The following is a 70,512-nucleotide window of genomic DNA, read 5'->3' as shown; positions in this document are numbered from 1 at the left end:
TTTGTAAGTATAAAGTGCATGGCACTGTTTTGTCACTGCCACGATCAGGAAGAAAACGCAAGCTATCACCTGCTGCTGAGAGAAAATTGGTCAGGAGGGTGAAGATTCCACCGAGAATCACCAAAAAGCAGATCTGCCAAGAATTAGAAGCTGCTGGAACACAGGTGTCAGTGTCCACATTCAAGCGTGTTTTGCATCTCCATGGACTGAGAGGCTGCCGTGCAAGAAGGAAGCCCTTGCTCCAAAAGCGGCACCTTAAGGCTCGACTGAAGTTTGCTGCTGATCACATGGACAAAGATAAGACCTTCTGGAGGAAAGTTCTGTGGTCAGACGAAACAAAAATCGAGCTGTTTGGCCACAATGCCCAGCAATATGTTTGGAGGAGAAAAGGTGAGGCCTTTAACCCCAAGTACACCATGCCTATCGTCAAGCACGGTGGTGGTAGTATTATGCTGTGGGGCTGTTTTGCTGCCAATGGAACTGGTGCTTTACAGAGAGTAAATGGGATAATGTAGAAGGAGGATTACCTTCAAATTCTTCAAGATAACCTAACGTCATCAGCCCGAAGATGGGGTCTTGGGCGCAGTTGGGTGTTCCAACAGGACAATGACCCCAAACACACATCAAAAGTGGTAATGGAATGGCTAAATCAGGCTAGAATTAAGGTTTTCGAATGGCCTTCCCAAAGTCCTGACTTAAACCCCATTGAGAACTTGTGGACAATGCTGAAGAAACAAGTCCATGTCAGAAAGCCATCAAATTTAACTGAACTGCACCAATTCTGTCAAGACGAGTTGTCAAAGATTCAACAAGAAGCTTGTGGATGGCTACCAAAAGCGCTTAATTGAAGTGAAAATGGCCAAGGGACATGTTACCAAATATTAGCGCTGCTGTATGTATATTTTTGACCCAGCAGATTTGATCACTTTTTTCTGTTCACCCATAATAAAGTCATAAAAGAACCAAACTTCATGAATGTTTTTTGTGACAAAGAATTATCTGTTCCAATCACTCTATCAGAGAAAAATCAGAGTTGTAGAAATAACTGGAAACTCATGAGAGCCATGACATTATGTTCTTCACAAGTGTATGTAGACTTTTGACCACAACTGTATATAGCGCTTTTCCACCTTTCAAGGCGCTCAAAGTGTCATTTTTCCGTGTTGCGATATTGCAAGGATTTTTAGTTACCAATAGGGCGGTCATGATGAGATTTTGTTTTAATAAAAAAAATGTGATAATCCTGTCAGCATCTTAACAGGACATATACTTTTATTTTCACTTAATGATTTTGTGTATAGACACATTTTTATTGACAGGCTCAAGGTCCAAATTGCAGCAACACAACAATATATTTGGATTCATTTTTTTAAACTCAGAAAAATTTAATTCATGGTAAATCCTACTTTTAAATTCATGGTAAATCCTACTTTTTATATTTACTGTCATGATTGTTTGTGTTCTCAGTTCATTTTCCTGTATTCAGCACCTGATTGAGCCAGATGGGTGTGGTAACGTGACACACCTCTGCTGCATTAGGAAGGCTCAATATTTAAGGAAGCCTGTCACCATCTGCAAGTGTCGGACTATTACATGCCAACCTGCTTGCTTACTGCTGTGTGCATCATCTCGAGTTCTACTGAACATTTACGGTTATTTTGTTATCACATTGTTGTGCTAGTATTTTTGTTGGACTTTGCTATCATTTATTTTAGCCTTTTTCCAGCCCTTGTGCCTTCTCCTTAGTTTACTCGCCGACTAGGTTCGTGCCATTTTTGTTTTGTATTTTGTCTCGCGTGTTCTGGCGTGCTCCCTTAGTTCTCGTTTTGTAATAAATACAACATACTTCCATCTCTGTGTTTGGATCCATGCTTAACGGCTTGCCGTATCATAACATTTACTGTATTTTGTAAAATGTTATTTTCCAGAGAAATCTTTATCTTTCATTAAAAGACTCTTTTTAGTAGGTTTTTTTTTAACATTGTTTTTATTTAGATTTAAATATATTATAGATATAATTTCAGTTTAATTTATCAAACATATTAAAAAAAAAAAAAAAACTTTTTTCCCCCCAAAATTAATTTCCTAAAACAAATTTTGCTATTGTTGAATTGATTGGGTTGGCAATCATAATGGCCTTTCAAGGGAAACCATAACTACAACAATAAAAAATTAGTTTGACACCCTGGCTTTATAAGCATATCTCTCCAGCAAATGTAGAGCTCCATAATGTAGGTTGTGTACTGTCTGACTCCAGAAGTCCCACTGAGCAAATACATCTGTTGATATAGCTTGAATAAATCATGTCTCCTGTAGATTTCACTCGCATACAGCATACACTAGCAACAGGACAAAAATAGCCCCTGCAAATGGAAAAATGAAGGAGAGCATGTCAGTAAGTAAAATAAAGAATAAAGACTAAATGCAACAAAGCAGAAGCACAAGTTGTTCGTAGGCAAGATGGAAGTAAAGAAGAATAAACTCATATGGGGAAAGGACAAGAGTACAGAAAGGCAGAGTGACAGTCTGAGAGGTCCTGAGTTCCACTTGACTCAGTCATGGGAATGATTTCATTATTACCACATGAACAGATATCTTATGTAACACGAACACACACAAAGATCTAAATAATAGCAATGGGGCCACATCCTGGACAGAAACCTGGAACAAGCACAGGTTATATTTGAAAACATGCAACTTTTTTACAGGGTTTTGTGTGAATTTAGATGCAAAATTAAAACTGTACTTGTCATGGGTAGCACAAACAGATTGGTGGTGCAAAGTCTATTGTCATTTGATTAAATCGTGTGAGGTCATAACTCAAAACACCTGATGACAGCATTCCCAGTTAAACAGGATTTGACTTCGATGGCTGTCAGCAGCAAGCGAGTTAGTAATAGGAATGTCTTAATCACACTCGATACCAAGTCCTGGAAGTCCTCGGAAATGTATGGGGGGCGCACATTGGAATGATCCTCCCCCGTCAATTTGAAGAAAGCTATCCCAAAATACCATCCATCCATCCATTATCTTCCGCTTATTCCGGGATCGGGTCGCGGGGGCAGCAGCTTTAGCAGGGAAGCCCAGACTTCCCTCTCCCCATCCACTTCAGCCAGCTCCTCCGGTGGGATTTCAAGGCGTTCCCAGGCCAGCTGAGCGACATAGTCTCTCCAGCGTGTCCTGGGTCGACCCCGGGGCCTCCCGCCGGTGGGAAATGCCCGGAACACCTCTCCAGGGAGGCGTCCAGGATGCATCCGAACCAGATGCCCGAGCCACCTCAACTGGCTCCTCTCAACGCGGAGGCGTAGCGGCTCGACACCAAGCCCCTCCCGGATGACCGAGCTTCTCACCGATCTCTAAGGGAGAGCCTGGACACCCTGCGGAGGAAACTCATTTCAGCCGCATGTATCCGGGATCTTGTTCTTTCGGTCACGACCCACAGCTCGTGACCATAGGTGAGGGTAGGAACATAGATCGACTGGTAAATCGAGAGCTTCGCCTTTTGGCTCAGCTCCTTCTTCAACACAACGGACCGGTGCAGAGTCCGCATCACTGCAGACGCTGCACCGATCCCCCTATCAATCTCCCGCTCCCTCCTACCCTCACTCGTGAACAAGACCCCAAGATACTTGAACTCCTCCACTTGGGGCAGGATCTCATCCCCGACCCGGAGAGGGCATGCCACCCTTTTCCGGCTGAGGACCATGGTCTCAGATTTGGAGGTGCTGATCTTCATCCCAACCGCTTCACACTCGGCTGCAAACCGCCCCAGTGAGAATTGGAGGTCACGGCTTGATGAAGCCAACAGCACCACATCATCTGCAAAAAGCAGAGATGCAATGCTGAGGCCACCAAACCGGACACCCTCAACGCTTCGGCTGCACCTAGAAATTCTGTCCATAAAAATTATGAACAGAATCTGTGACAAAGGGCAGCCTTGGCGGAGTCCAATCCTCACTGGGAACGAATTCGACTTACTGCCGGCAATGCGGACCAGACTCTGACACCGGTCGTACAGGGACCGAACAGCCCTTACCAAGGGGCTCGGTACCCTGTACTCCCGGAGCACCCTCCACAGGACTCCCCTAGGCACACGGTCGAACGCCTTCTCCAATTGCACAAAACACATGTAGACTGGTTGGGCGAACTCCCATGCACCCTCGAGGACCCTGCCGAGGGAGTAGAGCTGGTCCACTGTTCAACGGCCGGGACGAAAACCACACTGCTCCTCCTGAATCCGAGATTCGACTTCCCGCCGGACCCTCCTCTCCAGCACCCCTGAATAGACTTCACCGGGGAGGCTGAGGAGTGTGATCCCTCTATAATTGGAACACACCCTCCGGTCCCCCTTTTTAAAAAGGGGAACCACCACCCCGGTCTGCCAATCCAGAGGCACTGTCCCCGATGTCCACGCGATGTTGTAGAGGCGTGTCAACCATGACAGCTCTACAACATCCAGAGCCTTTAGGAACTCCGGGCGGATCTCATCTACCCCTGGGGCCTTGCCACCGAGGAGCTTACCAACCGCCTCAGTTACTTCAACCCCAGAGATCGAAGACCCCACCTCAGAGTCCCCAGACTCTGCTTCCTCAAAGGAAGGCGTGTCTGTGGAATTGAGGAGGGCTTCGAAGTATTCTCCCCACCGACTCAAGACGTCTCGAGTCGAGGTCAGCAGTACACCATCTTCACTATACACAGTGTTAATGGTGCACTGCTTTCCTCTCCTCAGACGCCGGATCAGAATTTCCTCGAAGCCGTCCGGAAGTCATTTTCCATGGCCTCGCCGAACTCGTCCCATGTCCGAGTTTTTGCCTCGGCAACCGCCGAAGCCGCAGTCCACTTGGCCAGCCGGTACCTGTCAGCTGCCTCCGGAGTCCCACAGGCCAAAAAGGCCCGATAGACCTCCTTCTTCAGCTTGACAGCATCCCTTACCGCTGGTGTCCACCAGCGGGTTCGGGGATTGCCAACACGACAGGCACCAACCACCTTACGGCCACAGCCCTGATCGGCCGCCTCAACAATGGATGTGCGGAACATGGTCCATTTGGACTCAATGTTCCCCACCTCCCCCGGGACAAGGGAGAAGTTCTGCCGGAGGTGGGTGTTGAAGCCCTTTCTGACAGGGGATTCTGCCAGACGTTCCCAGCAGACCCTCACAATACGTTTGGGCCTGCCAGGTCTGACCAGCATCTTCCCCCACCATCGGAGCCAACACACCACCAGGTGGTGATCAGTTGACAGCTCCGCCCCTCTCTTCACCCGAGTGTCCAAAACATGCGGCCGCAAGTCCGATGACACGATCACAAAGTCGATCGTCGAACTGTGGCCTAGGGTGTCCTGGTGCCAAGTGCACATATGGACACCCTTATGTTTGAAAATGGTGTTCATTATGGACAATCCGTGACGAGCACAAAAGTCCAATAACAGAACACCGCTCGGGTTCTGATCGGGGTGGCCGTTCCTCCCAATCACACCCCTCCAGGTCTCACTGTCATTGCCCACATGAGCGTTGAAGTCCCCCAGCAGAACGAGGGAGTCCCCAGAGGGGGCACTCTCCAGCACACCCTCCAAGGACTCCAAAAAGGATGAGTACTCTGAACTGCTGTTTGGTGCATAAGAACAAACAACAGTGAGGACCCGTCCCCCCACCTGAAGGCGGAGGGAGGCTACCCTCTCGTCTACTGGGGTAAACCCCAGCGTACAGGTACCAAGCCTGGGGGCAATAAGTATGCCCACACCTGCTCGGCGCCTCTCACCGTGGGCGACTCCAGAGTGGAAGAGGGTCCAACCCCTCTCAAGAGGACTGGTATCAGAACCCAAACTGTGTGTGGAGGAGAGTCCAACTATATCTAGTTGGAACTTCTCTGCCTCACACACCAGCTCGGGCTCCTTCCCCGCCAGAGAGGTGACATTCCATGTCCCAAGAGTTAGCTTCTGTAGCCGGGGGTCGGACCGCCAAGGCCCCCGCCTTTGGCTGCCGCCCAAATTGCTATGCACCCGACCCCTTTGGCCCTTCCCACAGGTGGTGAGCCCATGGGAAGGCGGACCCACGTTGCCTTTTCGGGCTGTGCCCGGCCGGACCCCATGGGAAAAGGCCCGGCCACCAGACGCTCGCCTTCGAGCCCCACCCCCAGGCCTGGCTCCAGAGGGGGGCCCCGGTAACCCGCGTCCGGGCAAGGGAAACTTGGATCCTGTAATTTTTTCCATCATAAGGGGTCTTGTGAGCCATTCTTTGTCTGGCCCCTCACCTAGGACCTGTTTGCCATTGGTGACCCTGCCAGGGGCTTAAAGCCCCCAGACAACATAGCTCCTAGGATCATTGGGACACGCAAACCCCTCCACCACGATAAGGTGATGACTCAAGGATGGCTAGTATCCCAAAATACTAGCTTAAAAAAAAAGTCTTTTTTTTTTTTTTTTTTTTTTAAAAGCTACAATGCTCAAGTAGGTCGACATCCAGCGTATGGCTACTGCACCTTAAAACATGTTATTTTTTCACCTTGAGATACCTGTTGTTGTGATTTGGTCCAATCAAATAAAAGTTTATTTGATTTGATTTGACTCAGAAAACATTGGTAACTGAACTGTACATACATGCAGGTGACAATGTATTTTCTAGGTAACCTATTGTGGTTCCTCGGTTTTATTAATTTTATTATTATTAAAGTTATTCTTTGTTCTTGTGGTTCCTTGGTTTTATTAATTTTATTATTATTAAAGTTATTCTTTCTTCCGCAGCCCCTTTGAGCTCAATTTGACCCCCTTAGAATGCTTCAAAATGTACCAAAATCGGCAGACAGGTCAAGACAGGTGCAATCTTTGATACTGTGTAAAGACAAATTCCAAATACACTATGTAGCGCCCCCAAGCAGTCATTCTTTGTCTCGCCGACGCTTTGAGCCCTACTTTGACCCCCTCAGAATGCTTCAAAACTCACCAAACTCAACAGCCAGGTGAACACTGGTGAAAACTGATAAAATGTTTAAAAAAAAATTTTTTTAATGCGTAAATGTGTGTAGAGCCCCCTAGGAACAAAACCAACATTTCATTTTTTTTTTTCCTAAGGTGAAAGAGGAGGTAACAACGCAAAGGTTAAAACTTAGAACACATCAGCACTATATGAATGGGATACCATACACGGTGCCCAGACTGCCGTTAGAACTACATGCAGTTTTCTTTGGGTGGGCAAAGCGTGTCCGTGGGTGAACCCCCCCCCCCCCGTGGGTGCCCCTCCCCCCCGTTAACGCCCCTGGTTAGTACTACAGTAGTACGGTATATTTTTTGGAGGGCTGTTGCATAGGCGGAGTTTGACTTTTGTGGCGGGGGGGCAAAACATGTTGATGACCCCGAAACGCAGTGTCAGCAATAAAAATTACTTTCAACGTATATGCTTTGATAGTAACTTAGTCCATGCTCGTACATACAGTGGGGAGAACAAGTTTTTGATACACTGCCAATTTTGCTGGTTTTCCCACTTGCAAGCCATGTAGAGGTCTGTAATTTGTATCATAAGTTCTCTTCAACTGTGAGGGACGGAATCTAATACAAAAATCCAGAAAATCACATTGTATAATTTTTAGATAATAAATTTGTATTTAACTGCATGAAATAAGTATTTGATACATTACCAACTAGTAAATATTTCGGCTCTTAGTTCTTTTTTTAAGAACCCCTCCTGTTCTCCACTCATTACCGGAAGTAACTGCACCTGTTTGAACTTGTTACCTGTATAAAAGACACCTGTTCACATGCTCAAACAAACAAACTCCAACCTCTCCACAATGGCCAAGACCAAAGAGCTGTGTAAGGACATCAGGGATAAAATAATAGACCTGCACAAGGCTGGGATGGGCTACAGGAAAATAAGCAAGCAGCTTGGTGAGAAGGTAGCAACTTTTGCAGCGATTATTAGAAAATGGAAGAAGTTCAATGTGGTCGGATGAGACCAAAATTGACCAAACTTTTTGGTCTAAACTCGGCTCGTCGTGTTTGGAGGAAAAAGAAGGATGAGTACAACCCCAAGAACACCATCCCAACCGTGAAACATGGAGGAGGAAACATCTTTTTTTGGGGCTGCTTCTGCTACCGTATTGAGGGGAGGATGGATGGGGTTATGTATCGCCAGATCTTGGCTGACAACCTCTTTCCTTCAGTGAGAGCCCTGAAGATGGGTCGTGGCTGGGTCTTCCAGCATGACAACGACCCAAAGCACACAGCCAAGGCAACTAAAGAGTGGCTCCGTAAGAAGCATCTTAAGGTCCTGGAGTGGCCTAGCCAGTCACCAGATCTGAACCCGATAGAAAATCTATGGAGGGAGCTGAAAGTCCGTGTTGCCTGGCAGCAGCCCCGAAACCTGAAGGCTCTGGAGAAGATCTGCATGGAGAAGTGGGCCAAAATCCCTGCTGCAGTGTGTGCAAACCTTGTCAAGGACTACAGGAAACATTTGGTATCTGTAATAGCAAACAAAGGTTTCTGTACCAAATATTAAGTTCGATTTTTGTGATGTATCAAATACTTATTTCATGCAATTAAATGCAAATTTGTTATTTAAAAATCATACAACGTGATATTCTGTTTTTTTTTGTATTAGATTCCGTCCCTCACAGTTGAAGAGAACTTATGATACAAATTACAGACCTCTACATGCTTTGCAAGTGGGAAAACCAGCAAAATTGGCAGTGTATCAAATACTTGTTCTCCCCACTGTACATGTGTGTAGGGGTGTGCGTACGTGTGTGAGTGCGCACGTTTTTCTGTCTTACCTAGTGGAGAAGTAGACACCGCATTCTTTTTGACTGACTATTCCAGCCAGGAGCATTTATCATAATAATACGTTGAAAATGAGCGATTTTTTGTTTCCCACCATTTTCGAGGGGAATTCTAAATCAGGCTGCTTAGAACAGCTATGCTTTTGACCAAGATCGTCGTCCAATGAATATGGTACACCCGGTTGTGGCTCTGTTGTACAATTAACGTCAATAAACTGAAACTCTGCTCACCATTTTGGCAGTGCTCTATGGCGTTTCATGGTCCACATCTTCAATCCTTGGTTCTCAGTAGTTGTCTCTTTTGAAAGCTTAGGCACAGCCTTCATAATGTAATTGACGGGACACGGGGCGGAGATTTATATGTTGAAATTATTGTGAATAAGTTCACTGTGGCGCCGCCTTACCACGAGTCCACAACAAAGAACTTTTAACTTTGAAATTCTTGTGAATAAATGCTTACATCCCTGAATTCTTTATAGATATGGACGTCAAACAGTCTCGACTCTTGGTTAAAAGCCAAAGAAAACGTGCAGGTAGCATTTATTTCATGTAAATTTGTCAAATATGCGGCTGGTCGTTAAGTTCACTGTGGCGCTGCCTTACCACAACAAAGAGCTTTTTACGTTGAAATTCTTGTGAATAAATGCTTAAATCCCTGAATTCTTTTATAGATATGGACGTTAAACAGTCTTGATTCTTGGTTATAAGCAAAAGAAACCGTGCAGGTAGCATTTATTTTACGTAAATTTGTCGAATGTGCGGCTCGTCTTTTAAGTTCACTGTAGCCCCGCCTTACCACAACAAAGAGCTTTTTATGTTGAAATTCTTGTGAATAAATGCTTAAATCTCCCTGAATTCTTTATAGATATGGATGTCAAACATTCTGAATTCTTGGTTAAAAGCAAAAAAAAATGTGCAGGTAGCATTTATTTTACGTAACTATTGCGCACTATGATGCCAATGCCTTAGCGGCTAATTTCTCCATTTTTTTCACAACGTTTCAAAATGCATGCATGGTATGAAAAATATAATAATTACCTTGAATCCTCGAACTAATCACTCCTGAGACAATCCTTCCTGTTTGTATGTGGTACAGCTTTCTTACTTTTTGAACCGAAATCCACAGTTAGTTCGCTGCGTGCATGTGTTCGTGAATAGCTCCTCTTGATGTGGGCGGCCCCCCTGCTTGAAGGAGTTGCGCTGTGCATGGCTGAGCTGACCCGTCAATAATGATGATGTCTATGGCTTAGGTTTGAAAAAATTACGTATATCCATCTTGCCTCTTCTGTCCTCAGATGGTTTTTTTTTTTTTTTTTTGCTAAACAAAGCAAATGACCGTTTGTAAGGTGATAGGCAAGGCAAGGCAAATTTATTTATATAGCACAATTCAACACAAGGCAATTCAAAGTGCTTTACATCACATGAAGATCATAAAAATCACATTTAAATCAATACAACGTAAAAACCAAGACGATCAAAATCGGAAATAAAATTATACATAAAAATCGCATTTAATAAGAAATAGAATAAAGATAAATAAATAAAAATAAAACAAACTACTACTACTAATAATAATTAAAATCAGCAAAAAAAATAGCAGAAAAATATTTTTTGTTCATTTCATTCATTTTTGTTGTTTGTTTTATTGCTTTAAAACTATTATAGACAACATTTTACTGGCAAAGTCTTAATTTTAAGTTCATATATTGGAAAGTCAATTACATGCAATGACATATTATACCCTCCGGCCCCCACTTAATTCCCGCGTATGGACAATTACACTTATAATTGAATATTTTGTTGCTTGTAGTGCTTCTCTCATTGATCTCACAGACATCAAATTCATTTCAACTGGGAAGTCAAACGGACTGGACGTCTTATTACTGTCAATGGCAGCTAATTAGTTCAAACTTAAAAAATAAACACATTCTAAAAACCCCATATTTTCATACCTGATTCAGATCCTCTGAAAATGACTTGATCAGGATTTCCAATTACACGTGATCAGCAGTTAATATTGTTAGGTAGTAAGGCAGTTTCAACGTTAACTCTGCACTTAACTATTTATAGTACATTAAATAGATTTGATTCCATTAAAATGTATTCCTCATAAAAGAGTAATGGAAAAAGCTACCTAAATTAATGTTTAAAACACTGTTCTAAAAGCACAAATGATACTTGACCCAGGAAGGAGACTTCAAATCTTAATTAAATTAATATCAGTTTTGGTTTAGGATGAAGAATATGCCTGTCAAAATTATTATGTTTTGTTCCACTCTATGATATTAAAAATTCAACCCTTAAAGTATTATAAAAACTCAATAACTGAGGTTAACATTAGCATGTTAATGGCATTTTCACTTTAAGTTGGCATGAGTCTGGCTACCAACCCTCAAACAAGCAAAATCTTGTTTACTTCCTTTAAAATTTGATAGTGAACTTCAACTGGTGATAAAAGAGTCTGTGAATGACAATTCCGCTATTTGCCAAACTGCTATAATATGAGCTCACTAACGAAAAGCTTGCCCCTTTGACAGCTTGTATCTAGAAAGGTTAGTAGTAAATCAGGCTGTATATTGCATACACCGCTTGGGGGGCTATTTTAATTGAAGCAGCAGACAAGTTGTAAGCACATCTGCCTCAGATTTGGGGGTTGGAATATACTGTATGAGATGGGGGCGAACTTTTTTTGTTTGTTTTTAAAGTCTGGGTTGACATCCAATGCGTGGACCGAGACTTTTTGTTGTGGTTCAAGGTGTCTGGGGCACACGCTGTAATGTGAGGGAACTTGTTTTAACTCTGAGCGACGTGAAGGCGCAACAGCGAATGCATAATGAATGTTAAGCGCCTCTATGCACCTGCTGTTCAACAAGACTGTTTTTTTCCAGTTATAGTGATCATGAGAAGTGATAATTAGACTTTCTGCAGCACGGCTTCACAGGGAGCTACATTATTAGTTGTTCCCAGAGATATTTGAACCCATCATCTCGTAAAACAAAATACAACGGTTTGGATACATACTCATTGTGACTACTGATGTAGACAGGGGAGGAGTGTTTGATACATTCATTTCTCGTGTAGTGATGAGAAAACAAATATTCTTTCACCCAGAGGCCAGGGAACGATAGTGAATGCACCGTTATGTGCAGCCTGGTGTGGAAAGATGGAGCAATGTGCTGAGATTTGATATTGACTCTTCTGATGTGCAATTCTTATGAGTCCAATTAAAACGCGTTCAGAACTCATTGCTTCTCATACATGTGTCTGCATGCGTGTACCCATTCTCAAAGGTGATGGTACCACTTTGTTAATGAAAGGAAAAAAAAGAAATTGAAGATTATTTTAAAGCCTTTAACATGGTTGTATATATTTTTCTTTCAAATTTCCTGAAACGTATTTAGTGTTGTACACACCTCACCAAAATACTGATTACTTGCCGACTGACTGCGAGATAAAGATACCTGAAATGCTAATTGGGATTGAAGGAATGTGACCTTTTAGCCAGACTGCCGGAATCGCACCAGCCGAACCCCCGGACCCGAGCTGGCGTAGCTCCAACGACCCGGGCCGGAGGGACCCCAGCAATCCAGCCAAAAGGCCAAACTCCGCACGTTTACCTTATTCTTAAACCTTTGTACTGACTCAATTTTGAAAGGTTTAAAGAAGGCTCACTGAAAACAAGTTGATAATTTATTCAGGTCTACAGCGATCAAACAGAGACAGACTCAGGTGAGGAGGCAAGGCATCACACGTCAACAAAAGGTTTTCCGAGAGAAAATGACAATGCTTAGTTAAACATTCAGTCTTTTGAAGGCTCTTGGGGGCGGCCCGTGGGCAGGAAGTGTGTTTGGGATAATTGTCTGTTTGTGGATTGGACAAGAGGATTCAGGAGTTACTGTTGTCAGGGCAACGAGGTTTGTGGATTTTGCCACATCAGCGTCAAAGGGGCTCTTGGAATCCTATCAGTCGTATTATCAGTTGGATATCGGGCGTTCTCTGGTGTTCTTTGGCTACATTCATACTACAGGTCGTAATGCATGAATCCGATTTTTTCGCGTTTTTCCGACGAGTGAGGCATTAACTTGACGGTCTGAACGTGACAAGTCGCATAGAACTGGACCATTTCAAATCCGATCTGGGTCACTTTCGTAGGTGCCTCAAATCCGATCTGGGCCACATTTTTCCAGAATGTGGCGGGCGGTCTGAACTGGCAAGTCTCCCAAATCGGAATTCATGCAGCAATTACGTCATCAAAGAACAAGAGAGACGCTACGGTAGCGGTGCAGCTGTGCGTTATTAGCGCATAGCTTGCATTGAACACGGCTTTTGGGGAAGGGCCGGGCTTGACAACAGTCATAGAGAAATAAAAATGGGTTGATGATAAGCCTGAGAATGATCAGTTTTCTCTCTGCTCTATATGAGCAATATTTCAACATTGCTTACACGGCCGAGAGTCTGGGCAAACTGCCCGTATGCTTGTGTGACATACACGGACAGTGCGTGCATGCTATCGACCCATATAAACTTTGAATATAGGCCTAAATGGGGATTATTTATGTCTGTTATTTGTGTCATCTTTTTGTAAAGCAAAATATGATATCCCTGGAATGACGAATGACAGCCAGCATGTGTGGTCATTTGTTTTGATGCTTCCGCGCATGGCATGCGGGTCTACTTGCTCAGCACGTGTCGGACTGCGAATTAGTGCGCATGCGTAATACTTGAATGGTCTCAATGGACAAAGGCAATCTAAACGGCCACGCCAAAAAACGGATATGACAAAAAATCGGATTTGTGCATTAAGACCTGTAGTATGAACCTAGCCCTTGTGTTGGGACAGGTCGTCCCGCCATTTGTTCTGGACTGTCCTGAAGAACTGATTGTGAGAGTTGGTGCTGCAGACGTGGGCTTGTCAGCGTCAATGTTACTCAGTCAGTTGCATGACGCATACGTTGGGCTTCCGTGACAAGAAGGCGTCATGTATCTTTTATGCCCTATATTGTGCATGTTTTCCTTAAACTATGGTATAAGTGCTTTTTAGTTTATATTGGGTGTGTTAGAGTAACACAATAAGTGCTATTTCGTTTATATTGGGTGTGTTAGAGTAATACAAACAGTAAATACGAGAAACGATACTATTCCCTGATTGATTATATTGAGTGTGGTAGAGTAATACAAACAGTCGATTGGTAAATACGAGAAAAGATATTATTCCCTGATTGATTATATTAAGTGTGATAGAATAATGCAAATAGTTAGACGGTGCCTACGAGAAAAGGTACTATCTTCTTCAGAAGCTAATTAGAATATTTCTCTGAAGTCTAATTATTTAAAAGTTTTTCTAAGGCTACCATCATTTTTGTAAAAAAAAAAAAAAAAAAGTTGAACAGGAATTTAAAAGCAATTTCTTATTTATAGTTTTTTATTTCATTCATTAATTTACTCAAGTTATTTATTTCATGAACAGAGCGGTACGAGCACTTTTCAACATGCAGTACGTACATTCACTTTTCCTTCCCTGTGCTCTTTTTTTCTTGTCATTTCCAATACATTTGCTAAATGTTTTAAGCGTACTATACAGAAACTCAGTTTGTGCTAGGAAAAATGTCCTGGGAGTGAAAGCGAGAGCAAGGTTGTCAGGCTTTGCACAGAAATAACCTGGTCAGCTCATAAAAATTTTACACATTTGATGCAAAGGCATTTTTAGAAAAATTGATGATTTAGCACGAGGAAACACTTAGCGAGATCCAACATGTGTTACTTTAATTTTTTTTAAAATCATAGTACGCCAAGTCGCCAACAATAAAACAACTTTAGGTTTGTAGTAAGGGTGTAAGCAACCAATTTTATGACAATACAATATTTCAATTATTTGGTTGACGATACAATATTTGACAACATGACAGTCTGCCACGATTTGATTTCGATTTGATTCGATTCAATGAAAAGGGCGTCTACTCGATTTAACATAATATTACATTATAACATTTAACACAATCAATTCCTCTAAATGACAAATACAAGGCAATACAGGATTGACGTTTTTGACAATTTTGTCCCTGAAAGAATCAGATGTCTGAATGAAAAAATTTTTTTTTTAACAAAATAGCTTCGATTTTTTTTTTTTTTTTTAACTGATAATTTCACCCATATATTACCTTTCGGTCATAATAACAGTGTTAAATATGACAAAAAGTGTTGTTGTTGGGGTTTTTTTCATGCAGGATGTATTGCTAATGATTTTTTTTAGCCTTATAGGGCACTCGTTGAACTAATTGCCTACCATTGACCGGGCTAGACATCCCACCCATTTTGACTTGAAGGGTTGAATGAACGTTTGTTCATAAATATTCTATCGACAGTAGTGCAAAATCAGAATTACACCATGACAACAAATATCTGGTAACTTCAGAGTAGACCGCAATGCTACTTGTAATAGGTAGCATATAGATCTTACCCTTTCGTGCATTAATTATGTTATTATTTATATCTAGTGCCGGAAATGGCACTGAAACATTCCCAGCAAGTCTTCCAGGTTTAAATGTATTGAACATCTATCAACTTTACACAAGCACTTTATTATGCTTGTTGTTAACACTTGTGTATGTAAATCTGATGTTGGTAGATTGTTTTCTTCTTGGAGATGAAATGCATCTGTGGCAGCTTTGGATTATTATTATTTTTTTTTACATAGCGTTTTGACAGTTGCCGTCATATTTTCGGAGTCAAAGCACCGTATAACAGAACAGCGTTCCGGGCCTGAATCCTATACCGGAACTGCGTTCCGGCCCTGAATCTTATACCGGAACTGCGTTCCTGACCGTTCTCGCCCACTTTCACCCCTGCTAGTAATTGCTGAAAAGAAGTTTTTTTAAATGACCGAAAATAGTCACTTGTCGTATAAAGTGTTAAAGGTCCTGAGTGTTGACTTTTTAATAGCTGTCCAGTAGTGACCACTGTCTCTGAAAGGATTAAAGACACGTCTCCACACAAACAAATACACTACAAAGTACTCATCATGCTTCTGTGACTCTCCTCGTCCCGCCTCCTCTTAAGCATAATATAGTATATCCTCCACATGCATGTAAGAAAAGAAGGAAAGGATGCAGACATTTGGGAGATAGGGTGAGAGAGAGATTTGCTTATCCTGTCGAGGTCTCTCATGTCACAGCTCTACCCCGAGGGCCTGACCTCTGCCTCGCAAACTGCAAACCGACCTGGTGAAGCTCACACTGAAGAGGTGGGAAGTTCGTTTTGGAAAACATTCCAAATCCGCATCAGAAAAAGAAGGGCATGAGGATTAATTGTTTTTGATAGCAGCCCAGAAGAGATCTTCTACATTTTTTTTTTTTTTTTGCAGGAGGGACACACAGGGAAGAGGAAAGGGGAGGAGTGGCGTTGAACACAAAGAGGAGAAGAGCACAGAAGCGCAAGCGAATAAGAAGACGAGAGGAGCTGAGAGATGCCGCACGGAAATGTAAGTGGAAATCCTTCTTCTTTCTTTTTGTTGATAAGTTCAATATGATATTCCATCACTTTTCCATCACCCTTCGTTATTCTGTACCCCTTCCCCAACGTTCCAATTCCGTCCATCTCCTGTGTTGTGTTTCTATTTGGGTCTGCGCACTGTCTCCCTCGTGCTCCGCAGGTCATGTTAAAGAGTAACGGTGCTGAGGAGGGAAAGGCCAGTGTCACATTGTATTAACATCAGCTTCGCATGCAGAGCGGCAAACAAAAAAACACACAGTGTCTTCAACCTCGCACGGAGAAACAAGATCACTTTGTAGACAGTGCTAGGAAAGTCTCTTTGCATAATTGTCAGCTAGAATTTTAATCGGACTTAATTAACAAAGACAAGGGTGGAAATCATGAGCGCCAAGTGTTGTTTTTGCAGCTTTTTATTCCTTTGGGAATGGCAATCATAGCTCACTGTGTTAGGACTTGGGGCCAGAATGGACCAATGTTGAAAATATCTGTGGAGGTGCCCTTGAGCAAGGCTCAAACTGCTCAAGAATGTTGGAACTAATAAACGGCGGAAAACACTCAGGTGACCTGAAGTTCCGCTCTGCGACCCTCAATTTGGCCAACTTTCAGAATTGTCCTATATGCATGTGTCATACATCGTTGGAAAGCTTAAAATCTCAATTTTCTGGGGGAGGAAAATTTTTTAAACAGGAGGGCATTTAAAAAAAAAAAATTAAATAGCAAAACCCTAACTGGAGGATAGCCATGATTTTAACGAGATATTATCGCTTACATTCCTTGTTTCGATCCAAAAACTCCATGTAGCATGTATCAGAGTGTCAAGACACAGATGTGAACGGCCAAAGCTGGATTTTTGGGGGATTTTATGGGTGAAACATGGTAATATAACATGGTCGCGATGCAGAAATCGCACACATCAAGGAGTGGTCGAGATTTTCTTTTTCATATATTTACCCTTTTAAACTTTTTTTTTTTTTTTCAATTTTTCTTTGTTCGGATCGATTATTTATCATCTAATATATCAAAGAAAATGCGACAGTAACAAAAAAATACTATTAAGCGATAGTTATGAGGTAGATATCAGTGACTTTTTTCCAGACACCATTTTTTTTCATTGTGACGTAGTTTGTTTAAAACTTTAAAATCTGCGAGTGAAAAATTTTGTAAAGTCGTTTTTTTTTTTTAAGAAATATTAGACATCAATTAATGGTTCTAAGCTAAAAATTACATACATTTTTACTAATAAATATTAATTAATGACCTTCGTTTTATGGCTGGGTTGAAACAAAAGCGGTTGCGTGACGTCTGTAAACGGGGGCTTCCTGGGTAAAACGCACAAATTAAAAATAGTTTGAGGGCTTAATGCAGTGCTTCTCAATTATTTTCTGTTACGCCCCCCCCAAGGAAGACATAATTGTTTCGCGCCCCCCCAAACTCTGCCGCCACTGTAAATAGTATCATTTGTCTGTAATATTACTATTATAAGTACGCCTCTGCCTCACATTTTATCCTTTTTTTCTATTAGAGAAAATAACAGAGATGAACTTATAAAGTATAACTTTATTAACATTGTTTTGTTTGGAACAGAAAAGACTTAACGCGCATCAATTTGCCTGAATTAAAAAAAAAAAAAAAAGTCACATCCAAACTGTAAAAATACACTCAAGGTACATTTTTGACCATTTGATAATGAAAAAGAAAATCAGTAAATAATAACAAATTCAAATTGATTAGAAACATTAACTCATGAGGACAATATGCCAAAAAATTGGACCGAAAAAACAAAACTGAATAGAAGAAGAAGAAAAAAAAAAGTGGCTTTGGACAGAAGGACAGTTTTTATTTTCGCTGCTCCCAGTATCACCTCCAGTTTGCAATGATGTGGGGTTATTTTGCACTGAGCATGCTAACAGTGCTCACTGGTTTACTGATATAACACTGACAAAGCGGGACGATTGTTGGCAATATTCGACACATTTTCGCTGAAAAACAACCAAGCGGCTTATCAATGAGATTGGGGTCTAATGTCTTTAAGTGGCGTCTTAATTGATTTGGCTGTCCGCTATAATCATTTTTAGACACAGTAAACAGTGGTCTTTCCTCATCTACCACTGTATTAAATGTCAAAGCCAAAAGGCAAACGGCCCAAAAAAAGCGCATTCTCGGCGGCCAAGGGAGAACCGTAGGTGAGGGCGGTCGTCGTGACAATCCCAAGCCGAAAATGGCACTTCTCGGGCGGACACCGAAGAAGACAGTGGGTCGCTGCGTGAGTCCGGCCGGAAAACGGCTTTCGAAAACGGCGCACAGCTCTCCAGCTCTTCATGAGTCTCTTCCGTGTGCTCTTGCTTACTTCAAAAATACTGCGCGCACTTTGAAAATGAGAGTGCCACTGCCACCCACTGAGTGGATGTGCAAGTACACTTTATTCTAGTACGGCCAAAAAAAAAAAAAAAAAGCATGTTCCCCGAGGTCACACGCGCCACCCCTGGCATCGCTCTGCGCGCCCCTGGGAGGGTGCGCCCCACTATTTGAGAAGTACTGGCTTAATGCGTCATGAATCTGCTATGGCAGCATATAGACATATTGTTCTGTCAAACACAACAGTTGTTTTGGCTTAAAATACAGCAGTTTCTTTTAAAGAGGAGTGCAAGAGCAGAAACTGCTTTTTCAGTCTTGTTTGTGTTTTCTGCCATATATAATATAATATACAGTACATTGTTGAATTGATATCATATTTTACACAGCCGCTTTACTAATGAATAGAGAAAAAACCCTTTTTCTAATCGTGTGTGTTATATGAATACGGTTCAGATTGTGCACAATGTCATTTTGTTAGAAAAAAAAATCCAAACAAAAACTTTTGTTATTAGCATCAATACTATAAAATGGATATTAAGAAAAGCGTTAAAATTTTTTTAACTGACTTGTGTTATTACGAGGAAAAGTCATCAACTCATCAAACTATTATTCACTGGAATGCAGCTTTATCCGGAGAGTATTACTCAAATTTTTGTCAAACTTGGTGGAAGTGTGCATCTTGGCCAGAGGAAGAACAAGTTTTTATTTTTTAAGTGTTTGCCAAAGACATAACGTCAACAATGGCTCAAAATCCCGCCAACTACTCCCCATTCAAATTGGGCGGCATGCATCACTAGTAGAGTAGTCGTTTCCCCAACACAGAGGTTGCGGGTTTGATTCTCCACCCTGGTGACCTTGTCTAAGTATCCTTGAGCAAGACACTCAACTCCATGTTGCTTCTGTTGCTACATCATCAGTAGGTGAATGAGGATATGGTGTCAAAGTGCTTTGAGTGCCTCAAAGATGGAAATGTGCTATGCAAGTGTAACTCCATTTACCATTAAAGATAATTTTCTAAAATTAAGTGAAGGTAATGAAGTGTCCCTAAAGTGGAAAAAGTTAGAACCCTCTATAGTCTTAACACTGTTGCCAGCAATTAAATCTTTATAGGGTAAGTAAATAATAATAATAAAAAAGAAAAAATTAGACTTGCCGTCCACATATATGGACATCACATGTTGGGGTCATACAGTATAATCACAAATTTATCAGCATTTGGTATAATAAGGCTAGGTCCCTACCGCAGGTCGTAATACACAATTCCGATTTTTTGTCATATGTGTTTTTTTGGCGTGCCCGTTCAGACTGCCTGCGCAGGAGCATCAAAACAAATGCTCGCTCTACATCATTCTAGAGTGATCATATTTGATTTCCAAAAAGAGGACACAAATAAAAGCTATGAATAAACCCTGTTTAGTGTTATTTTTTAAAAAAAATTATCGATTGATATCATGCACGCACTGTGCGTGCATGACGCACATATATACGGACAGTTTGCCCCGACTCCCGGCCGTGTAAGCAATCCTGAAATATTGGTCATTTGGAGCACAGAAAGAAAACCGAGGATTCTATGGCTTACCCTCCCCACATTTGATCTTTTTATGAGTGTCATCAAGCTCGCCTTTTCCATAAAAGCTGCGTTCAAGCTAGGCGCTAAGGCTGATTTACAGCTCCATCGCTAATGTAGCGCCCTGTCTCTCTCGCTCTTTGCTGACGTAATTGCAGCATGAATTCCGATTTAGGGGACTTGACAGTTCAGACTGCCGCCACATTCTGGAAAAATGTGGCCCAGATTGGATTTTAACCACATACAAAGTGACATAAATTAGATTTGAAATAGTCCACTTTTGTGCGACCTGTCCCATTCAGACCATCAAGTTATAATAAGACGAAAAAATCGGATTTACGCATTAAGACCTGCGGTATAAACCTAGCCTAAATGACCCAAACTATCATGCCCGCATATGTAGACGCCAGGTCTCATTATGATTTCATTCTTAGTTTTATTGCTAAGCAATTTTTTACATACAATTAATGACTAAATAAAATCATAAATCAATAAAATGTCAGTAAAAACAAAATTTTTAGCAAAAAAAATAATAATAACAACAGCGAGAGCATCACTCTGAGGGGAAGCAGCCAAATTCAAAACACCGCCATATTTTGAAAAAGATGTACCCTACCTTTACTCTCATGCCCAAAATTTCATCACTCTTTCTCTTTTCTTACCACCGACAATACCAATTTGAGTTAAATATTCTCTTCTATTATCAAGTTATCTTGAAATTCCTTTACTGAGCTCTTTGACCTTTGACCATTTTCATATTACAAATACATTTATCAAGTTTAATTACAATCCCTTTATTCGTTCTTGAGTTATCTTGAGCCCAAACATAAAGACAAACAGACATGGAATTGAGTACATAACCTCCGCGTTCTGTAGGCTTCACTAACTAGCGAAGGTAAATACGTACTGTACATTCTGGTTATAGTCTCAATAACACTCTAAAGTTGATTTTTTTCCCTCCATTGTATTTAACTAATTTCCTACCACTGATAGCAATATAGTGGACATCCAGTCATGGCACTAGATTTCGTATCCATTGTGACAGGGAGGAGCAAATAGCCAATGAGTTAAATGAGTGGTTAATGTGTTGGCTATTGGCCCACTGCCTCACAATCATCTAATACATGAATTCAAATCTTCCAAACAAAAAGGTTTTGGCCTTTTAACTTCCATAAATCATTTTAATAGTAGAATTTTTGCTCCAACAAGCACTAACCTAAATGTTCAGCTGCAAAAGGCTCTGAGGGGCGAGGGAGCGGGGAAAGAAGGGCATCCATGTCCCGCAGCGCTCACACTCCACATCCCAAAACCACCTCGACAGCCAGCCAATTTGGTGTCGCTGGGAGGATGGACTCCATGTTTGTGTCATTTGTATCCCAGCAGTATGTACGCATGTTTTTGTGTATGTGCGACGCCGGGCTGATGTGTCATTATTAGCACAAATAAACATGCCTAGAATCATAATGGATGCCTTAGATGTGCATTTTACACATAATATACAGCCCACAAGAATTCATGGAGAATGTCAAAATGAATTTTTATTGGTCAACGTTATAATCACCCAAAATAGTGATACTGCTTCATGTACAGTATACAAACATTAATTTCCTCCATAGTGTATAGTGATTAGAGCTGCAACGATTAATCGATTAACTCGAGTATTCGATTAGAAAAAACATTCAAATTAAATTCTGTTGCTTCGAGTATTTGTTTAATTAAAGTGGCGTTGTAATGGTTTATTGTGAAAGTGTTTGCATTTAGTTTTATTGATTAGGGAGGATACACTGCCCTCTGGTCTGCCTCTTTCCACATGGCTGAATCCAACTGCTCCCTGTTAAGACCAACGTAAGCTAAGTTTTTGTTTGAACTAATTTTTTAAATGCATTCATAATTTAGTTTATATGTATATTTAGCCGTTTTTTGTGGGAATATGTGTCTGAACCATTTGTTAAGAGCACTGTAAAAAAAACTTTAGCATTTTAGAGCATTTGAGCTAGTGGACTTTTTTTATGCAAGTTAGCCAATTGTTCTTTTGTTTTACATAGATCCTCATTTTTTAAAATGAATTTATACTGTTTGAGGCTCAGCTCAGGTATTTTAATTTTTCATGTTCCTTATCCGATTACTCGATTATTCGAACTAACTAGTCCATCGATTAATCGACTACTAAAATATTCGATAGCTGCAGCCCTAGTACTGATACATGAAATAATTACTGAATGAAATTTTTTTTAAAAAAACAGTGAAAGCAAAATGAACTCAGATATAAGAAAATAAATATTTTTTTAACTGGAAAAATAGTGGAAAAATAAAATAAATAAAGGGCGATACAAATTATGTTTGGACTTTTACCAGAGCGTACAGTTTAGCTGTATTAAAGGTGCACAATGTACAGTAAGATTTGCTCTTCCATTATTGATAAAATAGCCATAATATTTAAATAGTCTTTAGGGAAACATGTTTTTTGGAAATACTTTTTAAAACGGCTCTCAAAGGTTAAGCGAAGATTTTCTTATTTTAAAAGACGATGCCTCATAAATTTGTCCCCCTTTTGCTTTCGTGTTCATCATCAGCCAATCACGGGACCAGGTTCCAGTCTTGATTTGTGTTGCCATAGCTCTGTAAACTAAGGTTGCGCCAACTTTTACAAATAGTCTGAATTATGTCTACCACTCAAACGGAAAAAAAAAAAAAAAGTCTTTACGGATCTCAAAGGAGTCAAGACAACAAGAGAAGCAAAACAAGGATATGCATTCATTTAGCGTGGTTATGCTATGTTATTTAGTATGTGGATCCATTGACCGGGGCAAAGTTAAGTCCTTACACGTGTATATATTTAGTCGGTAACTGAAATTGGACTGGTGCCTGAACTGCTGTCAATGCATCACCAAATTATGTATTTCTTTGCCAGTGTGCTTATACATTGAGAAAAGTAGCCCTCCCTCGCTTTGGTCATGGTGACATAAACTAACTTGAACCTCATATCATGGCTCTTTTTATCGTCATTGCTAGAATGTTTGAATTATTATCTTGCAAACCATCTTGCGTGAAAATTAAAAATAACATATACCTTCTGCAGAGGACTCGTTGCTTGCCACTTAAATTTCTTTTCCTGCAGGTTCTCCAATGTGAAGCAGTATTCTGGCAACCCACAGGGTGAGGGCACTTTGTGCGAGTTAATATTTGGATCCAGTTGCAGTACTATCTTACATTGTGCATCTTTAAAGTGCCTGTGACAGCTTAAAAAAAATCTTAAATAGCATTATTATGTGAATTACAATCATATTTTTTTAAAACGAATCGACTCTATACAACAATATGGCAAAGTGCAGATGAGGAGAAATTAGTCTTTTAATCTGACGCTTATCCCCTGCGTGTCATTATAGCGCTCTTGCGTCCCCAGCTGGAGGATGACGTCGGCAGGGTCACAATTTCATCTGATTTAGAATTCCGCCCATTGACGGGGAATTATTCAGAATGAGGAATATGCTACGAAGAAAGTAGCAAAATATCATTGTTTTAATCTCTCTACTCCAAAATTTCACAGGATATTCTTTTTATCTAAGTATTTTTCCCCAGTTGCTACAAAAATGGTGTAGTTATAACAAATAAGTCTTGTGCTAAATGGAATATGAAATATTAAAAATGATTCAGTACGACATGGCAAAATTAATCCATAAAGGTCAAAACTGTCGACTTCTTGCAGCTCCCGAACGATATTTTTTGCCACTGGAGTTAGTCCAGCTTTTATCATTTCCCTGCCCCGGCTTCAGAGGGCGTAAACAAACCAGGAGGCGTGACATCTAGCCAACATGCTAACCCGAACCGAGCGGCGTTTCCAAGTCTTATTTTCACCTTTCGAAGCGAAAAATCACACAAAACTACCCTGGCCATATCACACGGCAGTGAGGTTTGTCCCAACCCCTTTCCCGGCGGCGAGCAAGTTACAGCTCGTTGTTCCCCTGCTGCGGGCAGGACAGCTCGTTTGTCGGGAAGCAGCTGGAGAATGACTGCCGGACAAACCGGCCAACGTCGGAGGAGCGCTGAGCTGCCCGAGTCCGAGTGTGGTATTGCAGGGCATACAAAGAGAACCGCACGAGCATAAGCTGAGTACAGTGCTCTCTCGGCGGGCACGCGAAGAGGACCGAGGGGGGTGTGCGATAGGCCGCCGGTCGTCGGCCGAGTGGCCTTCTCTGTGGACAACGAGCATCGTCAGCCACAAAATGCAAGCCACCTCCGTATTAAAACGTGTGCCATGATCGCAGTATTTGACATAATACAAGACACGATGTTTACTCACTTCCTCGTGAGTCCAATGGTCCCACAGTTGTCGGACTTGTTTTGGCCAATCTCGGGGTGAACGCGAACTTTTTGAAATCCAAAAAGGCTCACACGCCTCTTGCTGGTGCAGCAACAAAACCCTGCAGCACATTTGGTTGGCATGATGCGAAAAACTAACGAATTAATTCGTAAAATCATCTGAATCTGCAGTCCATCTGCACGCTATAAAGCAATGCTGTATTGTGAGATGCTGACCCGGGTGACATCACATTGGCATTCGTCCTTAACTCGAGAGTGGAGCCGTAGGTCACTCATTTTCATGGTGCGGGATGAAAAAAATTGACTAAATAAAACGATCGCTTCCACACACATCCAAGCGGTCCATTTCATTCAGGAGCATAAAATACCATGTGAAATAATGAATAAACATGCTCTTTGCTCTCATAGGCACATTCACTCTGGAGCAATTTACAGTGCCCTCCATAATTATTGGCACCCCTGATTAAGATGTGTTTTTTAGCTTCTAATAATTTTTTTAAATTCAAATAACATGGGACATTTATCCAGTGGGGAAAAATCCCACATAAACAAATAATTATTTGACATCAAATAATGTGTGTCACAATTATTTGAAACCCTGGTGTTAATACTTTTTACAACCCACTTTTGCCAACAAAACAAGGTCTGGGGACTGAGATGGCCATGGCTTAGAGTGTTTGTTGCCACTCTAAGTAGGTCTGGCGTGCCACGAAAGATGCGTTTGTTGAAAAGCACCTCATACCCACTGTGAAGTATGGGGGTGGGTCAGTGATGCTGTGGGGCTGTTTCGCTTCCAAAGGCCCTGGGAACCTTGTTAGGGTGCATGGCATCATGAATGCTTTGAAATACCAGGACATTTTAAATCAAAATCTGTTGCCCTCTGCCCGAAAGCTGAAGATTGGTCATCACGGGGTCTTTCAGCAAGACAATGACCCTAAACATATGGCCAAATCTACACAGAAATGGTTCACCAGACACAAAATCAAGCTCCTCCAATGGCCATCTCAGTCCCCAGACCTTGTTTTGTTGGCAAAAGGGGGTTGTACAAAGTATTAACACAAGGGGTGCTAATAATTGTGACACACATTATTTGATGTCAAATAATTATTTCTTTATGTGGGATTTTTCCCCACTGAATGAATGCACTTGTATTGAAGGTTGGATTTTTCTCTTTTTTTTCCATTAAGGTCCCATATTATTTGAATTTTAAAAAAAAATTATTAGAAGCTAAAAAACACATCTTAACAAGGGGTGCCAATAATCATGGCGGGTACTGTATTTGTTATCTCTGTCAGTAGGAAGAGAGACAATGTATTTGGTTAAGTATGTCTATCTATCTGTTTGTTTGTGTTCAAGATAACTCAAGAACGAATAAAGGGATTATTATCAAACTTGCAGGATATGGTCTTAATGTGAAACAGAAGAGGTAATTAAATTTTGGGGTCAAGAGGTCAAACGCCACACAGCCAAACTGAATTTGGCTGCTTAGGTGGCGGTCTGCTCTCTGAGTGCTCTTCTAGTTTTATAACTGGGTCCACCATTTATGTATTTTTCTTCTTTTCTTTCTACTTAATATGGAATGAAAAATAAGCCATGAGGAATATATTTTTACCGTTCATCATCATAGCTGTGATTCTACTAGCTATTTTTTTTATATTTTGTGTCCACAATTTTTATTTTATGCGAAATACATTTTAATGTAATTATTATAAAAGTATATTTACAAGAGCCTCCAATTTTTCAAGGGTTTGACAAATCCAAAGTACCAATTTCCCACATTTTATCCACTTTTTGCACTATGCATATTTTTTCCACTATGCCACTTTTTTCCCCCGCGACCTTATTCTCCTGACATTATGACAATTTATATTATATCCCGAGACTGCAAAGCTCCCCTACAATGAAATGCACGGAGCTTTGCTTTGCGAAGCATCCCCACAAAATAGTGCTGTAATAACGCTGGAATGATTTAAATTCCTCGAGGATTCTTTTTCTGCATGCCGCCGTTAGTTTGTCTCCGTTACCCTTTCAGTCCATCAAAATGATGTGATGTCATGTGATAGGTGATGATGCAGTGATGAAGAACTGCACTGGCTCACACCATGAGACATTTTTAATAATTTTTCTTGCCTCGTTTTGCAGTGCAATATTGTTGCATTCATACTTCTTTGGCATCGTCAATCACCAACAGTATCTTTCTTAAGATTTTTTTTTGACAGCTCTTGGACCGGAAGGGAGTGAGGTCCGTGAATGGGCTTCTGGTGAACATGTCTAGACAGTTCTATTGAGAGCTCTGTGTTTACTGCCTCAACATTTACTCTTCATTTAACTTGGCAGGCTATAACTACTCTTGCAATCATTATGACTGTGTGTGGGAACATGTGGGCGTACGTTTCAAGGCTGTTTTGTAGGAAAACACACATTCATGTCCTTTTTTTTGTATTTTCCCGTCCACTTTTTTGGCTCGCTGCACAGCCCGTGCACTTTGATCAGTTCTCACCATTCCAATTTTGAAACTGTAAAAATTCACACGATGCAGGCTCTCTTTCAATCTTGTACCATGGCTTCCTTTAAAGATTGCAGCAAAACACGGACTTTTTACAAAAAACTCAATTTTAACGGCAAATACTTTTCAAATTTCAAACGTACAGTCATGGACAAAATAATTGGCACCCCGGGAATTTTTCCAGAAAATACATAATTTCTTCCAGACATTAATGCAATTAAATATGTTTTTCGTATGAATGTGTTTATTTTTTTGGATTTGCATTGGAAAAACACAAAAAAGCTGAAGAGAAAAGCCAAAATGTACACAATTTTTCACAGAATTCAAAAAATGGGCTGGACAAAATTGTTGGTATCCTTAACTCAATATTTGGTTGCATTTTCTAACAGAAAGCAATCGCTTCCTTTAACCATCAACAAGTTTCGTGCACAAGATGGAATTTTGGACCACTCTTCTTTTGCGAACTGTTCCAATTCTCCCAGATTTGAAGGGTGCCTTCTTGCAACAGCAATTTTGAGATCTCTCCATAGTATTCAATGAGACTTCATCGACGGCCATCTCAGAATTCTGCAACGCTTTGTCTCCAACCATTTCTTGGTGCTATTTGAGGTACAGTGTATCACAAAAGTGAGTACACCCCTCGCATTTCTGCTGATATTTATCTCTTCATGAGACAACACTGACAAAATGACACTTTGACACAATGAAAAGTAGTCTGTGTGAAGCTTACATAATAGAGTTAATTTATTTTCCCCTCAAAATAACTCAAAATATAGCCATTAATATCTAAACCATTGGAAACAAAAGTGAGTACACCCCTTAGAAACTACGTAAATCCCTAAATGTCCAAATTGAGTACTGCTTGTCATTTTCCCGCCCGTCTCATCAGACCACAGGACATGGTTCCAGTAATCCATGTGCTGTGTTGACATGGCTTCAGCAAACTGTTTGCGGGCTTTCTTGTATACAGTCTTCAGAAGAGGCTTCCTCCTGGGGTGACAGCCATGCACACAAATTTGATGTAGGCTGACCCCCCACCTATTCAATCTCTGCAGCAATGCTGACAGCACTCCTGTAACATATCACATGACATTTTGGAGGGAAAATGACAAGCAGTACTCAATTTGGACATTTAGTAATGTACGTAATTTCTAAGGGGTGTACTCACTTTTGCTGCCAGATGTTTAGCTATTAATGGCTATATTTCGAGCTATTTTGAGGGGAAAATCAATTAACTCTATTATATAAGCTGCACAGAGACTACTTTTCGTTGTGTCAAAGTGTCATTTTGACAGTGTTGTCACATAAAAAGATATACTTAAATATCTTTAAAAATGTGAGGGGTGTACTCACTTTTGTGATACACTGTATGCTTTGGGTCATTTTCCTGTTGGAACACCTATGACCTCTGACGCAGACCCAGTTTTCTGACACTACACCCTACATTGCGGCCCAAAACATTTTGATAGTCTCCTGATTTCATGACTCCTTGCACACTGTCTAGGCACCCAGTGTCAGAAAGAAGAATGAGGCCTACAAAGAAAAGAACACAGTGCCTACAGTCAAACATGATGGGGGTTCAATGATGTTTGGGGTTGTTTTGCTGCCTCTGGCACTGGGTACCTTGACAGTGTTCAAGGAGTCATGAAATCTGGAGACTATCAAAATGTTTTTGGCTGCAATGTGGGATGTAGTGTCAGAAAACTGGGTCTGCGTCAGAGGTCACGGGTGTTCCAACAGGATAATGACCCAAAACATACCTCAAATAGCACCAGGAAATGGCTGATGACAAAGCCCCGGAGAATTCTTAGGTGGCCATTGATGAGTCTGGCTCTAAATCTCATTGAACACCTATTGATAGATCTCAAAATTGCTGTTGCAAGAAGGCACCCTTCAAATCTGAAAGACCTGGAGCAGGTCTCAAAGGAAGAATGGTCCAAACTTCCATCTGAGAGGTGCACAACACTTGTTGATGGTTATAGGAAGCGATTGCTTTCTGTTATTGCTTCTAAAGGATGTGTAACCAAATATTGAGTTGGGGGTGCCAACAGTTTTGTCCAGCCTATTTTTGAGTTTTGTCCAAAATTGTGTCAATTTTGGCTTTTTTTTTGTTCAGCTTTTTTCTGTTTTTCCAATACACATCCAAGAAACACATTCTTATTGAAAATAAACGCATTAATTTCTGTGAGAAATGCTTTATTTTCTGGAAAAAAATTCCAAGGGGTGCCAGTAATTTCGTCCATGACCATATCTCAGTATCTCGTCCTGCATTTTTTGTCCGATCAATTTTGGAACTCAAGGGCTGCAAAAGTTGTATGCGTACAGTTTTACCTAAAACATAGTTCCACTAGAATTTGACACAAACATCACCATTTATTTCGAATTACCGATAATTACCCAATATTAACAGGAAGCATACCTGTCAATTTGTACGGTTTCGGCATAATTTGTACAAGAGAGCAATGATTTTTAAATGTGTACGCCGTACGTTCGAAATCTGTACGTTTTCCGCGCATTACGGTTTTTTTTCTCTGTTCGGATTTTGTCGCCGTTTCGGCAACGAGACAATGTGCATTATTATGCGTTTCTACGTTGGTTGAATGACGCGAGAAAAGTCAAGAGACACGAAGAGAGAAGAGCGGGAAGAGTGTGATGCTGTTGCAAACGCGATGCTAGGCGAGGTGGCTCCAATATTTCCTGACTGTAGCTGACAGCCTACAATCTACGCCTAGATATCACATGCATATAGAACTACATCCAAAATGACAGACTTGGCGGCTTTAGTAAACAGCAGCCATTTTAAAGCAGTACACTTCTCAGAAAGGCTCTGTTGTAGTAAACCTTCCTAGCGAACCTAAGTAACTTTTTATCTAAAAGACTCCTAAATCTGCAAAATCTTGACTTGAATCTATCTTTAAATGATGAAACAGTTTTAAAACGTTCACATGTTGAAAGTAGACAGAAGGGAACTAATGCAAAAACGGGAGCAATTTTAACAACTTTAACAGTTGATTCACAACATTAAATGACTTCCAGCCATAGCAAAGGTATCTACCGGTATGTTTTTGTTTGTTTGTTTATTTGTTTTTAATGGAAAAAAAACAGGAAAGGTAACACCAGTTACTTTGCCAAGTAACTAACTACTCTTACATTCAGGTAACAGAGTTACTAACTCAATTACTTTTTGGAAGAAGTAATTTGTAACTGTAATTAATTACTTTTTAAAAGTAAGATTAACAACACTGGTCATAAAGATAAAGTCTGCAGAATGAAATTTGACGAAAGCGGAGATTTTATTCTGCCAATTTGTTGCCGAACACAATTTGCTTGCAACTATTGCTGATCACTTCTCATAATTAGCAAAAGAAATGTTCCCCGACAGTTTGCATCGGTAAGTTAATTTTATCAATTGACCTTTTTTTAATTTATAATTGGACACACTAACGAACTACCTTCAAGTCAAACTGAATTGCGAGCTGAAGTGCCATGAAGTGCAGCCATCAAAAGACATGATAGAAATTGCCAAAAAGTGCTACATACAATTATAACAAAAGTCAGTGTTAAATTTTAGTAATCATGATGTAGCTGACGATATTGTTCTTTGATTGCACCAGGTTATATATGACAATATTACCAATAAATTCATATTATTTAAAAAAAATTGAGTTTTATTTTTCTTTCATATTGCACGCTATATACAACGTTGTAAGATAAGTCACCAATTTGTAAGGGCATACAGTACGTCACTTTTTGTAAGATTGCCAACGGCCTCGGGTTGACAGGTATGAGGAAGTGACCCCCAATATTTACAGGAAGTGACTAACAAACAAGAAGTAACTCAGAAATATCCTAAAATCAGCAGGAAATTATGCGAAATGTACACGAGGTGACCCCAGAATGCCACAAAATGTGTTGGAAGCGGGGCAGAATCAACAGAAAGTGAACTGTAAATACCCTAAAATTCTAACGGAAGTGACCCAAAAAATACACACAAACACACAGCAGCACTGGACAGTCAATTCATTTAAACTGGGAGGATTGGCTGTGAATCTTTCATTGCCATTGATGGCACAAGACGTCCAATCCATTTTGACTAGGAGGGGCGAATGAACGCTTGTTTATTTGGATTGGATGTATTGCACCGTCAATGGCAGACATTGGGTTTACCAGGAAGTGACCTGAAAATGGCCCAAAATTAATAGCAAGTGACCCAGGGGAGAGCAAAGCATCCCCGGGCAATTTTTTTTTACAAAAAATTGCATTTTCTAGTTATTAATGAATTGAATTCTTCCAAATCTCTGAGTGAATGAGCATTTAAAAACATTTCAACATAATTTGACTTGGTGTTTACCAACTCATGGGGAACATTCACTGATGAATCAATTAATTGCTTTTCTATTTTTCCTACTTCAATAAAACATTTTTATGGGATGGGAGAATCTCTTTCTACTCCTGTTCCTGCAATGGAGCTATTATGAGCAGAATAATAGTGTTGCTCACTCAGTGATTCATAAAGTGTAGTACATGGGCTCCCTCAAGTGGTATGCGCGCAAGCAAACGTTAGTTCTATTGAACTTTTCAGTTCTATTTATATGCGTTAAATTTGTAAATACGTTTTTAAAGCTTTGATTGAGGTAAAGAAAATGAATAAAGATGACTTTTTTGTGAAAAAAAATATATGTAGTTTTTGTTGTTGTTGGGTTTTTTTTATCGTTATTACGTTACAGTTTTTTTCCCTCTAAAATATAGATAACAATTTGACTTTTGACATATTATAAATTATAATATATTACAAATAACTTTTTCGGTTAAGATGACCTTTTCCCCTCATTGTATTTTTTTGTGTGTGTTTCATTTAGTGCATCTTTAGTCCCACTTTAAAACAATTAAAAACTCTATTAATCAGTTTTTAAATAAATGATTAACGGGTTTTTATGTCTATAGGTTAAGGTCCATTAATATGTATTTTTTTACGTAGTTTTGGAAACATAAATCATTTCCACATCATTGAATCCCCAATTCTGTTGATATAATGCTCAGCAGCAATACTTTGGCAATTTACGATTTTAGCACCATGCAAAGGGAAGTTTTTGACATTGAAGACTTCAGAACAAGGGCGTAGGTTTGCCAAGGGACGGTAGAGAAATGACACGACCAACTTTTCAGGATGCTCCAATTAAGGGTGTCAACAATAATCGATGCGGCGATGCATCCCGATGCGGGACAGGGACAATTTGATTTGATGCGGGCAACATGCTGAATCGATTCAGCACATTTTAAAATATATAAGTATGTTCAAAAATCTTCCCTGCGCAATTCCGGTGATGCAATGGATTTGGTTTCCCCATTTGTATTGTTATTCTCATGTTTACCTGTAGAGAGAGCTACTTTACATTCAAAGCAAGCCCATAGAGGTTAGATCGGGCCTAAAAAATTCCAGCCCAACCCGACACGGCCCGCTGGTATTGAAGACCGACCGGCCAGATCAATTAACTATAGATTTGCATGCCCGAGCAGAGTGATGCGGAAAAAAAAACGCAGCAGCAGCAATTTATTTTCATTTCTTCAAGTTTTCTTACTGTTTAAATAGTCTACATATTTTTATAAGAGTTATAAAAGCATTTACACAACGAAATAACGCTGGGAAAGTTTAATATAAAAAAAAAACACGGTTTTGCAGACACACAGAGGAGCAGATTCGAAAGGATCACATTTGCCTTTGTGTGCATAAATAAAAGTGTCTTTCCTAACAAATTCTCAGTTGGCAGACAAAAAACGCAAGTTTACTCAATATTTAAATAGTCTACATATTTTTAAGAGATTTATAAAAGCATTTACTCAACAAAATAACGCTGGGAAAGTTTAATAAAAAAAAAAAAAACACGGTTTTACAGACACACAGAGGAGAAGATTCAAAAGGATCACATTTGCCTTTGTGTGCATAAATAAAAGTGTCTTTCGTAACGAATTCTCAGTTGGCAGGAAAAAAACACAAGTTCACTCAATATTTAAATAGTCTACATATTTTTAAGAGATTTATAAAAGCATTTACACAACGAAATAACGCTGGGAAAGTTTAATAAAAATTTTTTTTAAAAAACGGTTTTACAGACACACAGAGGAGAAGATTCAAAAGGATCACATTTGCCTTTGTGTGCATAAATAAAAGTGTCTTTCGTAACGAATTCTCAGTTGGCAGGAAAAAAACACAAGTTTACTCAATATTTAAATAGTCTACATATTTTTATGAGAATTATAAAAGCATTCACACAACGAAATAACGGGAGGAGAAGAAAAAGAGGGCTGCGCCACAGCCCTCTGCGCATTTTTTTTTTTTTTTTAATAATTTATTAGTCCGGCGTGGCGGCCCGACCCGACCCACCCAAACGTGAATGCTTAACATTTCGGGTCGGGTCGGGTCGGGTTCGGGCACAAGATCTAACCTCTATGCAGGGGGGACGAGGAACCCAAATCCGCTTCCTCACTGGAATAACGTCACAGACAAGCGCAGTTGTAATCGAGAGAGCAGAGAGATAGGACATAACAATGGCTAAAACGGAGAAAGAGGGAGCGAGAAATATTATAGATATAAGATAGGCTAGGCCTACATTTTACTTTTGTTCTACATTGCAATTTAGTTGATGTTTTGTTTGCAACTGAACTGATCCCTGGATTGATATTGCGATAAAGATGCTGCTGTACTACAATATTTTCTTTGTCGTTTTCTTTAATATTTACTTGAATATTTTTATTGATGGGTCGTTGTGACTAAAATACAGTGACTGTTATTACTGATTTTGCACAGGAGTTCAGATGTTGCACTGTGTGAAAGGCTGCTACTGTGTGTAAAAAAAAAAAAAAAATGAGAAAGCCCTGGTCTCATTCAAAGCACTAATTAAATGCTGTGATCTGATTTAAAAAAATATATATATATGAAAGTATACTATTTTCATTTGACTTCAACCAGGAGTGACACAAGAGCCAATAAAAAGTTGTTTAATGTCTGTCCGCTTGTGTTGGCTCATGATTCACGAAAAATATGCTTTGCTTTAGAATTTTAATGCATCCCAGGCTTTAATGCATCGCAATGCATTGCCGAATCGAACCGAATCGAATCGTGACCCTCTGAATCGAATCAAATCGAATCGAATCGTGGCCTTCCGAATCGTAATCGAATCGAATCGTGAGGGCAGTGTCGATGCACACCTCTAGCTCCAATTGTCCCTACCAACTTTTACGCAACCTTATACGCATGATATAATTCATTGTTGTATACATAGGTCATTTAGATTGTCTTCCCATATTTTGTAAAGATAGAATTGACCCTACCATTATTAAGTGAATTATTTTCATTAAGTTTAAACTTACACTTACCCCCTTTTCACTTGCTGAATGTGCCGGTCCATTTTTCCCAACTCAAACGCACGTTTGATTGGCTGATGACTTGACCCACCCCCGACACACATACACACGCTCACACTCACACAGCCCCGACAGAAATACATGTCGACAACATGCCGCCTCCTTCGAAGAGGAGGGATACTAGAAGTTTTTTTCGACCAGCAGCAGCAGCAGCCACTGTAAGTAATTTAAAAAGACGCCAATGATGTGGAATAATTTTGCGACTGAAAGTCCGACCTGCATCAGAGTTAGCATAACATTAAACTGTGTGAACTTGCTAACCTGCAGAACGGGAGTAGGAAGATGCTTAGAGAGAAGTGTCCTTCTGTTTGTGTTTTCTAACGTTTATGTTAAACTATGAGAAATGAAGTGAACTCTGCTGAAAACTATAGAACTAGAAAAACATGAGCAAGAAGCCGTTTAGAGAGAGAGGGGTGCTACATAACATCATATGTTCACACAACACAACAGAGTCATAATTAACTGTGTACATTAAAAAAAAAATTGTGGGTGGGGGATGCCGCGAGCTACCCACACTAGCGTTGCGATCGACTGTTCGATCTGGATCGGCGTAATTACCACCTCTAATTTAGAATGTCATTTAATTAGGTTTGTTGAGGTGGTTGCAGCTCAACGTTGCATTCGTAGGAAGAATTTACGGAGAATAAGTTGTCTTCTAGCCAAAACTTGGCGTGTTTAATTTCTACTGACATGGGGATACATCCTCTCTCATTGCTGTCTTCACAGGCAATCCCACAAATCAAAGTCATCAAAGTCAAACACAAAGAAGTAATAAATGTAGCACTTTAGACAATTAAGTCCCATTCTGCCATCTTGTGGCGAAAAGATAATATGTCAATCATAACAAGCAATAGGAACATTATTTCAACATCAACTGAGGACACATTTATGAATATAAAACATTTCCTCCACCATTTCTCTCAACAAGGTTCATATTTGTGAGAAATGTAGCCCTTCCGATCAAAAGTGTAGATGCAAGTTATGCTGTTATATCGTCCCTACCAATGTTGAGACCAAACCTACGCCCTTGCTTCAGGACATATCAAACTACAATGATCACTGGCTACTTTGCACTTCAAACTTCACGCCCTCAGTCCATCGCGGCTTTTTTTTTCATTTGAAAAATAATAATAATAAAGATGAGCTGTTCCGAGCTGATCGCGTAGTCTCACTCTCGCTCCTGCCGTCCCTCTCCTTGCTCTTTGTTCGTTCAGCAGTGCTCGTGCACTGGAGTTGCTTATTGAAGTTAACGATGATTGACGGATGAATGTGTTTGATCTTGCCAGAGTCACAAACTTTAAAAACGCCGCATGCGTCAATCATCGTTTAACTTGTTAAACAGTTGCTGTGGCAACTCATTGTGTGTAAGTGCGCAGCTCGATAGGATTTGAGTAGACTCACTCAATGAAGCATTTAATAAAGCCAAAACATTTTCGACTACTTTGTTCTTGTTTAAAAATAATTTAGTGGATAATATGTCACAGCATAGTTGGCAAAGTTGAGGTAGACCAAAGTGCGACCAGGAAACGGTAGTGGAGTGAAGGGTTTTTAATTGAACAATGGCTATGACTGTGGCTGCGGCTGTGGCTGCGAGGGCTTGATGGGTGGTTGTCCTGATGGCAAAGAACAAGATTAGTCGAGAGATCTATGAAGGATTGTCAAAAACTACAGGCGTAGTTGGCCGATGTACCATAGGTGATTGGCAGAATCATCTGGCACCTGCTTGCTGCCCAGGCCGCTCCTTAAAAGCAGTATTGATTGCGATGAGCTGCAGGTGCACTACCAGGTCTGCCACACCCAGCCTGCCAAGGTTGAATTCATGCCACATAAAACAAAGTGTAACAACAATAAAAGCCAGTAGAGGGGAGTGTGGGCTAGGACCACCACACAGTAACATACATTCGACGTGCTTGAAAAACATTTATGAAAATATATACATACTTTTTTTTAAAAATTACACTTTGGGGAAAAAAGTGAAAAAACATGTCTTATATGTATTTCTTTCCAATGCTATATCTGAATAAATACATTGAATTTTTTTTTTTTTTTTTTTTTTGTGCGCTACTTTGCGGTTTGTCACTTATCGCGGCGGCATTAACCGTGAAAAACGAGGGATTACTGTATTGAAATTCACATGAATGCTGATATCATTATTCCCTGTCAGTTGATTTGTCTTCTATCAACAGTTCAACTCAGAGAAAAATGCAAATTTTCAATTCTACTATCAGTCACATTCACACCTCTGGATATGTATTTATTTAGATATGAAGACAATTAACAATTTATCATTATTTGTTCAGTCACCCGTCCCAGTCATCGAGCGCCGTCAATGGCAGCCAATTCAATGAGTGCTCTGTTAAGGCACTTGATTGTCCCTAAAGTTGTGTTCAGTGTTCAAGTGTTTTGAAGTCATTCACTTTTTCTTCTATTTGTTATTACTATAAAGAGATGAGCATGACAACTCCAGCGAGGGCTGACGAAGAGTCAAGATTTAAGAAGATTCAATTCCTAGTAAAGTGATGAGTACTCAGACAACAGAGAGCACCAGCACAGATGTGATGGTGGTCTCCAAGGAGATGGCATTGCTTAGCAACATACTGGCAGCCTACACCTTCATCACAGGTATGCACATGTGGAACAGCACACACCCTTCTCTAAAGGAACTGTTCATCTTCTGTGACTTAACCATCTTTTTCAATATGTTCTCACAAGTGCATTAAAAAGCTATTGTGTTAGATTTGTTTGAATTCTCCTCTCACTTTCTCCCTATCAGACCGACCCGAGAGGACGGCGCTGGTGTTTCTGGGTGGCGTGTCTGTCGGTCTCCTTGTCACCCTCTGTGCCGTCGTCTTCCAGATACACTGCCGCGCCGATTGTCACTACGGCAACAGTAAACACCCTCGTCATCACCACCGTCACCGGCGTCACCACCACCACCATCATCACGTCTGTCGGCACCATCAGCGGCACATCGAGGCCAACCCCGACGACACGGCCGTGGTCGCCGCGGAGGTCGCCGGGCCGGCCGAGGACGCCGAATCCGAGGATTGGGACGAGAACGCGGACATGTCATCGCGGAGACGCAGGCGCTTTGAGAGGGCATTGCTTCATGCCGGCATGTTTACATCAGCTGAGGGTATTTATTACATTCTGTCATAGACTTCACTATCAGTTGACGGGAAATGGGGCGTGGGGCTGCTTCATAGGGGGCCTATTTTCTCAAAAACTTCAAACATTTTCAAAACCAACGCCTATAGCGACCTAAAACCAAAACAGGCACCTCCCTTAGACATATATGAGTCTTCATGACCAGCGTCATCAAAAAATTCAAAGTCGTTCCCGATTAAAATCCTGATAATTTTTTTTTTTCCATAAGTATAACAAAACTTAAAATGGCTTTAAAATTCTCAGGTTTTACGCTAGATGCACAAAAATCACCAAATGCAGAGATAATCACCTAAATTTTCACGATCATTTGCAATATGTAACATATCATATAGGTTTTTGCCCAAAATAGCAACTTTTTTTTTATTTTTTTTAGTGCAATTATGACATAAGGCTTCAACAGCTAATAAATCACTCAGTTTTCAGATTAGAAACTTAATACTTAAGAAAAGCATGCAGAATCATCTTAATTTTACTCAACAAAAGCAAATTTGGCATTTTTCTATATACAGTCACAACTTAATTAGGTGGAATTCTGATGTCAGTATTGTCTCAACATGGCTTGTCGGTTATCTGGCCTTTGTCGTTTTTAGATTGAAAAGTTACATGCAATAAAATACATAAAAGATGAATTTTTGGGGGGGTGCAGAAATGTCTAAATTACTAGTTTTTTGCCCGAAAAATGGGTAGTTGGCCGAAAATTACCTGATTATTTCATACCTGTCAACCCGAGGCCGTTGGCAATCTTACAAATAGTGACGTATGCCCTTACAAATTGGTGACTAATCTTACAACGTTGTATACAGCGTGCAATATGAAACAAAAATAAAACTCAATTTTTCAAATAATATTAATTTATTGGTAATATTGTAACATATAACTTGGTGCAATCAAAGAACAATCAATATCTTCAGCTACGTCATGATTACTAAAATTTAACAGTGACTTTTGTTATAATTGTATGTAGCACTTTTGGCAATTTCTATCATGTCTTTTGATGGCCACTTCATGGCACTTCAGCTCGCAATTCAGTTTGACTTGAAGGTAGTTCGTTAGTGTGTCCAATTATAAATTAATAAGGTCAATTGATAAAATTAACTCATCGATGCAATTTTTGAGTCAGGGAACATTTCTTTTGCTAATTATGAGAAGTGATCAGCAATAGTTGCAGGCAAATTGTGTTCGGCAACAAATTGGCAGAGTAAAATCTCCGCTTTCGTCACAGCATAAACTTTTCATTCTGCAGACTCCATCATTATGACCAGTGTTGTTAATCTTGCTTTTAAGAAGTAATTATTTACAGTTACAAATGAATTCTCCCAAAAAGTGAGTTAGTGACTCAGTTACCTGAATGTAAGAGTAATTAGTTACTTTGCAAAGTAGCTGGTGTTATTTCATGTTTTTTTTTAAATAAAAAAAAAAAAAAAAAAAAAAAAAGGTAAAACATAGTAACCTTTGCTATGTTTGGAAGTCATTTAATGTTGTGAATCAACTGTTAAAGTTGTTGAAATTGCTCCCATTTTTGCATTAGTTCCCTTCTGTCTACTTTCGACATGTGAAAGTTTTAAAACTGTTTCATCATTTAAAGATAGTTTCAAGTCAAGATTTTGCCAATTTAGGAGTATTTTAGATAAAAAGTTACTTCGCTACTTCGCTCGGTCCGTTAGGAAGGTTCACTACAACAGAGCATTTTATGAGAAGTCAACTGCTTTAAGATGGCGGCTGTTTACTAACGCCGCCGAGTCTGTCATTTCGCATGTAGTTCTATATGCATGTGATATCTAGGCGTAGATTGTAGGCTGTCGGCTACAGTCAGGAAATATTGGAGCCATCTAGCATATACATACATCGCGTTTGCTACAGCGTCACAACAAACACTCTTCTCTCTCCGTGTCTCTGACTTTTCTCGCGTCATTCAACCAACGTAGTAACGCATAGTAACGTCTCGTTGCCGAAACGGTGACAAAATCCGAACGGAGAGAAAAAAAAAAATAATGCACTAAAACGTACAGATTTTGAACGTACGGCGTACACATTTGAAAATCAGTGCTCACTTGTACAAATTACGCCGAAACCATACAACTTGACAGGTATGTTATTTGCATGTTTGAAGTTAGGCTATTGTGTATGAGTACAAAATCTAACATGGCAGCCATCACAGAACAAGAGCTTTTAATTTGAAAATTCTCGTAAATAAATGTGTAATTTCAACAGAAATGAACTTAAAACAGTCTAAATTCATGGTTAAAAGCAAACAAAAAGAAGGGGGGAAAAAAGGGCAGTTATCATTCATTTTACGTAAATATTTCAACCTAAAGTTATGTTAATATTTTCCATTCACTTTTTTTCACATTTCATAGTGCATGCATGGTGCTATTTTATATAATAATTCCCTTGAATCCTTGACCAAATCACTCTTGAGACACCCCTGCCTGCTTGTATGCACCAAAACATTCGTCCTGTTTCCACCTTAATCTGGCATTAGAATGCAGCTTGTGTTTGAGTTTTTTATTCACTGCCTGCACTGATACTGTTTCAGGTCAGTCAGGATTACCAAAATTGTGTGTTCATTAAGTTTGTGTGTTTGTGAGATCAGAACTGGATCGGGCCCAGCGGCTAGAGGAGCGGGAAAGGATCCTGAGAGAGATCTGGATGAATGGACAGCCAGACATCAGCACAGTCACACAGAGCCTCAACAGATATTACTGACAGAAGGAAAAGCATTAACGGAAAGAAAGAATGAAGAAGGACTCATACACAAAATGATGGACGCGACGAAATGACAGGTGAACGTGTGAATAGACAAAGTGACTGTCATATATCTGTCTTTTGCTCACTAATATGCCCTTTGTGTTTTTAACACAATTCAAATGGTGCTAGATAAGGAATGTGAATATCATGCTGGGATAGATGTATTCCTTTTTCCACCTCTTTTGGTAGCCCAAGATTAAAGAAGAAGTCAACAGTGGATGTGATGGTTTGTTTCTGGTGCTTTTACTGTTGTTGTAAGTCGCATTCCTAAAATAAAATGGATGCATACTTAAAGAAAGTGAGTTCATTGTTCGTACTTGTATTATAGCAGCGTTTGTAAACCCCTTTTGTTGATGTGAAAATATTCAAAACACAACGGAGGCTCACGAAATATAACAATAAATCTTTATTACATCAGTATTTTGCATGGCCATATTGTCCAAATACAGGGCATCGGAATTATATCATATTAATGAGAAATTGACTGCGGGTACTCCGGCTCCCTCCCAGAATCTCAAAAACATGCATGTTAGGTTGACTGAACACTCCAAATTGTCCATAAGTGTAGTAAGTGTGCGTAAGTGTGCATATGGATGGTTGTCTGTCTCTATGAGCGGTTCAGAAAATCTATGAATGAATAATGAGATATTGATTTGGCAGGTCACTGTTTCAATTTATGTGATATTAGAGGGATAACACTCATCACTTTTGGATGAGCACAAAAACAGCAAATAGGTGGGCATTTGTCAAATATTAAATATTAAAAAATCAGCAAGTTGGCAAATTTGTGAATGCCAAATCGCGTATTCACTAGGGCTGTCAAAATTATCACGTTAACGGGCGTTAATTAATTTTTTAAATTACTCACGTTAAAATATTTGACACATTTAACGCACATGCCCCGCTCAAACAGATTAAAATGACAGCAAAGTGTCATTTCCACTTGTTACTTGTGTTTTTTGATGTTTTGCCGCCCTCTGCTGGCGCTTGGGTTCGACTGATTTTATGGGTTCCAGCACCATAATTATTATTGACATCAACAATGGCGAGCTACTAGTTTATTTTTTGATTGAAAATTTTACAAACTTTATTAAAACGAAAACATTAGGAGGGGTTTTAATATAAAATTTCTTTAACTTGTACTAACATTTATCTTTTAAGAACTACAAGTCTTTCTATCCACGGATCGCTTTAACAGAATGTTATTAATGTTAATGTCATCTTGTTGATTTATTGTTATGATAAACAAATACAGTACTTATGTACAGTTTGTTGAATGTATATATCCGTCTTGTGTCTTATCTTTCCATTCCAACAATAATTTACAGAAAAATATGGCATATTTTATAGATGGTTTGAATTGTGATTAATTACGATTAATTAATTTTTAAGCTGTAATTAACTCGATTAAAAATTTTAATCGTTTGACAGCCCTAGTATTTACTCATCTCAAATGAAAAGAACCAGATTAAGCATGCTGCTAGTAAGTACACTGTGTGAATACCTTCTTCTCCAATTCTTGTTTTTTTTCAGTGTCCCCAACTTTAATGATTACCATCAAACAAAATGCGAAGTATACATATAAAATGCAGTATTTATAAGGAATATAATTTTCGTAATTTTAGCAATAAATCTGTTTTTTTTTTTTTTTTTAAATGTAATAATTTTATTTATATTTTCTTTTTCTTTTAAAATGTCTAGAAGCAGACAGAGAAGGTTGCAGTAAGCAGTGCAGCGGTATTTCCATGGGATTAAACAGAGAGAACATTATTATAATCAAGGTGAAATGCTACCACTCGCAACTTTAAAAACGAGAAACCCCACAGGCCGAGTATGTATCTGACTATAAAGTTAGCTACTTAGTAACGTTTTGTCCTTTGTTCTGTCAGATTTTTCTCCCGAAGCCTTTGTGGCAATAAATATGCAGTCTTTTACATTCAGTTGGATTCTCAATATTATCTGGAGGTGCTAAATAAACAACTTACATCATAAACATACATGTGCAACATTAATACAGCGTAAATAAATGCTTAAAACAAACGGTGAGAGAGCGGCGTGCAGTCGGGTTGATCGCAGCCACAAGCTAGGATGTGGGTGAGGAGACCTTTCCTTTGTGTGCGTCCGTGACCTGGGTGAGGAGACCTTTCTTTCGTGTGCGTCCGTGACCCAATGTAAGTATATTTTCCTTTTTTAATAGAAAGTTTGTGGCTTTTAGTGATGGGGTCTTGACAGTTTAGATTATTCATATTTTATTCTGTTTGTGTAGTGATAGGCTAGTAAATAAGTAGGCAGTCAAATGTGAGCAAACTGACATTGATAGTTAAGTTTACCTTTGTACTACATGCTATAAAATAGTATTTCTTTTATAAACCAATCATTAACTTATCTTTGCGCAAGCATAAGTGTCCTTGGTGACTCTTGACATTCAGTTGTCAGTTGTCAGTTGCTAACCGGACAACCTTATCCATAGCTTGCATTAGGCGAGCTTTCCTTTAGGCTTTGAAAAAGGCACCAAAGATATTCCTCCACCCAATCTTTCAGGGTACCCCGTGTCGGAATTACAGGTACCCCACACAAAGCGTTAAACTAATGGGTTTTTGCAATTTCAAAGGAAAAAAAGATGCTTAAAGTCACGACCACACAATACATTCCTATGCAAGTTTCCAGCTGATGTCTGACTTTTCTGATTTGGGGGCGTGGTTTTGCGATACGTCCATTACGCTGTAGGCCACGGGTGGTAATCGCGAGTAAAAAAGTGACAACCTCCATATGGCACCTTTAAATCTATACATGTGCATTCGCTGTGGTTTTATACAATAATTTTATCGCGCGACCAGTCTTTTTCTTTCCCCATGTACTCCCTTTCACCATTTGCCGTCTAGCCGAAGCCAAGCGCCAAGAGGCACTTTTCTCTGCTTCCACGGCACGGTGGCAATAGTTGGCCTCCTCGCCTAGTCCTCGAACGACTTTTTTTCCCCTATCTCTTGTGTGTGGCCTCCAGACACCTGCCAGACGATGATGACCTCCAGGTCATCCAATAAGGAATATGTAAGCATTTTGGACCCAGGAAGTCCTGGCGAAATCATGCCTCCTGCCTGAAAATTTGCCTCTCGTGCCAGCTATCACAGCCCTCCCAATCAAAATGGATTGAATGTGTAGCACTGTAAGCACTTATTTTACTCTCTGGCTGCCATTGATGGCGCTATCAATGGCACTAAAAGATGAGCATATTGAGCATTCATAGCCAGGCCTCCTAATTTACATGAATTACACGTCAATCGTTGTCAATGGCTTGTAATTAATTAGATATTATAATGAGAAAGAATAAAGGGATTGTCGTATGTTTTTATAATGAATTAAATTTTGGGGTCATGAGGTCAAAAGTCACTAGGGTTGCCACCTGTCCCTTGAAATAAGGAACGGTCCGAAATTGGAAATTAAATGTTGCGTTCCATATTGAAATAATACAGAATATAAATGAATAGATACATTTCTATGCATTTTAGGAGTTTTGGGGATGTCCCTTTTTTTCTCTGCCTGTGCAGCTTTGGGCGCTAGGAGGGCGTCCCATATTTCTTATTTCTGAAAGGCTGCAACCCTAAAAGTCACAAAGGTCAGAAAAGGAATTTTGCAATAGCGGATATGCCTACTTACCAGAGGGCATACTCGAAGGTGGATCTACTATTCAGGCGAAGTAGGCGATCGCCTTAGGCCCCCAACCAGTAGGGGGTCCCCAACCAGCTGCCCTTGCCCCAACGAGCAAGGGCTTGGGCCATCGGAACCAGCAGCACCCCCAGCTATTCATCATGTATAATTACGTCAACATACCAAACAAACAAATAACAAAACAAAAAAGAAAGCCATTTGAATGCTGCATTTATATTATCTCTCCCACAAACACACGCACTACAATGGAGTGTTCCACGACGACGGACTGAGTATCAGTCGCTTAGCTTCATTTAGCGCCATTTAGCTTCGCTTAGCATCGCTCAGCTCCGCTGAGCTGTTCGTTAGCTTCACTTAGCTCTCCCGCGTTTTTCACGCCACTAAGTGCGCTATTTTTACAGCTCACTTGCTACTTTGCACGTCAGCTATCGTTTATTTCGAACACATGAGCGAACGTGCTCTCCATGAGAGCCAAAGTGCAGTGAGGGAGAAGTTGAGAACAGGCCGCTAATGCCTCTTTTAACTTCTTCTTCACACCGAACATAAAGTACACAACAGCACACCCTGTGGCGAAACAACGGTTAGCGGTTTAGCGAACGTACCTCTGGTGAACATTTCAAAATAAAAGCACGTCATGTTCGTCATATAAATAACGATATACTATATACATACTTCAGAATTAATATTATAATATGTAGAATAAATACTACAGATTACAGATTCTATACTAAGAATAGCTTTCAAATGACACTTTATGACAAATATGATTGGCAATGAATAATTATTATAATGATTATACTACTATTATATAGTGGTATACTACAATAATAATGCTAGTTTTTTTTAAAGAATTGTTTTGAATAATGTTGGAAAGGCAAAGTCAGTGTTCTGAATCTGTTTACTTTCCATTCTTTTGCTCTAGTAAATGCTATCATCTTTTCACCTTATTGTTTATTTGTGATTGATGATTGATTGGCTTCTTCTCACTCCTTTTCGAACTCCGTCTGTATGTGTTATTAATTTTTGTTGTAATCAACACTACTGGTATTGTTGTTATGTTTTACCTATTCTTGCTGTTTTTGTTATTACTGCTCGAAATAAAAAAAAAAAAAAAAATTTTTTTAATTAAGAAATTGTTATTTGCTTGATTATTTGTACTTTAATAAAGAATTTAAGTGTTTCAAAATGGTTTTGTGAATTAATAAGCGTCAACAAAAATTTCATTGCTAAATTAGAAAAAAAAAAAAAAAGAAAATTATTAGATTAGTCGACTTAGCGTAAAACTAGTCGACTGACTAATCAGGAGAAAATTTGTCGTTTAGGACAGCCCTAGTGTACTGGAACATATTTCCTCCACACCATTCTCACCTTTTTAACCCCTGACTCATGAAGAGGGCCACTGGATATGTTCGCCTTAGGCTGCAAAATTGTCAAGTCCGTCACTGGGCATACTTCTGCCTAAGCAGCCAAATTCAAACCATCACCATATTTCCTTGACCATTTTTCTCCTCATTACATAAGATGACTTGCAAATTTAATGAACTAATCTGTTATCAAATTATTGCGAAATTCCTTATTTGACCTCTGTGACCTTTGACCTCATGACCCTAAAATTTAATCACCTCGTCTGTTTCATATTGCAAACATCCTGCAAATCTGATAATAATCCCTATTTGGAACACCAGACCGTTTCGGTAAAAATATTTCTACGCATTCTATTCTCTTTGTTTTTTCAAGATTTGGTCTCACGTTATCTACTCAGAAACTGCTGTTTTTGTAATTTGCATTTAGATTACTGTATTTCAAATTTTTCAGAAAATATCTTTCGTTTCTGGAATGACCCAAAAACTATTGGAGCTGTATTTTGACTGCTGCATGGCTGCTGTCTCTTTAACGGGACAAGCGGGAGCGCGCAGCAGAAGTGAGGACGCGCTCTGCAGCAGCCGGACACCCCTCCTCTCTCTCTCTCTCTCTCTCTGTCTCTCTCACTCTCGCTCTCTATCCTAAGCACCAGAACAGCTGCGGTCCGCCAAGCCTCTACCTGGACTGGCTGTTCCGGCGCTAAGGGTGTGAGCCCAGAGGGGGTTGAGGGGTCCGCCATGAGGGACTACTCAGCCCCTGCGAGCCAAGGAGGCTCCTGTGTGGTCTGCTGCCAAGTTTGTGTCTTCTTCTTCACTGCGGTCCTCATTGTCGCAGAGAGGACGGCGCGTGAGTCCTACCTGGGACACACACACTCACGCATACACATCCACATGCATGAGCATGCAAAAACAGCACCTAGTGATGATATGATTTCTGATTGACTTTAGGAGGCGATGGACAGGGAGGAATTAATGCAACTAATAGTTGCAAGTTGTGTGTTTGCTCTGTGACGTCACGGATTGCAGCAGTGCGTGATGCTACGCCCTGCATGCATGCCATCACATCAAAAGTGCAGACTCATGCTACATGCTTTGACTCTGATGCACCGTCCTAAAATTATTTATTGAATAATGAAATAACGTTGCAGACTGTAGCAGGATGATAACACATTTTAGCATGACCCTGTGTTTTTCTGGGAGATGAGCGTACCCCAAGATGGGGCCTAGTTATGACGGGCCGGCCGGCCATGCAAGGTAGCAGCCGGTTTGAATTTCATGTGTGAGTAGAAGGAAGGAGGGAGGCTGTATAATGCTCCTCAGATGGGATGAAGAGCATTTCAGAGGTCATAGGAATAGGAATGAATGATGAAGTCATGTTTAATCCTATATAAACAGCAAACTAGTTTAGACTGAATCAACTTAGTGTGGGTTGCACCAATTTCATGCACTCCATTTTGCTTCGATTGATTAAATCAGTGATTCTAAGATATTTTAAAGCAAACAGCACCTCAAAGAATATTTGAATCTCTGAGCACTGTCACCAGCCTAACATTAAAATATGCCAAAATGTTCATGGGGAAAAACATACAAAACATATACTTTTTCTACTTTTGCTTGTAGCAATATATTAGCCTGGTCTGGCTAGGAAAGCGTTGTGCCACACCGGGCTTATAAAGCACAAGGCGAAACCCTCTAAATATTTGAAAAGAAACAATTCTACAGCAATATGAATGAATATTTTATTGTTTTTTAGGAAGGCGCTGTCGTGCATTAAAAAAGGTTGTTTGAACATTTAATTCAGTCGATCATTTACGTACCACTAGAGGGAGTCTACGTACCACTGGTGGTATTCGTATCACACTGTGAAAACCACTGGATTAAACGTTACAATTACATTACCGTACACAACAATCAATTCCCCACAAACCCCCAATTTTAAGAAACCACTTCAACCGTACATATACTGTACATGTACATATGCACAATCCAATTATGACATACAAAAAGAGCACCATAAACTGACCAGAACTAATTTAAATTGGTTATTTTTTTTTCTAGTGATCTACTGCTTTGTGTACTATTTGTGGGTGGGTCACAACTACTGCTACGCCCATTTGGCTGGCTTCACTGCACTATTTCTGTTACCAGGTAAGTAACTTGTAGATATAGGTAGTGTCCGGGTTGTGACATACTCGACTTACATGATTTCAACTTTACGACGCCGGAGTCTCGTCCGCCGCTTTGTCTCCACTTGTTTTGTTTTTTTTGTCCTCAAAGTATCTTATTTTTTACTTTATAAATATGACGCGTTATGCCCTCACTAAACATGAAGTTGTTTAGCTTTACAGACATCAAACAAGGCAATTGTCCTTTTTGAAGCTTTTTACTTCCTTCACTTTTGACATGTTGTAAAACTGGATCACACATACAGCATGTACACTTATGTTTAAAATGACATGCATTTTCACAATAAAATAGTTGATACAAAACAATAAGTGTTCAAACGTCCATCTAGTCTGATCAATATGTAAATTTATTTTATTAAATTAGCCTAATTTGCTTAACAAAAGTTTGCTAAAACAGAAAATCACATTGTTTGATTTTTAAAGAATTTATTTCCAAATTAGAGTGGAAAAAAAAGTATTTGGTCACCTACAAACAAGCAAGATTTCTGGTTGTCAAAGAGGTCTAACTTCTTCTAACGAGGTCTAACGAGGCTCCACTCGTTACCTGTATTAATGGCACCTGTTTTAACTCATTATCGGTATAAAAGACACCTGTCCACAAACTCAATCAGTCACACTACAAACTCCACTATGGCCAAGACCAAAGAGTTGTCGAAGGACACCGGAGACAAAATTGTAGACCTGCACCAGGCTGGGAAGACTGAATCTGCAATAGGTAAAACGAATGGTGTAAATAAATCAAATGTGGGAGCAATTATTAGAAAATGGAAGACAGACAAGACCACTGATAATCTCCCTCGATCTGGGGCTCCATGCAAGATCTCACCCCGTGGCGTCAAAATGATAACAAGAACGGTGAGCAAAAATCCCAAAACCACACGGTGGGAACCTAGAGAATGACCTACAGAGAGCTGGGACCACAGTAACAATGGCTACTATCAGTAACACAGTGTGCCCCCAGGGACTCAAATCCTGCACTGCCAGACGTGTACCCCTGCTGATGTCAGTGCACGTCCAGGCCCATCTGCGGTTCACTAGAGAGCATTTGGATGATCCAGAAGCGGGCTGGGAGAATGTGTTATGGTCAGATGAAACCAAAATAGAAGTTTTTGGTAGAAAAACAGGTTTTCGTGTTTGGAGGAGAAAGAATACTGAATTGCATCCAAAGAACACCATACCCACTGTGAAGCATGGGGGTGGAAACATCATGCTTTGGGGCTGTTTTTCTGCAAAGGGACCAGGACGACTGATCTGTGTAAAGGAAAGAATGAATGGGCCCATGTATCGAGAGATTCTGAGTGAAAATCTCCTTCCATCAGCAAGGGCATTGAAGATGAGACGTAGCTGGGTCTTTCAGCATGACAATGATCCCAAACACACAGCCAGGGCAACAAAGGAGTGGCTTCGTAAGAAGCCTTTCAAGGTCTTGGAGTGGCCTAGCCAGTCTCCAGATCTCAACCCCATAGAAAATCTGTGGAGGGAGTTGAAAGTACGTGTTGCCCAACGACAGCCCCAAAACCTCACTGCTATTGAGTAGATCTGCATGGAGGATGGGGCCAAAAATACCAGCAACAGTGTGTGAAAAGCTTGTGAAGAGTTACAGAAAACGTTTGGCCTCCATATTTGCCAAAAAGTTTACATAACAAAGTATTGAGATGAGCTTTTGGTATTGACCAAATACTTATTTTCCACCATGATCTGCAAATAAATTATTTAAAAATCAAACAATGTGATTTTCTGTTTTTTTTCCCTTCAACATTCTGTCTCTCACGGTTGAGGTTTACCCATTTTGATAATTACAGGCCTCTCTAATATTTTCAAGTTGGAGAACTTGCACAATTAGTGGTTGGCTAAATACTTATTTGCCCCACTGTATTTACAATTCTCATAGCAAACCGCTCAAACGTAACGCCACAAACTGTAGCTGTAAACTTTATTACAAATGCATACACAAACATATATTAGCTGAAACAACTTACAGCCTTATGTGGGCCAAACCAGAGTGCAGCTCTCCTTTATCCATGTCAGACGAGAGTCTGCTCCTCAGTCATAAAGCAGTAGTCCACCAGAGGGCAGTGTATCCTCCATCATTAAACAAACTACAATACTTTTGTACTTTTTGGATTGTTATTTTGGGGGTACTTAAGGGGTTAATTCCGACTAACGCGGACATTCGATTTACGTTGACAGTGTAGGAACGGAATTCTTTCCTAACCCGGGGACTACCTATACTGTAAGACTATCTCTAGTTTATTCATTACAGTTGATGTCAATAGACGTCCAATCCATTTGGAATGGAAAGTTCAATTGCTGCCAGCCTCCAAGTTCAAATGGAATGAATGTCTATCATTGTCAATGGCAACGAGTAAGCTATTAATCAGTTTGTTTTGTGTGTATTACAGGTTGGGGTCCACAATGGCTCAGCTACCTGTGGTACCTCTCAGATGGACGAATTCGCAGAAAGTCTCTCACCTGGACTCATATACTGCATTTAGGTATCTTCAAAAGGTCAGTTATGCATTTAGTAAAGTTGATTTGACAGCCAAATGACACATTGGGACAACCAAGGATAGAATTTGACTTATGTTCGGCCTTGGCAGGCTGTGGGAGTGCATGCGTCTTCCAGACATGGACGTGTACGGAGAGATCATGCAGCAAGCTGATGTGTCTGCCTTACGCCTGTTTGAGGCTTTGGTGGTCACCCTCCCAGAAACACTGCTGCACACATACGTGCTTATTTGCACTGATATAGGCATCAAATCTCCAGGTAGGGAAGATGATGTTACACTGTTGTACTTCTGCGAAGGGTGGAAGTAAAATAAGCATGGCAAAGTATATAGTGTATTTCCTGAAATTATGTCCAACTTGAAATGTAATTTCTGGTGTAAGTGGTGGGAATGCTGTCATGGTGGTCAACAAACTCCCATGAATTTTGTTGATTTTGGGGCAATTCTGGGTCGCTTCCAGTTAGATTTGCGTCCCTTCCTATTGATTTTAGGGTGCCTTTCTGCGTCACTTTGTTTATTTTAAGGTATTTACACATCACTTTCTATTGATTTTCTGGGTGAAAAAAATAATGACCATTCATAATTTTTTTGTGGGTCCACCAACTGAGATTTTTTTGTGTGAGTCTGAATAAAAGTAAATATTTTCTGATTATTTGGGGATTTTTCAGTTCACTCCTTGTTTATTTTGGGAAAGACTGTGTGATTTTCTTTTGATTTGGGAGAAATACCGGGTAGCTTCCTGTATATTTCAGGTCATTTCCAGTTGATTTTGGGGCTTAACTATTGGTCACTTCCTGTTGGTTTTGGGTCACTTCGTTTTTTGTGCATTTCTGGGTCAATTTCTGTCTATTATGGATCTCTTCCTGTTAATTTTTTGTTTTAAAAAAATTTTGTAGTAATAATAATAATACCCAGCCTCAATGGTTTTTGTGACTCCACCAATGGAGTTTTTTGTGGGTTGAGTTATAATTCAATAGGAGTGAATGGAGAATTACTTCATGGTGTCAATGAATGGGTGAATGAGCAACATCAATCTATTACAATGAATGTGTCAAAACGAATTGGACTTTTTTGACTTAAAAACGTAATGGTTTTTTGTGAACCTTTGGATTAATAAAAATAGACCTCTGTGTCATGTGAATTTTTGGAACATTTCGGAGTTGGAACTGTATGAACTAGTTGCTATATGAGAACCTAGTTTTTTACACAAAGTCTATGTCCACCACTTGTCTTTCCCTCTCATCCTCCAGCATCAGTGTGTTTCGCTGTGTGTTTATTATCTTTGGCCTGGGCGTTGGTATTGTACGCCAGAGCGTGTACCCTCATCAGACCGGGACACCTGCAAATGACCCCAGCTGCCATCTTCTGTCGACTCCTGTGGAGGGTGAGTGCTTCAGTAGCCTTTCTGACAAAATACGCAGGTAATTGATTCCAGATATGATTTGTACATGTTTGTGTGTGAGCAGGTCAGCATGTTGGGGTCCCGATTTGGTGTTCTCATGCTTTTTGCGCGGGTCTTTAAACAGTGGGTTCTTGGAGTTATAGGTGAGTTTGCATGTATAAAAAGTGAATTGATGTAGATTGCTTGAATCATGCACTAACTAGAAATGTGTAACTAGATACATTTTGAAATTTTGAGTTTTTTTTTGTCCCCCCCAAAAAAAACACTGTTTTGGGGAAAAATATAACTATTTGGGGAGCAGTCAAAAATGTTCCCTGAGTTTTAGGAACATTTCCGGGTCACTTCCTGTTAATATCGGGTCACTTCTTAGTAATTTTCTTATCAAAAATAATGACAACTAGTACAATTTTTTGTGGGTCCACAAATGGAGATTTAAAAACAATTTTGGGGGGCATCTTTTGTGGGTGTCTAAAGTGCCTATGGAAATGCAAGGGAGTAGGTTTGCATACAGACGGTATAGACCTAAAGTAACACTGTAATGTTCAATGTTGTGGAAGTGGGGAACACACCACTATTTTGCTACTGAAAGTCTGACCTGCATCAGAGTTAGCATAACATTAATCTGTGGAAATTTCTCGAACTCGAGGAGGAAGCTGCTTTCAGAGAAATATCCTCCTGTATTTTGTCTACTGTTAATGTTAATTAAACTGTAAGAAATTTGAACCAAGGTTTACCCCCTTCTCCCCAGTTTTCTGTTTTTTTTTTTTTTTTTTAATGTGTTTTTTTTTTGTTAAGATTGACTGCGCTTGTGGACAAAAACAGTAGTTTTTTACCTGAAGGAAGGCTCCATTTTTATTTATTTTGGTTATTCCCTGACTAAGACGTTTTTTTTTGTCATAATTGATTTATTTAGACAATTTTGAGTGGTATTAAGACAACTGTTTGTTTTTTTGTATTCCTGGATGATTAACAAGTTCGTATTTCCTGTGGATGTTAAGATAATTTGTGTATAAATATTGCAATTTAAATTTGCTAATAAAATACAGACATTTATTCTGGAAGTTTTCAAAATGTTTCTTCAGTAGTTTTTGAAAACAAAGGTTTGAATCGAATGGTATATCACCTGAACCAATACATATGCGCTAAAAAAAAAAAATTTTTTTAAATTCAAACTGGGGGGAAAAAACACATAAATTCCCTTGTTTTCAGTGAAAATGTACCAGAAATAATTGAAATGATCTGCCAGTGCTTCAAGTAAATTTTACTCATTTTTTAAAATAAGAAAAATAGCTAGCTGAAAATACGCATAACAGACTTATTTTAAGAAAAATATGTATATATTTAAAATATGTTAAACAGACTTATTTAAAAAAAAACTATATTTAATCTAAAAAAAAACAACTTGTTTGTCAGGTTTATTTCAAGAATAAATATTGTTCAAAACATTATTTGAAAGCATTTTTTTTCTTGATTTAGGTGAAAAATGACCAACTTTTATATGTATGTTCTTAACAAGAACAAATAGTAATATTTACTTGAAAATCAGACGCATTAACCTGTTAACTAGCCTTTGACACTCAAAACAAGATGGAGAAAACGACAAGATTTAAGAAAAAATATCAGATAAAGATGTTAGAAATTTGCAGTGTGAAGGTTGGTATAAGTCAATACAAATTTATTTTGCATTAATCATTTAGCTTATCAATTAATTACGGTAGGTTCATATTGATGTGAAATGTAGCCCTGACCCTCCTTCAGCCGATCTGTTTGGCCTTATTAATGTCCCGTCCCCAGCAAAAAGTTTACATGCATGTTATGCTGTTATCTTGTCCCTACCAATCTTGAGACCAAACCTTGTGGAAATGAATGGACGCAATGGAAATTAACGTATTTTTGTGAAATTTTGGTGGGTCTGTACATTTTCGGCAAAAACTATATAACCTAGATTTGCCTTGATTTTGTGAAATTTTTGGATATGTGAATCTGATTTTTTTTTAAATGCATGATTAGATACATTTTGAATGATTTTGTCCAAAGAAACTCTCCATTTCAGGGTGAACCATGAGTTTTATGGAGGCAATCAAAATGTTTCCCTCGACTTCATTCAAAGCACTTACACAATTAGATGTTGCAATTATTTATGGATTGTTTGTTTGATGCATCAGGTGTTCACTGGTTGGGGGCGACATTTTGGATGGTGTCCCAGCAGACTGACATCATACGTTCAACTAGTCGATGGAGACTCTTCAATCTGATCCTTGGAGCCATTCACATCTTTTTTTTCCTTAACGTGAAATACGGGCCATCACGTCTCCGAATGGCTGGCTTCTATCTGGTATGTGACTGTGGTACCAATCAAATGTTACTGTATGTGTCTTCACAAAGCAGAATTGTTTGTTTTTACAGTATTCCCTTTTTTTTTTTGTGTTCCTATACTTCAGGTAATGTTTGTAGAGAACATTATTCTCCTGCTGGCCTCGTCCTGGTTGTTCAGCATGGTGTCATGGGATACAGTGGCCATTCCGGCCGCGGTTCTCTGCAGTTTTCTTATTGGTGTGTAGTTTTTTCCTTTCTTTATATTTTATTAGCAAGTTTCACACGCTTTATATCCATGTGATGCTTACAGGTGTGATCTCGTTGGTGCTGTATTACCGCTTCCTCCACCCCAAATCCTTTGAGATCTTTCAGAGTATTCGCCGCAGAGGGATCAGCGGTGCCTGCATGGAGAGCGGCTCTATCCTCTCGTTGGAGGAGAAAGTCACACCTACCTTCCATCGCCATGCGACTCTGTCTGGTCTGTTTGGTTTTTAAATTAACCCATAATGTACTTTTGTAATTGAATTGTAATGGCTGTGGTTGTTCATCTAATCAGGAGGTGGCACTCTCATGGACCTCCCACCCCAGTGGGAGGGCTGGAGGCATCATCACTGGCTGTTGATTCGTTTGGCTCTGAAAACAGGGGACGTGCCCAAGATCTGGTCATTATACGGAGAAGGAGGTCTTGCTGGACTCATGGGTCTGTGTGAAGAACTCCACTATGGCAATGAAGCTCGTCGTGTACCACAGGTTTGTTGTTTTCTTGCCAAGCTGTTGTATTCAAGTGAAATTAAGTTTGCTTACATAAGGGTGAGCATAATCACAGGAAGGTCTCACATGGGGAGAGAAGCAACAGTAAAAAAGACCAAAATCTAGATATTTGATGAAGTAGGACTTGTATTTTTGCAGGGCTACAATCAAATCCGCAATTTGAGGGAAATTGTGGATTTTACTTTTTAATTTTGGAACTTTGCTAAAGGTACCGAACGGCAGGAGTTTAACGTGTGCACTCACCGAACCCTTTGGAATTTAATGAAAAGGCCTTTTTTTTTTTTTTAATTCAAAACTGTTATAGCTAAGCTAGCGAGCTAATATCTGAGTGAAATCCTGTTCAAAATTTGGAACTGACCACAAATAATTTTGCCTTTTAATTTTACGTAAGAAAATGGTATGAAACTCTTGATTTCACATTGTTTCTTTTGTTGTTTTCATGTGTGCATTCTCGTTTTATTGACACATCCTTGCATTACATGCTATTTTCATGGCGTCAAATGAGGCAAATGGTTTTTTATTATCTGCGCAGTCCACACTGCCTGTAGGTTTATTATACTTCGGCATACCAAGTGTGAGTCAACCTTCCACTGAGCAAACCAGTTTCTTCTTCCATTAGAAAGAGAGCTAGCAGTTGAAAGTACGGGTGTGCCATCTTAGGCACCTGTTGAAATTCGCCTCCACAGACTAGCGCACGGAAACAGCGACAGCTGAACAAAGTGCCGCTCTGCCGATGCTGCCTTCGCGCGCGCCAACCGGGAAGGCGGAATCTCGCGCGTTCATCTCTGATATTAACCCTTTGTACTGACTCCATGTTCCAAAAGTTTGAAAAAGACTCGCCGAAAGCAGGTTGACAATTTATTCTTCCACTATAGTCAAAAAAAAGGCAAAAACAACGACGGAGGCTACAAGGCTACATGTTTCCGAGCAGCAAAATCTGTCTTATCTCAGTGTCCAGTGTTTTTTAAATCCGTGGGCTGGCCGAAGGCGGGTCCAGGCGTTGCTTTAGGATCATCCCTCTCTGGCCGGTTTCGGGCTGTTTAGTGTTCTTGCGTGGATGGGATGTGGTTGCCACAGCAACCGACGCTGGTCTTGACTTCACAAATGCCTGCTATCAACTTTCTTATCCGGGCTGGCACTACTTGTTTTAGGACAAAGCGCGCTGGTCTTTGTCCTTGTTCATTTGTCGGCAGGACTGATTGCCAGAGTTTGGTGCGTCAATCTTGCTCGTGGCGCACACGTTTTGGGCTTCTGTGATAAGATGGCGTTGTGTATCTATTCTGTTTCTTTAAACTATGGTGTGCTATTTATTTTACATTAGGTGTGTTAGAGTAGTGCAGTCCTACAGTGAATATGAGAAATGATACTATTCTCTGATTGATTATATTACGTGTGTTCGAGTAATGCAAACAGTAAGACGGTGCCTACGAGAAACGGTACCATTTTTCCTTTTCCCCCTCATGAGCGCCGATAAGGTGATTCACTTTACTGTGTTCAAGGCCACTGAGTTGAGTCTGGCTAAACTATAGTTAAATGAATGTGTTATACTAATGCAAACAATTATATGGTGTGTGCGAGAACGGTACCTTTTCCCTTCACACCCCACGATTCGATTCGATTACTATTCAGGGTGCTTTGATTCGATTATTGAACGATGATCGTGGTATTGATGGTGATTGCGGTTATCACGATTATCGCGATTATCGATGCATCGTACATTTGTAGTTAATACAGTAGCCAAACAAATTTATGTCCATTACTTATCTAAAATATCCTAATGATTCAACAGGAACGATGGAAACATGCCAATACAACAAAAAGCTGCCATTAAGCTGCTTTTTTATTTATTTATTTTTTCAAGAAAGTGCAAAAACTTTAACCATTTTAAAGGGAGTACCTATTTCTCTCAACAATACAATAAAATGTACACAATTGGAATGAATTCCACATTTTCTGGAAACAAAGTGTCTTTAGAAATTCTTTAGACTTCTTTTAACCAATATACTTTGTTTTCACAGATTTCTGTACTATTTCGCATGTTTGTAGTGTTACCACTGTACTTAATCATGGTTTTACACATTCTGCATATGAAATACACGTTAGCGAATTAGCTAATTAGCTTAGTGCTCGGCACTAACTATTAACATCTCAAAAACAACAACAATAAAGGCTAAACAGTACAAGAGGGTTCGTGTACTCACCTCTTATGCACACGGGTCTTAACAACACACTCAGGACATTTTTCAATTGAAATGCCTTAAAACTAATGCTGGACATCTACAAGACAAGGAGCAACGAACTATCTCTCTTCCCCTTTTGCTCTAAAAAAATAACTTCTGTGCCTGCCTGTCTTATACACAAATTTATTTTCCAGTCTTTTAAAAAGGAGCAAATCTCTCTCTCAGTAACAGGCAGCATCCATCATAATGTGCGTGCGCCAGTAAACGGTGCCAGGGCGGCAGACGTGTCTTGAATTTCGTTCTGCTACGAGCGGCTGCCATAAAGTTATGAGGGAAAATCATTGTTTTTTTAACCTTTATGAATCGTAATTGAATCGTCACGTGTCGAATCGCGATGCATGTACTAATCGATTTTTTGGAAGTCCTCTAGTTGAAAGAGTGCAATAAAGCCTGTAAATTGGGGGCAAACCAGTCCAAAACCTTGTGTAAAACATCACTTTGCTTTTAGAAAGCATATGAAAATAGGGTGTGTCATAAACTTCGCAGAACCCCTTAGACTTATGCACCGAACCCAGGTTAAGAACCACTGTTTTAGAATGATATTGAAGAACGAAGTCGGAATATTACAAGAAACAAGCACGTTTGTGCCACAGTACGCTACATGCTGAAGGCTATGATGAAGTGGATGCATGCTGTCTACTGGCTAACTCATAACCTGCAGGCTATTTTTTTGCAGGTCTGGGAATCAATGGGACACCAATAGATGTTGATTTTGTGGATTTTAGTTTATTGTCAGTGGGACCCATTGAATTATTTGGTTAGTGGGTTGGAGTTCCATTGGGTGCCATTGGGATTTTTTTTTTTTTTTTTTTGTGTAGCTCCAATAATGTTGACCATAGAGTGTAATTATTACAAAGGGTCTACTACAGGGGTGTCCAAACTTTTTGCAAAGGGGGCCAGATTTGGTGCGGTAAAAATGTGGGGGGCCGACTTTGGCTCACATTCTTTACGTAGAACAATATATTTAAGCAAATTTTAGCAAGCCATTCAGTGTATCACATTTGCTTCATTATTTTTTTTTTATGAATAATTTAACTAGCCTTTGTGGCGTTCTCTTTCGACTCTCGGGCTCATGCGAAATACTGCTGCTGTGAAATTAAACAAGCTTCAAGTTGCTTCACGTTCTCGCTGTGTTTCTTTCCTGTAATCTTGTCGCACATGTCAGCGTGTCTTGTTTGGTAATATCGCCTCACATTGAAATCTTTAAAAACAGCGACTGTCTCTTTGCAAATGAGGCAGACACAGTTATTGCGTATTTTAGTGAAGAAATAGTCCAATTTCCACCTATCCTTGAAGCGTCGGCCGTCACAGTCAATTTACTTTTTTTTGTTGATTGTAAGTAATGTGTCACACGGGCAGTGTTGTTAATAACGGCGTTACAATATAACGGCGTTACTAACGGCGTTATTTTTTCAGTCGTGGGTAATCTAATTAATTACTTTTCTCATCTTGGCAATTCCGTTACCGTTACTGAGGACGGAAAGGCATGCGTTACTATGCGTTACTATATTGGTCGAAAAGTCTGAGGGAGACGGACTCACCGAGACGAAAGAGCAGAGCAGGAGCGGGGAGGAGGCAAGAAAGTTGTGACGCCGAGCAAACGCGATGCTAGGTAGCGCCAATAATTCATGTTGTAGCCGATAGCCGACAAACTACGCCCACATCTTATGGTAGATATGGTAGACATGGTAGATATCACATGTACTGTATATAGATATAACTAGATGCAAAATGACAGCCGCCATCTTAAAGCAGTAGGCTTTTTAGGACGGCTCTGATGTAGAGAACCTTCCTCCCGAACCTAAGAAGACTTCTAAATCGGCAAAATCTTGATTTGAATCTATCTTTAAATGATGAAACAGTTTTAAAACTTTCATATGTCGAAAGTAGAGAGAAGGGAACTAATGCAATAATGGGAGCAATTTTAACAACTTTTAACAGTTGATTCAGGGTAAATGGTAAATTAGGGTAAAGAATTGGGCTCGGGCCAATTGTACCAAAAACCTCCACAAAAAACTTCACATAGTATGGCCAATGTTTTTTTTTTTTTTTTTTTTTTTTTGAGGAAAAAAAAAAAAAAAGTAATTATCACCAATTACTTTACCAAGTAACTAATTACTCTTACATTCAGGTAATTGAGTTAGTAACGCAATTACTTTTTGGGAGAAGTAATTTGTAACTATCATTAATTACTTTTTTTCAGTAAGATTAACAACACTGCACACGGGTAATGTTGCTTAGCCCTTAAATACCTGCAACATGAAGCAATTATCAGAGAATCCCAAAATTGGAAAAATAAGGTCCTAATGAAACCTTTTTTTCAAATTTGTTAAAAGAAAAGTCAAAATGAATATGTGTAATAAGCGCTCTAATATCTATAACCCATGCTAAATCATGTTTTTTTTTTTTTTTCTCATGGAACCTGCAGATGCACATGTTGAATTGCATCCATCATTTTTTTTCAAGAAGAAATGTCAAAATTCTAAATTAGTCTCAAAATCATGAAATTTTAGGTGTATCAAATGTGATATATTTGGCAATAAAGGGTTAAAGTGCTGCTACCTTTTAGTGGGTAAATGAGGAGCAGCATTTCGTGTGTAAGCTACTTCATATGCTGGTTGCAGTACTGCTGATCAATTTATTAAGTCTGTGTGCGGGCCAGATAATATTGATTTTATGACAGAGGCTGGGGGCCGGATGAAATTTGACCACGGGCCGCATTTGGCCCCCGGGCCGGACTTTGGACATGTCTGGTCTAATACAACTAACTTTTTAATTTGATTAATTCTATGTGTATACTTATAATATAATTATAATAATATTTCCGTGAGAAGCGAGCAAAACAGTTTGAACGATTGGAACTGGCCCCCAAAACTTTTGTATGGGTTATCGTTAAATCTATGGGAAGTTTTTGGTTAAAAATAATGACCGCCATTAGATTTTCTTTTCTTTTCTTTTTTTTTTTGGTGAGTACGTGATGACAACCAATAGAAGTGAATTGGAAAGTTTTCAAGTGTTTTTGTACCACTGAAAATGAATATAGGATATGGCCATTAGAAATGAATGGGAATGTTTTTCTCCATTTTGGTTGAACCATTTTTGGCAAAAAGAACATACTTGTTGAATAGCCATGGCTTATCTAAGATGATCATTTTATGTTTTTCATTTACTAATCGATTTCTGTGAATGTTTTCCATCAGGTTCGACGCATTTCACCACAAGTTCCTCATGTCCACCAACCCCCTCCTCAGCCACCTCCACCTCAAGTGACCCCAGCTCCACAGGTAACCTGGTAGTTTCCCATTTAGAATCGTCCACGTCTATCACCCTCATCTAAACATGATATTTGACCAACAACGCTTCTCTGTGCCCTCAAAGGAGAAAGAAGTGGCACCACCACCGAAGCCAGCTCCCACCAACGTCATCGCCAGACCTGTGAGAAAAGCGCCGCCCACAAAGATCCACGATATCCGACTGGTTCCAGAGATCATCCCGGTACACGAGGCCATTCTTGAAGAAATCACAGAAGATTTCAGCGCCCCACACACAGAAGATAAAGGTTTGTTGTAGTGCAACACAAACTTACCAGCACTAACTTGTGGTACTGTATTTTTAATCTCTTTTCTAAAGGTGAGGAAGATTTCCATAGTGCTATTTACGGTTCACCTACCCTTTCATCACCTGCCCAACCGGGAAGTCTTCACAACATTGACAGCCACGCCGCCACCCTAACCGAGAAGTCTTCCTCCGCGGCATCCTTGGACATCAAAACTCCCGGCTGGTCACCCGAACGTCGCTCCCCGCTCTTGCTCAGCTCACCAGATAAGAAATCTGCCACACCGTTAGACCCTAACACTACTTCATATTTCAGTGTAGATGCACCCTCTCCCTCTAGTGGGAGTTATTTAGGTTGGGGGTCCGAGCTGTCACCATTTTCCACCAACAGAAGCCCCTACCGCATTAGGGAGGCTCGTTTCGTCACGTCTACCCCGCGTCCGGAATCCCGAGCGGGGGCAGATAGTCCGAGTCTGGCCCCGGTTGTGATTATCCCCGCTACGCCCGGTACGACGCCACGCGCGACCCCCGGTGGAACCCCTGGTTCCATCACTCCAGCGGCCTCCACCCCCACTGCTTCCACTCCTGGTGCCGCTACCCCTGCTAGTGCCACAACACCAAGCACCCCGATTGTCCCGCTTACCCCGGTCATCTCCCATGCCCGCAAACAGATGGTTCAGTTTGTTGACAGCAGAGAGAGAGCAGTGTAAAGAGCAGGGGGTTTACAGCATTCACTGTCCACAACATTAAGGTACACTTGCAAAATATGTATCATGTATGTCCGTAGTATTTTCCTTCATTGGTTCACTGGTGGATCTTTTGTGTTGAATCGTGATCAAACAGGGGTGTGCAAGGTTTGGCTGGCGGTCATCTACTGTTCTTTGAATCTTTGACTACAAGTGACAGCGATAGACATCAAATCCATTTTGAACATGGTTAGCAGCGAATGAACATTTTTGTTATGTGCTTCCTCAATCTAAATTCATTTAAGGCCAAGAGTTGAGTGGAACAACACTTCTTTATTCAGTGTGCTTCTCATCACATGTGCCCACAACTCATCACTTATTTTCCTTTTTACTGTAATACCACACCCACAGGGCTATGGCAACAGCAGTGTGAAATAATCATCCTCTGCCACCCTCCCACTTCAAATGGATTGGATGTCTACTAGTGATAAACATTTGATTTCACATCGCAAATGGCAGTGAAAGAGTTACTGTAATCCAGCCCGCCTAGCATTTACAGTGGGGCAAATAAGTATTTAGTCAACCACTAACTGTGCAAGTTCTCCCACTTGAAAATATTAGAGAGGCCTGTAATTGTCAACATGGTTAAACATCAACCATGAGAGATAGAATGTGGAAAAAAAAACAGAAAATTACATTATTTGATTTTTAAAGAATTTATTTGCAAATCATGGTGGAAAATAAGTATTTGGTCAATACCAAAAGTTCATCTCAATACTTTGTTATGTACCCTTTTTTGGCAATAACGGAGGCCAAACGTTTTCTGTAACTCTTCACAAGCTTTTCACACACTATTGCTGGTAATTTGGCCCATTCCTCCATGCAGATCTCCTCTAGAGCAGTGATGTTTTGGGGCTGTCATTGGGCAAAACGGACTTTCGACTCCCTCCGCAGATTTTCTATGGGGTTGAGACCTGGAGACTGGCTAGGCCACTCCAGGATCTTGAAATGATTCTTACGAAGCCACTCCTTTTTTGCCCCTGCTGTGTGTTTGGGATCATTGTCATGTTGAAAGACCCAGCCACGTCTCATCTTCAATGCCCTTGCTGATGGAAGGAGATTTTCACTCAAAATCTCTCGATACATGGCCCCACTCATTCTTTCCTTTACACAGATCAGTCGTCCTGGTCCCTTTGCAGAAAAACAGCCCCAAAGCATGATGTTTCCACCCTCATGCTTCACAGTGGGTATGGTGCGATTCAGTATTGTTTTTCCTCCAAACAAGAGAACCTGTGTTTCTACCGAAAAGTTCTATTTTGGTTTCACCTGACCATAACACATTCTCCCAGTCCTCTTCTGGATCATCCAAATGCTCTCTAGCGAACCGCAGACGGGCCTGGACGTGTACTTTCTTCAGTAGGGTTACACGTCTGGCAGTGCAGGATTTGACTCCCTGGCGGCGCATTGTGTTACGGATAGTAACCTTTGTTACTGTGGTCCCAGCTCTCTGTAGGTCATTCACTAGGTCACCCCATGTGGTTCTGGGATTTTTGCTCCTCGTACTTGTTATCATTTTGATGCCACGGGGTGAGGAAGGAGTTGAAAGTCCGTGTTGCCCAATGACAGTCCCAAAACATCATTGCTCTAGAGGAGATCTGCATGGAGGAATGGGCCAAAATACCAGCAACAGTGTGTGAAAACCTTGTGGAGAGTTACAGAAAACGTTTGGCCTCCGTTATTGCCAACAAAGGGTACATAACATAGTATTTAGATGAACTTTTGGTATTGACCAAATACTTATTTTCCACCATGATTTGCAAATAAATTCTTTAAAAATCAAACAATGTGATTTTCTGTTTTTTTTTCCACATTCTGTCTCTCATGGTTGTGGTTTACCCATGTTGACAATTACAGGCCTCTCTAATATTTTGAAGCAGGAAACTTGTACAATTAGTGGTTGACTAAATACTTATTTGCCCCACTGTAGATCAGGGGTATCAAACTCATCCTTGTCAGGGGTCAAATCGTTGTCTGTGTTTCCGCTTGAGAGCGCTAATATCTGCCAATTAGGGCTGCCATGATCAATCAACAATTAATTGATTATTTTTATTTTTATTTATTTAAATATCTAATTAAAGGGGGGAGAGCAGTAATAATGTTTTTATGTTGTTGTGTTGTGTTTTTTTGTTTTAAAAAATCTGTATAAAACAACAGCAAATTAAATTATTGTTCATTTTATTTATTCAGTTTTAATTCATTTTTTAGTCATTTTCATTTATTTATTTTTATTAAAGAAGCTAATTAATACAAAAAAAATTAAAGGTTGTTAATTAACAAAAGTCAAACTCCGCAAAAGTCAACTGGATGCACATAATTTACTTTCCTGGGCCTCACAAAATAATGTGGTGGGCCCCCCAGGCCCTAAGTTTGACGCCTATCATTCATATTATAACAAATGCTGTTTGTTGCATCCCTCCTGCCAGGATTAATTGGTGAAAAAAATACACACTATGAAGCACTTCTCATTCCCTCCTCACACATTTCCAATGCACATAGTTTTTTTATTGGTAGGAGTGATTACTATGTAAAGCTATATTATGTAAGATTTCTTCAAAAATGTCATTTTAATTCAAGATTTATGTTGAATAAAAGTAAAATTAGCATGCAGATTCTAAAACTGCAGTCTGTTTTCAGTTTCCCCCCACTAGTTTACCCTCCAGATTAGTAAATTTCCACTGATTAGCTTTAGTAAAACTTGCCAACTGATTACAGTTGAACTCATCTACAGTTACAGGGGTTGGACAAAACAATTGAAACACCTAACTATTTGGCGTCATAATCATTGAACATAATAGTGAAAGAATGGCATAGGGAACATTCTAATGAAGTTGAACATCTCGTATGGCCAGACCTCAACATTATTGAGCATTTATGGTCAGTTTTAGAGATTCAATTAAGACGTCGATTTCCACCACCATCGTCTGGAAAAGCGTTAAAGGGTCCAGTGGTATGAAAAAGTATCTGAACCTTTTGGAATTTCTCACATTTCTGCAAAAAATCACCATCAAATGTGATCTGATCTTTGTCAAAATCACACAGAGGAAATTACAGTGTCTGCTTTAACTAAAACCACCCAAACATTTATAGGTTTTCATATTTTAATGAGGATAGGATGCAAAAAATGACGGGGGGGGGGGGGGGGGGGTAAGTAAGTGAACCCTCTGCCTAAGGAGACTTAAAGAGCAATTTAAACAAATTTTTACCAAACAATTAAACTTGTGTGTCCAATCACTGATGAGTGGTTTAAAGCTGCCCTGCCCACTATAAAACACACACCTGGTAACAATTGTCTTGATGAGAAGCATTGTCTGATGTGCATCATGGCTCGTCAAAAGAGCTATCTGAAGACCTGCGATCAAGAATTGTTGATTTGTATAAAGCTGGGAAAGGATACAAAACCATCTCTAAAGGTCTGGATGTTCATCAATCAACAGTCAGAGAAGTTGTCTACAAATGGAAAGAGTTTGGCACTGTTGCTTCTCTACCAAGGAGTGGCCGTCCACCAAAGATGACACCAAGATTTCAGCGCAGAATACTCATACAGTAGATGTAAAAAAAAAAAAAAAATAATTAAAAAAAAACCTACAGTGTATGCTAAAGACTTACAGAAATCACTGGCTCAGTCCAATAGCTCTGTGCACACATCAACTATTGTGTAAAACTATAGTCAAGAATGGTGTTCTTGGGAGGACTCCACGGAGAAAGCCACTGCTGTCTAAAAAAACATTGTTGCTCGTTTAATGTTCGCAAAAAGGCACTAAAGGCACAAAATATTTTGTGGACTGATCAAACCAAAGTGTAATTGTTTGGGAGTAACACACAATGTCATGTGTAGAGGAAAAATAGAACGGCTCACCAACATCAACATCTCATCCCCATTGTGAAGCATGATGGAGGGAGCAACATGATTTGGGGCTGTTTTGCTACCTCAGGGCCCGGGCAACTTGCAATCTTTAATGAAGAATGAATTCAAAAGTTTATCAAGACGTTTTGCAGGAAAACCTGAGGCCGTCTGTCAGACAGTTGAACCTAAAAAAAGGATGGATGCTGCAACAAGACAATGATACAAAACACAGAAGTTAATCAACTTCAAAATGGTTTCAGAAGAACAAGATACACGTTCTGGAGTGGCCGAGTGAAAGTCCAGACTTAAACCCCATTGAGATGCTGTGGCATGATCTAAAGACAGCGATCCATGCCAGACATCCCAGGAATCTGACTGGACTACAGCAGTTTTGTAGAGAAGAATGGGCCAAGATTAGTCCTGATCGATGTGCCAGACTGATCTGCAGCTGCAGAAAGCGTATGGTTGAAGTTATTGCTGCCAAAGGGAGGGCCCATAAAATATTAAATGATGGTTCACTTACTTATTTTTTTATTCTTACTGAAGAATGGCTTAAAATTTCTTTGGAAACAATTCACAAGTTGTATGAATCAATACCCTGGAGAATTGAGGCTGTAATTGCCGCAAAATGCGGACCGACACCATGTTAAATTAGTTTTTGATGATTTTTTTAAGGTGTTTCCATTATTTTGTCCAAACCCTGTATGTGGCTAATTGTTTGTTCAGTCACAATTCAGACAATATGAAGCTACCAATTGGGTCAATACTATCAATACTTGCTAACAGAAAGCTAGAGTTGCAAATAAGAAAATAGGGATCTTTTCCAGATAAGCACCGCCACTAATGCAAAATGTGCACACGTGAAAAGTGAAAAGCCTCGCCACCGGTACCAGCTCCAATTTAAGGCCCACACTGAGCCCCCCCCCAACAACCCTAACCCTTGAATGCGCCACACACCGATCTTTAGTGGGCAGCTACTTGTGTGAATTCGTTTGGAAAGGTACCAAACCTACGGACCTTTTCATGCAAATTATTAATGACATCCCAGTTTCACATATCATTTCATATCCTCTTTTTTTTTAAGTCGTCTTTTTTTTAGGTGGGGCAGTTAACTTTTTGGCGGGGCTTATCTGGAAAAGATCTGAAAATAGAAACCTATAGTTCAAAAAGGTAATGTTAAAGAGAAAAGCTGGGATCACTTTTGAATTTCCCACCGACAAATTTAGACAAAAACGCCTTTCAGACCAAACCCAACAAAATATGTGTTACCTAGTGTGATATGGAATTCATAACAATTTCCTCTGCCGACGAATGTTTTAAAAAAAAAATGAAATGAAAATGCTGTAGGCTCAGATAAAAGGAACATATAGCCCATTACCTGGATCATACACAAGAAACATGTTTTGTTTTTACAATACAGAATTCTAGCCTCGAGGGCAACAAAAATACAAAAATATTTTTAATGTCCATTTTCTTTTTTTTTTAAACCAGAAACGTATGTCTCCTTTGTAATAATAACGATTTAGTTTTTCAGGAAAGTTACTTCTCTCAAAGTAAAATACTCATGCGTTTAATGCCGGTTTCATTTTTTTTTCTTTTCTTTTCTTAAAAAAAAAAAAAAAAAAAAAAAAAAAAGGAATCAGTTTACAATGAAGGCTGTTTACCTGGTTGCAGTTAGTTTTCCGAAGCAACTACTAGGTTTTGTGAATTCTTACTTTTAATAACCAGTAGCAAGACAGTACTTACTACTATTCATTATAAAAACTTGATAAAAAGATGACAAGGATTTCATACTTAAATTGCAACCTTTCATTTGTTACAGTGTATCAGTTCCAGAATGGAAGTTATAACCCACAAGGTTTTTTCAAGGTGGGTAAGAATGAGCCTCCTCTCATAAAAACTTTCGATAGTTTGGTTTTGTCTCTACCTAGAACCTTTTTCTCTTGAAAAAATGAACAAGAATGTTCCTATTTTGCACTTTCAACATGCAGTATAGCTTGTATTATTAATAGGGGTGGTACTTTAACGTGATAATTACAATTAATTACTTACAGAAGATAGAACGAGTTAAAAAGATATAACATTTTAATTGCAGATCACATTCCACACATGTATGGTTTAAACTTTGTCAGTGCGTTATTTCCTGGTACACTGATTACCCTGACGGATATATTAGCTCGGCTCACAGCTGCCAAAAATAAGCACGTATCATTTACCGTGATTTCCAAAAAGTTTTTTTTGCATAACTAAGGTACATATTTTTTTGGTCTTTACGTATACAGTAATTCATCCACGAAACTAAGGTCTGTGACGATACTCTGAACGAGTGTTGTTGTTAAGTAGTTCTTCCCGTTTTCCATTTCATGTATTGTGTTTCGTCTCATTTAGCGCCACAATATACTGTATTTTTCCTTCATATACAGTATGAAGGAAAACTATTCACCATTCATAAAATTTTACGTCTGTGTACATATTGTATATTATATGATTCAATCATAAATTGAATTCCTTTCAAATTGCAAAAAAATGCTCTTTTTGACAAATATTGCTACGTAATTAAACTGAGATGAATTGAGATTAATTACGAAGTCTCCATAAAAGTCGTTTTTTTTTTTTTCTTACATTTTTTTTTTAATCGAGTCCCGCTCCTAATTAATAATAGTACACTTTTAATGGCACCTAATGAACACTTACAGTATAACAGTGGTTCTCAAAGTGTGGTACAAGTACCATCGATGGTAAGCGGGCTCTCTATAGTTGTTTGCGAAAGAGTGACTAAATTAAATGTTTACACGAAAACGATCTTTTAGTTAATTAACGTCAGTTGTTTTCAACTAAAGATTCACATTTGATGTTTTAGAACAGTTTCTTCACATATTTGTGAACAATCTCTAAATGTAAAGCATTTTTTTCAACCACCTTTGTTTTATGAACATTTTGGCATACCGCACTACTGTATTTTAACTGATTGGATGCCATTCACGGGGCTAGACGTCCAATCCATTATGATTGGGATGGGCGTCAAAACCGCCATCAATATCAGCCAATGAATTAAACAAAAGAAGCATAAAAACCACTAGAAACCAACATGTGCACAGTAAAATGAGTAAAACAAGATTTTTTTTTTTTTTTAATCTTAGCTGAGCAGCACTAAAAATATTTTCATTCTTTTTCTCAAGCGACTGCCTAGCACATAAAAAAAAAAAAAAACGCTCGTGTTGGTGGTACTCTATTTTTGCAATTTATTGGGATCTTGAGATAAAAGAAGTCAAGCAGTATAGAAAGTAGATTGAAAAGTTAATCAAATATATCAAGCTAAGTGATGTTTATGCATGAGAAGCACATGCGCCTGTTGCACTACTGTAGTAGACATTGCACATGCTTGGATGCAAACACAGCAATAAACAGCTAATGACATGTATCTTTGTGCAATAATAAAAATAGGCACGCTTAGACTGCAGAACCATCGTCATGAATTGGTGCTTTCTGCAACCACAACCGTGCGTGTGTGTGCATTTCTTATTTTCGACACATCTGAGATGCACGGACATTATGTTGAAGTTTGTGGATGTTTTTTTTACTTTTATTATTACACTAATCCCTTCATTTCTACTGTGGTTGATGGTACTGAGACACTAATAACTGTGCTATTGATGTGGCAAAATAAAGTCAGTAACTCCAGTGAAAAGCTGTTTGTTCTGTGTGGTGCTCAATAACTCGCTGATGATGATGATGATGATGATGATGAAGCTTTTTTATTTCGAGCATGCACACAAAAAAACTTATTAATTGCACTCGAAAGGGAGTGGGAAGAAGAAAAAACATATTTTATCCCACCCCTGATCTCATTGTCCAGCATCCTTACTCTGTGGGATACTCCTGTCCACACAATGAAACCGAAGAAAAAAGAAAAACAGACAAAAACAACTAAACTAATAGACAACCAACTAAAGTTGAGTCATTAACAATAATTTCAATATATACACCAATTGACAATAACAGCAACACACATTGTCAGCAAATGTCATTATACTGTGACCAGACCATATTTTTAAACAACAATTAAAAATTTTTAAATTCTAAATTGTGTCCACATACAGACACATGAAAGCATTTGCAAGTAGTTCGAAATCTTGGTAACATAAAATCTCCAGAGCCTCGCAGACTATGGATACTCTCACAAACCTTAAAAAAGTTTTGTATATTATATGGCAGTAATTTATTATATGCTTTAAATAACATTATAGTTGTATGATAGTTGACAAGATCTTTGATTTTTAATAGTTCTGAGTGAGCAAATAAATGATGGGTGCGATCGAGAAATCCGACCTTATGTATAATCCGTACTGCTCGTTTCCGCAACGTGACTCATGAATTGATGGTGGATTTATAACTGATGAAATGCAACTACTGTATAGCTGTTGCTCAACTGGTGTTTTATGTTCCTAATTTCTGGATTCAGCCGACAGTGATAAGAAGGAAGAGAAACTGGCTATCCATCAGCATATTACAGTGAGGAAAATAAGTATTTGAACACCCTGCGATTTTGCCAGTTCTCCCACTTAGAAATGATGGGCAGCAGTGTTGTTTTTGACAGCCCTTTTAATTTTTGTCTTAGTCTTTTGGACAATAATACCTATTAGTCTTAGTCATATTTTAGTCATCTCAAAGTGTGTTTGTCTTTATCTAGTTTTTGTTGACGAAAACGCAAGACTAATTCTGTCTAGTTTTAGTCGACGTTACCTAAAAATGTTTTCATCTGTAAAAATAAAACAATTACTCTAAAATAAATAAATAAAGGTTTCTATTTCGAGTAAACATTGGCAGACGAGCAAATATTGTAGCGGTTACAAGGACAACACCAACTTGGCGATAATACACACTCAGCAGGAAAACAGTACATTATTTTCAGTTTTTAAAAAAAATTGTTCGTTGACAAAATATCTTTGTTATCGTCCTCGTTGACGAAAACAACACTGATGGGCAGGTTTGAAATTTTCATGGTACGTGCTTGTCCACTGTGAGAGACAATCTGAAGAAAAAAAAATCCAGAAATCACAGTGTATGATTTTTTAAAAAACATTTTATTTGTATTGTACTTCTGCAAATAAGTATTTAAAGACCTGTCTATTAGCTAGAATTGTGAGACTCAAAGACCTGTTAGTAGCCTTGAAAAAGTCCAACGAAATATTGGAGTGGAGGTAAACTTTCTGAGTCTGACTTTTTGACCTCTTTGAAGTAGTTAACTGCATATAAACATCTGTCCACCCCATACAATCAGGACGAATGCAATTACTAATATGGTCAAGACCAAAAAGTTGTCCAAAGACACCAGAAACAGAATTGTAGACCTTTTCAAGGCCGGAAAGGGTTACGGGGCAATTGCCAAGCAGCTTGGTGATAGAAGATCCACCATTGGAGCAATTATTAGAAAATGGAAGAAGCTCAACAGGACTGTCAACCTCCCTCTGACTGGGGCTCCATGCAAGATCTACCTCGTAGGGTCTCAATGATCCTAAGAATGGTGAGGAATCAGCTAAGACCCACGCAGAAGGAGCTGGTCAATGACCTGAAAG

At 39.6% G+C, this 70,512-nt stretch overlaps 2 protein-coding genes across 3 annotated transcripts; both read left to right on the top strand.

The window, feature by feature from the left end:
- Positions 1-15,811: 15,811 nt before the first annotated feature.
- Positions 15,812-42,991, top strand: eva1a (eva-1 homolog A (C. elegans)). Of its 2 annotated transcripts, XM_057827744.1 has the most exons (5): positions 15,812-16,008; positions 16,129-16,245; positions 36,873-37,048; positions 37,200-37,562; positions 40,188-42,991. In XM_057827744.1, the coding sequence occupies exons 3-5, from the start codon at positions 36,946-36,948 to the stop codon at positions 40,298-40,300; spliced, it is 579 nt and encodes a 192-aa protein (XP_057683727.1). In that variant the 5' UTR covers positions 15,812-16,008; positions 16,129-16,245; positions 36,873-36,945; the 3' UTR covers positions 40,301-42,991. The 2 variants fall into 2 exon arrangements, with proteins under 2 accessions (XP_057683727.1, XP_057683641.1); XM_057827658.1 differs by having other exon boundaries at positions 15,812-16,245.
- A 3,011-nt stretch (positions 42,992-46,002) lies between these two features.
- On the top strand, positions 46,003-61,634 carry xkr5b (XK related 5b). The gene is made up of 13 exons (XM_057827271.1): positions 46,003-46,216; positions 47,428-47,517; positions 49,958-50,063; positions 50,156-50,322; positions 51,313-51,446; positions 51,529-51,607; positions 53,630-53,799; positions 53,906-54,017; positions 54,091-54,258; positions 54,337-54,530; positions 59,992-60,075; positions 60,170-60,350; positions 60,422-61,634. Exons 1-13 carry the CDS (start codon positions 46,108-46,110, stop codon positions 61,054-61,056), a joined length of 2,229 nt encoding a protein of 742 aa, XP_057683254.1. The 5' UTR covers positions 46,003-46,107; the 3' UTR covers positions 61,057-61,634.
- Positions 61,635-70,512: the final 8,878 nt, after the last annotated feature.

The sequence above is a fragment of the Corythoichthys intestinalis genome, chromosome 1 (assembly GCF_030265065.1).
Source record: "Corythoichthys intestinalis isolate RoL2023-P3 chromosome 1, ASM3026506v1, whole genome shotgun sequence".
Lineage (NCBI taxonomy): Eukaryota > Metazoa > Chordata > Actinopteri > Syngnathiformes > Syngnathidae > Corythoichthys > Corythoichthys intestinalis.
The sequence above is the reverse complement of the archived record's forward strand: the minus strand, read 5'-3'. Positions and strand labels throughout refer to the sequence as shown.

Excerpts from the sequence above, each read along its gene's own strand:
- eva1a (XM_057827744.1), top strand. The coding sequence starts at position 36,946 with ATGAGTACTCAGACAACAGAGAGCACCAGCACAGATGTGATGGTGGTC. Across the intron at positions 37,049-37,199 it reads AGCCTACACCTTCATCACAG|ACCGACCCGAGAGGACGGCG; the intron begins GTATGCACATGT and ends TCTCCCTATCAG. Across the intron at positions 37,563-40,187 it reads CATGTTTACATCAGCTGAGG|AACTGGATCGGGCCCAGCGG; the intron begins GTATTTATTACA and ends TTGTGAGATCAG.
- xkr5b (XM_057827271.1), top strand. The coding sequence starts at position 46,108 with ATGAGGGACTACTCAGCCCCTGCGAGCCAAGGAGGCTCCTGTGTGGTC. Across the intron at positions 46,217-47,427 it reads TGTCGCAGAGAGGACGGCGC|TGATCTACTGCTTTGTGTAC; the intron begins GTGAGTCCTACC and ends TTTTTTTTCTAG. Across the intron at positions 54,259-54,336 it reads TCGCCATGCGACTCTGTCTG|GAGGTGGCACTCTCATGGAC; the intron begins GTCTGTTTGGTT and ends TCATCTAATCAG.